The sequence below is a fragment of the Pollicipes pollicipes genome, unplaced genomic scaffold (assembly GCF_011947565.3).
Source record: "Pollicipes pollicipes isolate AB1234 unplaced genomic scaffold, Ppol_2.1 Scaffold_2218;HRSCAF=2597_pilon_pilon_pilon, whole genome shotgun sequence".
Classification (NCBI taxonomy): domain Eukaryota; kingdom Metazoa; phylum Arthropoda; class Thecostraca; order Pollicipedomorpha; family Pollicipedidae; genus Pollicipes; species Pollicipes pollicipes.
The window spans coordinates 1-60,501 of record NW_023596073.1 but is presented as its reverse complement, the minus strand read 5'-3'; the positions used below and the strand labels follow the sequence as shown (position 1 = coordinate 60,501).

General features: G+C 51.1%; 1 protein-coding gene across 1 annotated transcript; it reads left to right on the top strand.

Annotated features, from left to right (window-relative positions):
- Positions 1–18,229: 18,229 nt before the first annotated feature.
- Positions 18,230–59,951, top strand: LOC119096866 (proline-rich protein 36; the record flags this gene model as incomplete). The annotated part of the gene is made up of 7 exons (XM_037219839.1): positions 18,230–20,813; positions 29,139–29,261; positions 29,951–30,185; positions 47,760–47,841; positions 52,665–52,696; positions 53,179–53,707; positions 59,777–59,951. Coding segments are annotated over exons 1-7 (3,748 nt in total), but the record flags the coding sequence as incomplete, so codon positions are not given.
- Positions 59,952–60,501: the final 550 nt, after the last annotated feature.

The following is a 60,501-nucleotide window of genomic DNA, read 5'->3' as shown; positions in this document are numbered from 1 at the left end:
TCCCATGCGCCGTCGCCAGCCGGCCTGCCCTGGTGATGGCGCCCTAATCCCATGCCCGTCGCCGCCGGCACTGCCCTGGTGATGGCGCCCTAATCCCAGCTCCGTCGCCGGCCGGCACTGCCTGGTGATGCGCCCTAATCCCATGCTCCGTCGCCGGCCGGCACTGACCTGGTGAGGCGCCCTCCCATGCTCCGTCGCCGCCGGCACGACCTGGTGAGGCGCCCTAATCCCATGCTCCGTCGCCGGCCGGCACTGACCTGGTGAGGGCCCTAATCCCATGCTCCGTCGCCGGCCGGCACTGAACCTGGTAGTTGCGCCCTAATCCCTGCTCCGTCGCCGGCCGGCACTGACCTGGTGATGGCGCCCTAATCCCATGCTCCGTCGCCGGCCCACTGACCTGGTGAGGGTCCCCTAATCCCATGCTCCGTCGCCGGCCGACAACTGACCTGGTGTGGCGCCCTAATCCCATGCTCCGTCGCCGGCCGCACTGACCTGGTGATGGCGCCCTAATCTCGGCACCGTCTCCCGCACTGCCTTGATGCGGCCCTAATCCCTGCTCCTCGCCGGCGCTGACCTGATGGCGCCCTAATCTCGGGCACCGTCGCCGGTCGTCACTGCCCTGGTGATGGCGCCCTAATCCCATGCTCCATCGCCGGCCGGCACTGACCTGGTGAGGGCGCCCTAATCCCATGCTCCATCGCCGGCCGGCACTGACCTGGTGAGGGCGCCCTAATCCACCCCATCGCCGGCCGGCACTGACCTGGTGAGGGCGCCCTAATCCCATGCTCCATCGCCGGCCGGCACTGACCTGGTGAGGGCGCCCTAATCCCAGGCTCCGTCGCCGGCCGGCCTGACCTGGTGAGGTCGTAATCCCGAGCTCCGTCGCTGGCACCACTGACTGACAGGGACTGGGCTGATAATGACAGAACTTCGCCTTGAATGGCTTCAGTTATGGGCCGTCCCTCGCAAGCCCACCCTCGTCTGGACTGCAAGCGAAAAGAATATCGTGTTTAAGTCAGGGTACCGCTCGGAAAATTTCATGCCTGTAGCTCATAATTTGGCGTTACCACCTTGTTTGGTACGGGCTTGATTGGTACGGGGTCTGATTGGTATGGCTTTGGTTGGTATCGGCTTTGTTTTATCGGTATTGTATATATATTATATATATATATATATATATATATATATATATATATAGCAATATACCAAATACACAACATAAGGTGTATGTGTTATGTTATATTATATTTTATATGTATTGGTATCGGTACTGTCATCGGTATTGACTTTGATTTTTTGGTTTTGAATGGTATCGGTTATCTTGCGATTCATTTTTGGCGATTCAGTTTTGGTTCAGGTATGGCTTGGTGCGGATCGCATGGTTTGATTGGCTTCAGGACGCTATGCGGTGAGCAGACGCATCCACTGGCGCATGCGATATGCGCTGTTGAGAGCGACATCGCTGCCAGTGTTAACTCCACCGAAAACATTGAAAAAATTGGAGCTAAGGCCTGAACCGTTGCGTCCCGACTGAATAACGTCAGTCCCGCTGAACCTAAACTACTTTTGGCAACAGGCTACCTTTGGATCTCATTTATAGCTTCCAGCGGTAACTTGTAAATATTTCACGTCTTGTTCCATTTGTCTTCCCTTCTCCTTGGTTACATGCTGATCATGTTGGGCGAGAACCCCTTCTCCGCCTGGATACGCATTTAATACAGTTCTTAAATATTTCAGCATGACTCACAGCCACACGTGAAGGAAACGCTGCAATGTTCAAGACCCCTTCCCTGGCACACTTCCAGTACTCTCCGTCCAAAAGCCTTCTTCCGCCCTCCATGCGAATCGGTTGAATGCCTTAATTTAACAAAATAGTATTGAGCCAAGTATGTACATCAGGAGAACAGCAATACAGAAATACCGATGAAGAAGCGCCACTTCAAAAGGGCCAGTGCTTTGAAGTAACGTTTCGAAGCACTTGCGTTTTGAAGTAAGAGCTTTGAATCTCCTCACATATGACGTCATAGTGGTGGCCGGAGGCCTGCGGTTTCGGCCTGTCGTGGCACAGTACGGAAGTGTCCACTTGGTGGCCTCCAGTGTGTACCTGGGCAGGTCGCGCAGCGTTGACGTAGAGGAACGTGTCTTACCAAGTGACACAGACGAACGTGGCGAGAAAATGGGCAGGACAGCAGAAAGTTAGGAGCAGGGGGCCTCGTATCTCAGCCCTGAAAAAGTATTTCTTTACGTTTATCCCATTCACTTAGTCGCCAGTACGGCTGTCAATTCGGGGCTTAAAAACAAGGTGTGACATGTTAGCTGCATTTCATGCCAGAAGCAATCCTGACCACTTTTTGGATTGTCTGCAATTGCCACTTGGTCATGCAGTCGGCTGGCGGATGCTCAGTCAGTATGAGATATGTTGGAAGACGTGGGATTGAATAATCATTTTGAACGCACCAAATGACAAATGAAAAACAGTGCATGAGGTCGTGCAGCAATATCGGAGTCCTGTTGCATTTTCCATGATTCTGGTGGCATGCTTCTCGCACGAAAGCGTTGAGTCTGCGATCGCACCGAGCAATGCGATTAGCCATGGAGATGCGACAGTCTCTCCACATGTGTCTGCTTTGAGATAAAAGCCCTCTTCCGCATCATGGCAGACCAGATCCTAGAGAATCAAAATGCTCGGATTATCAAAAAAGAGCTACTTTCCAGTGAACCAGCAACTTGTTTCTATGTACCGAGGAGCTGTTGCTATCAACAGTCATATCTTGAAAATTTTGAGCTTCCGCTAATCGAGCGAATATCGGCATAAGGTTCCTACCCCTGATTTGAAGGAGCCGCCTTCCATCTCTGCTCTCCCAGTTGTTTTTCTGCTTTCGAATGCTGGTGGGAGTGGCCGTGTCCAATCCAGGTGCTCACACGGTTCGTCTGTCACTCGCACGATGCAGTCAAAACAACGAAACGCTCTTCTCCCATGCTTGTAGTTTAAGCAAGCTGTGAAACATGGTAAAGTAAGTACAATGCAAATAAAATTCAACATTTTTGAGATATAGAATCGGGCTAGACAGCTAGGCTGACTGCGATCCATTTAAACTCATGCTTAAAAGCGATTTCTCGGGCTGGTGAGCTAAGGGACTATTTTTGGGGGTCAGCCAACTTTTGCGGAATGGAATCAATCCCATTCACAGTTCTGACATGCAGTAGGCATCCAGACTCTATCCAAAGCATACGACGTGCACTCAGATTTAACATGTAGCACACTAGGCTCAATCCTTCGTTTCCTGTTTGAAAATAGCTCCATACCAAACTGACGAAAAGTCTCATCTACTTCGTTATCAAAGCATAGGAATCAAACCTTTTTCTTCCATATAGCTCACATACGGTTTTCCCCCAACCTCCAATTTATTTCCAATCATTTTGGTTGCCACGTCCAACTTGGACGGCCTGGAGTCGTCATTGTGTTACTGGCCTCCAGGGCAGCTAAATGGTAAATATCACGGCAGGATAGGTATGAGATGAACCATTGGCAAGCGCAGACGGAGCTCGTGCTGGCTGCTGGCTCGAGTGCCAATGCTCGGATGGGCTATGGCTGGGGAGGCCGCTTTGGCCATGACATTGCGCGCTGCCAGTATCATTAGCCGTCCCTCAATATTGGCACGCGGATGAGGCGGCCATCTTTGTTGTGTTTCCGGGGGTGTGACGCTGTCCGCGCGCCTTTTTTCGGCACCGAGTGGCCCATTCTCATCCTAGATCAATACCTTAAGCCGTGACAAATATGTGCCGAGGTGTTGGGTTTGCGGGCGTCGGCGCCGCGCCGCGTCCGCCGCCTGTTTGCAGTGCTAACAGGGCGATCGATGGGCGCGGCTTGTCGGACGTCGCTCGACCACAGCTGGGCCGGACAGCCGCCGGTCAGGGGGCGCGCGCCAGCCGCCGCCCCCTATAACCCAGCTTCCGGGCGGGACGTGGAGGCGCGGGCCGCGGCGGAGGCGAGGGCGGACGGCTGGCGACGAAGTTTTGAGGCGGTTTTTCGTCTGCAGTCATTGTTGTACTCATTTGGTTTGCTTGTGTGTCATTGTTACTTGGACTGGAAGTGGGTGTTGTTTGGAATGTTTTGACATGTCATTGTCGTCTGGAGATGCATGAAAAAAGATAATGGAGCTCCGGAGACGGTCATTTCTCCCGCGTATGATTAACCAAAATCGGTGGGCGGTGAGGAGAATTTCATGCCACTTCATTGACGCAGAGTCTTGGAGTTCCAGTGAATGGTGGCGCCAGCTCTCCCCTCCCTCAGCAAACAGCCGACAAACTCCACTTGCTTATACACGTGCGAATGCTTTCCAGGTGCCTCCGAAATCGAAGACCGAGTGCGTGAGCTGCCGGCAGGTGGTCTGCCAAAGTTGTGGGCAGCACACGGCCGCCGGCCCGTACCAGGTCAGTGGGTGTACAGAGGGGATGCCCTGGGTCGGTGCCAGGTCAGTGGGTGTACAGAGTGGATGCCCTGCGTCGGTACCAGGTCAGCGGGTGTACAGAGGGGATGCCCTGGGTCGGTGCCAGGTCAGTGGGTGTACAGAGGGGATGCCCTGGGTCGGTACCGGGTCAGTGGGTGTACAGAGTGGATGCCCTGGGTCGGGTACCGGGTCAGTGGGCGTGTGGGCGGGTGAATTTACTATGCCTTATGTGCACTTGGTCGTTGGGTCTGGGCACTAGGTCAGTCGGAGGGCTAGGTCAGTGAACAAATAGGTCAGTGAGTACACTGGGTCAACAAGCATGCCAATCAGTTAGTGTATTGGGTCTCCTGGTGTGCTGGATCAGTTAGTGCACCTGGACAATGAGCAAGGGTCGTTAGGTGCTCTTCATCAGTGGATGGACCGCGTGAGTGGGTGCTGGGTGAGCTGGAGTACTGTATCAGTATGTATCAGCCAGGTTAATAAATACGCAGTGTGGTAGGAGCAGTTTTGGGTCGGTAGTGTTCCGTGTCGGTCGGTAGGTACTAGGCGAGTAGATGCAAGTCAACTGGTAACTGGAATGCACGGGAAAGGTTTAATGCACGCAAAAACAGCACATATTGCAGAAACACCCAGGATCTATTTGAAACAGTTACATGGGTGTGAAACAATGAAGACTGTAAGGTTGCCCACAAAATTCACCAGCTCCAACAAAACTCACCAGATCATTACCAAAGCTGTCATGAAACAGCCAATCAGCGACGAGGACGTTGGTATATTCTGGGTATGCATATTTTTTCCGACCTGCCAGCTCGCAGACTGCCTTGCTCCAGCCGGCAAGCCCACAAGGGGCCAATGCGCTGCCAAGCTGACCTGGCATTAGTACACGGCCCGGTGGCCCGGTGAATACTACGCGCTCGGATAGGAGCTGGGGTTGGGGCTTGAGGGGTGATATGCCCCCCGAGATCTACACGGGTGCCCTTCACTCTTAATACTAGCTGAGTACTGTAAACATTTGTCATTTTATAAGCTTCGTGCTACATTTGACACCACCAATGACATCGTGCTAAGTTTGAATGATTCAGGTAGTTATTTTTCACTTTTTTCGGTGACATGTAGTCATCAAATTGTTAATTTTGCAGAATATGGTTTACTGATGCGTCATGTCTGCCATGCTTCCTCTTGTTTTGCAGGCCTTCGCTACAAAACAACATCCCGATTTTATTCTGTATGGCAATGCATCTTGTTTTTTGAAAACCTTTGCAGGTTCTTAGGCTTAGCACTACTAAACGAGTGCATCATGTTGCAATCCTGCAGTCCTCCTCCCTCCTGGCACGGGAAGCGGCCCTGCCGCATGCGGGACCCGTCTGCCTGCCCCCCCCCCCCTCCCCTGGCGCGGGGGAGGTCGGTGTTAGCTGGCCGTCATCGGCCGTCGGTGGTGATGCTGCCATCGGCTCGCGGCCAGGTGCTGCCATCGGCTCGCGGCCAGGTGCTGCCATCGGCTCGCGGCCAGGTGCTGCCATCGGCTCGCCCCGCGCCGCTCCTGTCAGATGTGACGTTCCCAGCGAATGGCTGTCGGATGCTGCACGGCTTCTTTTCGCGATATTTGGACACGGCGACGTCTGCCTATTTAACAGCACAGCAGTTTGAGTAGCTTTTTGCATCGATGACATTGTGATTGTAAGGTAATGCTCAGCAAAATTTGACAGCTGAGGCCCTCGTTTATCTGCAGTAAAATTCGTCGCATCATATTTACATTTTGATTATTTTGGTTTAGATATGTGCCGTTAAATTTAATGCAATGTCAGGACCATTGGGAATGTTTCGCTGGTGAAAATAAGGCATGATGCTGATAAACCAATGAATTCTCTTGCATTGATTTGGTCGAAATGCGTTTTTTCTTCCGAGGTTCAGCTTCAGTGATCCAAAAAGATCAACAAAAATTTGTTTGCGTTCAACGGAGAGATTTTCATTACCTCTCTAGAAGTTAACAGATGTAAAGAATCTTGTTTTCATCGACATGAAGCATGCAACATGTTATATGCTACAGCATCCGTGCGACTCATGCAACATGTTTAATGCGACGAGGTGAGATAATGCATCCGGCTAACATGAACTTGAAAATCTCCACAAAAACATTATTCGCGGAGGCGGTTTAGTCTTATGTTGGTTTGGGGGACACATTTAATTTTCCGTGCCTAAACATGACATTATGAGGTCCTCAGTCGCGTTATTCGGCATTCCGAGGTTCTCCGCTATGACATCCGGTGTTTCGTCCCCGTATTCCTTAGTGCGCCTTCAAAAAAGTATTTTCTAAAAGTTTTTTTTTCGAATGAAACTACTACACATAGGTTATGCAAAACAACAAGAAAGCGGAGGCAATAAAACAGAAGCAAAAGTATTTCTACTAAAAAAGAAGTCGTTCTTTTCCTTTCTGTAGTCTCTTTCTGCTTCTACTGTCTCATCGAAATTGCTGCACGCTTACAGCAGCTATCAGTAGTGAAGTGGACAAAGTACTAGTGCTACTCCCAGCCTTTACCTTATTTCCAATGGTGCCACTTTCTATTATCGACTGGGGCTGAGCCGATAAATTTGACCTGATGCAGCTCCAAAACCTGCTTTCTCTTCCGGTTTTGGCTACTTGGGTGTGCATCCTCGATGTCAAGCTTTTAACTTTTTAAAAGAAGATTTCTTCGATTAATTACGTTTTGTTTTGCTGCAGAGGCATAACTTTTATTCTAAGGCGATATGAAATTGCATGCATGCGAACCGAATGGAATAGGATGTAATTTGCGGAAAAACATGCTATTAATTGGGGCTCAGAGAGCCATTGGCAGGGGTAGGGGTGGGGGGTTTCAAGTTAACATGGGTGGGTGAGGGGGTGGGGTGGGGGGAGGGGGGGTGGGGGGGGGGGCTCAGGCCCCTGATAGTATATAACGTGGAGCCCTTTCCTCTCTCCATTTCTGTCCCGCACATTAGCTGTTTCTGCCACTCATGGCACCGTAGCTATCGTCGCACAGCATTGCTTTGTTCCAACTACAATTGGACTAACTGCGCCCAAACTGCCACGGACTGTGCTATTCTTGTTCAACGATGCTGCCTGCGCCGTCCAACGGGCCGTGACCAATGGAATCGACTTCTGCAGCCCGCTAGCCGGGCCCCCGTTGCGCGTTTTTGTGTGGCACGGTGTCTCACCTCTTGAGCCCTCGTGCGGCTTCCTGGGGCGCGCTGTGTCCCAGACACCGCCCCAGCCGCAGGCAAGCAGCACCAACGACGCTGATCAACACTGACGGCTGCCTCCAGGCCGCTGCCGCCGCCGCCAGCAGAACGTGAGACACGCCACCTCAATCTCATGGTCATGCGTGGAAAGAAGATAATGCGCAAACAACAATTTGTCGTCAGTAATTTTCGGCCCGTTTCTCAGGCTGGGAATGTAATGAGGTCGTTTCTTCACTAATCGCACAATGACGTGAGACAAAAACTATGGGGTAAAACGGAGAGATAAGGAGATAACGTGTATTTGGTGACTGATGACGCCCTCGCTACGCAAGCTGAAATAGCTATTTCGGGTTTTAACTGCAGCTGTGTCCGTATCTGATCACCTATAGCATCCATCGACCGGTGCTCGGGCTCATGGTGATCGGCTTGTGCGTGCAATATTGCGCTGAAGGCAGAGAGCTCACAAAATGCTAACTGACTGATATCTGAATGATATCTGACCAATTGGCGGGATTCTCCTACGCTGTTTGCAGGGTCATGGTTTTGCTGTCCTTTAACGACGACCCGCTGATCGAGACACAAGCTGAACGAAGTCGTTTTCTTGACGGCGCTGGAACCATGAGAAACATAAATGATGATCAGGTGCCTTCGATCTTACCTGTGCATCCAACGAAATGTGCTGTGTCAGGGCCTCATGTAAGAAACATCGTCTAGAATGACAATTCAAGCCCCCGACTCTTCCATATTTTGGAGTTTTGGAGTTTTGGAGTCTGTTTTGGAGCAAGTGAACGCGGACATATGTTTGACGCACATGCCCGTGTGCTATTTCCGGCAACACGCGCACTTTAAATTTGAAATCGATGGATAAACTTACTCAAATACGATGCAGTGTAAGCTCACTCCAGCTAATGCTCTGAGCATGCTCAGTTTTTGATGCGTATGTGCTCTAAGCTGAATGCATTGATACCCAGTGTCAGCGTTGGTGTATTGTTGTTGCTAGCGACAGTAGGCCTCGATACCACTTTTGAAGAGGATCATCTCGCATCTCTGGGCCCCTGCTAGTCTAATGGTGCCGTTCTTGGTCTCCTTAGAAGACATTGGATCTAACACAATCTTGCACCCTGAGATAACAGGAAAGACACATGAATTTTCGGAAGCAAAACATCCTGGTCTCTGACGCCGTCAGGCACTTAGTTGGTCAGCTTGTCAGGCAAATCGCAGTTGCCCTGTTATTTAGAGTATTATATTGCTAGCTGCAATCGTTATGAACCCAGTGTCAGGAATGCTCTATTGCTAACTTTAAACACAAATGCCATGCTGAGCCCTCAAGGTTGCAAAAAATGTTGCGTGTGGAAATCGAACTTTGTTTAAGCAGCACAGCGCTTTACAAACCAAGGGGTTTGCGTCTTGTTCCTTGACAGCCGGCGTCCAGCAATGCGGTCGTTTAAGGGCAATGGTTGAGTATGTGACTACTGCAAATTAAAATCTCATGGTCCCGTACCAACTACGGCATTTGTTGAGATCTAAACCTCATTTTCCGGAACTAGACGAGCAATGCAAAGACTCGGGAATCACCCTCCACCTTAGGCAACACGCTGGCCAGGCCATGGCTTGTTTGGCAATCAACAATGTACACTGCCCTGAGAAGACCTGGAATTAAAGTAAAGCAAGTAAAACCTGTATGCTCCATGCAAACTGCTAAGGATTTTGTATTTCCACTCATCAACGGTCTTCACAGAGCGCTTGTAACCGCGAATTGGTGCATCACTTTGGCTGAATGCAGCGGCGATAAACCACGCATGATTTTTACAAGTAGATTGTTCCATAGACAGTCCAAACGGCAGAAAATAACCACACGGGCGCCGGACTAACGATTGGTTGGTTTCAGTTGTATGATCATGACAGATCGTATCTAATGGACTAATGGAAAAAGCTAAATATACCACTAGCATTTGTGGTATGTCCCTCGGAGCTGTCGCCACAGGACATGCCAGCGCAAGAGTTAACATCTTTTGGTTATCTGTTCGCAAAGTTGCCAGCAAAAGTTACTAGCATCCTTTGGCTCCCTTGCATCGTGTTATTAAGAAAGGTTTATTGATAAAGTTGATGAAAAGAACAAATTTTTCACCATGTAGAACTAATTCATGCTCGAGGACCAAGCGCCTTCAAATAATAATGAGATGTGCGCTTCAAGGTGTTAGGTTTACAGACTCCGTACATGCCATTTATACCCAAATCTGTCCACCGTGCTTCCCCAAAAGACGCGCAAACCGGCCACATGCCAGGGTGACCACTTTTCTAGACGACTGGCAGCTGGCTCTGGCTGCATTTGCTCAGTTGAGAGGCGCGGCCATTGACGCAGCTCATGCTGTCAGGGTTTGCGTCGGCCGTTGCATCGGGCTGCTCGGGTCTGCTTTGCCCAGCTGGCGAACGGCTGATGATTTCTTCAATATTCTACGAAGAAATGCACGGAATTTTTAGATCGTCAGAAAGTGTCCAACAGTCTCATAAGTAACGTTTTGCATCACTTCTAGGACATTTGAACAATACAAACACATTAATCAAATGAAGTTTTATGTTGCTAGAAGTTTTGAACCCAACCTGTTCCATGTGCTCTCGCTAACTCAAATCCCAGTCGGAGGTTGTGCTTGCATGTCTGAGTTGGTGCTTGTTGCCGAGGCTATATCTTCTCAAACATACAAAACTCAGCGAAAGTGCGCCCTTTGACCCACATCCTAGTGACGTTCCTTCCCGCACCGCATCGCGGCAGATTACTGCTGCTGTGAACCAAATCCACGGCAGGCGGGAGTCCCTGATCAACATCTTTGGACACATGTTACACCTCCTGACCTACGTTCCGGCGGATATGGCCCCCCGCCCCTCATCACCGACAGATGCGAGCTCCCTTGTCCACATCTTTGGGCAGATGTGCGTCCCCAGACCAACATCCCTGGCAGATGGGAGCTCCCTGGTCCGCATCTCTGGACACATGTGCGTCCCCAGACCCACATCCCGGCAGATGCGCGGCGGTGATCCGCAGGTCGGTGACGCAAACAGGCCCGCTTCATGATTGGCTATCTCGGCGCCCATATTGCCGGATTATTGGCAATAATTGGACAGAGAGGAGAACAGCGCATGCCCGCTAGAGGGCGCCGCTGGGGAACGCGAACGCGTGCCAGGGCAGATACCGCTGCGTGGAAAACCACGCTGCCCTCACTGTACCCTGCATAACGCCTGGTGAGGAGCAGTATTGCTAAAAATATTGGACGGATGATATAATGCATTTCAGGACGTCTTCGGTGCGTAGCATTCCATGCCATTGCACAAGGGCGTTCATTTGAGTTTACTCACACTGCATTTGCTGCTGTTTTGGATTGCGCACTGGAACGGGGGCGAGCATTTTACCCAGAGGCAAAACATATTTATCTTGCATTTCACGTTAAGCCACTCTAGGAGCTGACGATTGGTATGCAATGGGGCCATACGCTTCACACACTCTGCAAGATAACACAGGCCTCATTTCTGTTGCATGCATTTGCCGCCCTTAGGAACGTACACTTTGTGGAATGAAATCCTTCCAGGGTATGACTGTTCACAATGTTCATGGGCTCCTGTGTGCCTACCGACTCTGTGGCGATGTGAGCCGGCCGCGACAGCTTTCCCAAACCCACCAGCCGTGCCAAGGTTGCAGTCGTTACCCGAAATTAATTCATATTTGGTATAAGCCCTGGTGGGCACGAGCGGAGCTTAACCGGCCTGACTCGTAGCATCATACAGCCCTCTTGGAGAGCACGAATTTGTACGATGCAGTCCAACGTCTCGCATTAAGCGAGATTGAGAGCTCAACAGACAAATAGAGTAGGCTTCCGCTCGCAGTGTACGATCAGAAACTTTCTGCCAAAGGCATCGCATGGAAACTGAGCTTTCTCGAGGCACGTCCCTCACCAGCATGTGTCACAAGTGCTTTGGCATCAACAGATGTCACCATTATTTCGCCGCCTCAAACACACATACCATTGGTAAGTAATAATGCTGTTCCGTGCAGTGTCGCCATTGCAGCGGAAGGCAGCGAGCCGTCCAGTCGTGCTTCGAAACTGGCGGTATCCATTTATCACCCCTCATGGCGCCGCATCGCGTGTGGGCGTCATAGGCTACCAAACGTTGTCCGTTCTGTTTAGTTTAGCTCGGCGTTAAGACTATCGACGCACCTCTGCCTCCTTTCCAGCCTCGAATCGTGCCACTCCACCCCTCCCCACTGCAACCCCTACCCACTCCACCCTTCCAAACTCATCCCTCCTCACTCCACCCCCTCACTCCGCCCCTCCCCATTCCACCCCCTCTGTCTCCACCCCTCTTCACTCCAATCCTCCTTACTCCACTCCCCCTCACCCACCCGTCCCCACTCCAACCCTCCCCACTCCACCCCCTCCCCACCGCAACCACTACTCACTCCACCCTTCCCAACTCATCCTTTCTCACTCCACCCCCCTCACTCCGCCCCTCCCCATTCCACCCCTTCTGACTCTACCCCACTTAACTCCAGTCCCCCTCACTCCACTCCCCCTTACCCACCCCTCCCCACTCCAACCCTCCCCACTCCACCCCTCCTCACTCCACCCTACTCCATGGTCTCTTTCTTTGACGACGTTATCAATCCTTTTGCCCGTCAGCCCGCTATTCGCGTCCCTGGCACCTATCATTTGCTGTTCGATCCATCACGAACGCTGCCTGGCCGCCAGATCCCATGGCGGCACGGCCATACCATTACATAAATTAAAGTTTCAGCACTGTTCTTTGTTATGTCGCAGTCACTTGCATTAAGGAATTCTCGATTGCAGAGCGTTTTGGCTGGCTCGATATACCCGTGAATGGCGGATAAATGCGTGTCCAATCGGTTTCGATCTTGAAAAAAAACACTAAATATTCCAGGGTGTGCTGAGGCGGGTATCACTACCCATGACCGGGTAAGGCTGCTTACCTGTCCATACCTTTCTTATCTCATGATGGACTGGCCTGAAAATATGAGGTAATAACACAAATTTATGTTTTATGCATTGCCTCAAAGCATTCCCCTAGATTTCACTCAACATTCGTGAAAATAATGGATCAATAAACAGATTAACTACAGCATCGGCGGGGTCGGTTCACCTAGCCCACAAAAACTTTATCGGTGAGGAGCTTTCCTACGTTCTTCATTAAATTTTTACGCGTCATGACCATGCATCATGACCTCCAGATTATTCAGTCTTTTGCAGCCTGCTAAAAATAGTTCTGAACAAGCCGAAACGTGTGCAAAAATGGTCCGTCTTCCAGCTCTGGAAAGTGGATGAATGCTTTTGTGCTGTCAGTGGCCTGGCATTCCCTCTCGGACCATCTGACTACGTCCATATCTGAGGTGTCTCTCGTCTCATTCCAGGACTCCGAGTGGCTATGCAACAAGTGTTTCGATGTGCGGAAGGCGGCCATCGCGTCGGGCACATATCCGATGCGGACGGCAGCGGCCACGGGTCCGGGTCCGGGTCCGGGTCCGGGTCAGGGCCCGCGTCCGGGTCCAGGTCCGGGTCCGGGCCCGGGGGGACCGGTCCGGCCCGGCCCCGTCGGCCGCCCGGGCACCACGGTCGGCCCCCGCCCCGGACAGGTCAGTGGCCAGCGTGTCCCGTCAGCCGCCTGGCAACCCGCGATCAGACGCCGGGTTCAGGTGGCCGAGACGGTACACAGTTCAAGCGATGATGGAATGATGTGCTGACGTGAGCTCAAACCAGGAAAACAGGGATAAAGCTTTTCGAATTCCTGTGCATTCCTCTACTGCATTTGCATCTCGCTTGCTTGACACAAGCTCACTCTAATGTGAAACCGTTGTTGTATGATCTGACGACCCGGGTGTCCACAAGTGACAGGACGCTTGGATTATGCAGCATTCTAGTTTACACAATGCGAGACACTTTTCAAACAACAAAGTACTGCGAATTCCCAAAAATGGGGATTAAAGGGAGTGCTCCACATTTGTGTTGAGTTTTCACTGAAATAGCCTTCCTCAAGGCATTTTGATGAAGCTGACGGCTCCTGTGTTTTTAAAACCTAAAGCCGTCTGATTTTCAAGCTTAAAGGCAGCAAATGTGTAGAGTGCTCTGGGAGAGTTTTTAAAGGGCACCTTAGCACTCATGACGTCATAATAACGTCACTCAACTCCCGTCATTTCATAAGCCATACGATGATCAAGGCCAATAAAAATGTAATGATCGATTCATTTATATCTGGCGTTCGTGAGAATGCTTTCCAGACATGGCGGCCGTTGATTGGCGCTCAGCAAAATATTGCAAGGTATGGTGACGTAATCAAACAATGATGTATCTAGGAGCGTATTAAATAAACAGAGAGATTGTGTTGTCTAGAGTAGTTTTTCCTACTTTAAGGTATACCAACAGTTATAAGTGACCTTGTTGCATCACATCTGACGCTTACTTCAGTGTCTTCAACCGTAAAAGCGCAAGCGCCTCTTAACCCTTTAAACCCGTTAACACTTAAACCCCTTAAGCGCAAAAATGTCTACATGCGCCTACCCGGCATTTCCTTCTAAACACCGGCATTATATTAGACACTCAAAACTGCGATGAGCTGCCGTTGTTTTCGATTACGGCTTTCAAATCACAACTGAATGTCCAAAGCTATTTGCAGACGTTTGTGATACTGTCGCACCGGATCAGTATGGTTCCGTCAACTCTCGATGATGGATGCATCAAAACACCCTGGAGTACAGAGAAATTCCTTGCCAAGGCAAATGGAAGAATCCTGAAACGACGAACCAGCTAAAAACTAGCGTTGGGAGCGGTTACACATAACCCAGGATAGGTCAGGCTGAAAAACTAAGTAGGCCGTAATGGTGGCTCCGCACGCCAGGCTTCAGTGCATTAGGTCGTGCTCCTGACCAGGAGTGCCATTATCTCCACGAACAGGTAGATGGTCTCTCGACATTAGTGGTTGCGACGCCAGGCTTCAGTGCATTAGGTCGTGCTCCTGACCAGGAGTGCCATTATCTCCACGAACAGGTAGATGGTCTCTCGACGTAAGTGGTTGCGACGAGGTGCACTACGAGGTGTACGAGGTGTGCGAGGTCGTGAAGTACCTCCTCCGATGACACGCTGACCATTTCGCGCTCATGAAACCCATAGTCAGTAGTATCTTCGCAAGAGAGGTTCACAGCCGCTGTCCAATCGATTTGGCATCCATCTTTTCGTATCGACTCCTCGGCCAGCCAGACGTATGCTTATTGCCATGGATGCGAAGATTATGCAGACACATTCTGGGACGCTCAGATAGCATTACATAAGCCGATGGTGCCAAGCTCTTCATATCTTGAAGTCGCCTTGCACTTCTACGCAAACATTTTGGCTGCATGAGATATCATCACTATCATTGCATAACCTCATAAAAAGTGTTATTGCTCGTCACGGCAAGCAATTTTATACCTAGCATTTATAGAACCATATCTATAGACATGACAATCCTTACGAACTGTCACCGGAGATTAAGGTCATTCGTTGATACCTTACGGCAGAGTTCGAGCAGCCTAACCAGATTCTCTGAGCTTTGTTAGCAGCAACCAATATTTTTACGGCATACACAATCGTAAGAATCATGCGTCAAATGCGGTAAGTTCCGTTCAATTTTAAACTGAATTTAGACCGAGCAGCGAGGGCGCACGAGCGGCGCGGGTCTGTCTAGACCACCGACCCGCGGGGCGACCAGCATATGATTGCCGTGCGTCGACCGCAGCCGGTGCTGTTCAACAGAACGCTGATGCTCGTGAATTATGGATTCAGATCATCGGTTAGTTGGGTCAAGGCTTGTTTGCAGTCGCAAATAGGCGCCGGTCGGCCGGGCTGGCGCCCAGCCCGCGCCACCGCGGTCGCAAGCAGGGTGGTCTGCGCCGCCCGCACCCCACCTCTGCAGCCCGGCCCAGGGTCAGAGGGAGAAGCAGGGAGGGGGAGGGAGAGGTGCTAGGCTAAATAACCACTCCGGAGCTAGTGGTGGTGCAGTTACCGCAAACATAAAGTCCCCTCACGTTCCAACGCGGCTAAGCTCTCGGAATTCAATCCTGGAACCTTGGACTGTGACGCGGCGCCAAGTTTCTGTACGGAACAGCTCTGATGCAGGCACATGCCCCCGGCCGCAGACAGATTTGAGTGGTGAAGTGATTGATGGTCCTTCGACGTTCGACGTTCGACGATATCTAAAGTGGAGCATTCGACCACGTTGTGGAAGCGTTCCTTCGACGACGTGGTAATGAAGCTCGATTGCAATCGACGTGAGCTGAAGAGGCTTCTGTGCGATCGGTTCTGCTCCAATATCACGCAATCACGTGATAGGCATGCATAGCCATTTGGCCTTAATTTGGCAAAATGTACGAAATAAAAACGAAGGAATCACTTGAGGCATTTCATATTCTCTAGAGAGTTATTCCTAACCTTTTGGTTGGATAAATCCTCGGCCCAGCGCCCACGTATAGAAGGCTTGTTGCCTGTTGACACCAGCGGATCGTGAAATTCCGGCCCAACGGTGGAATTGCACGGCGAAAGCTTAACGTGCCGTAACGCTTGGCACTGCCCATCCAACCCTGAGAGTAGGACCTTTTGACGTCACATGACCTTTCTCGCTGCCGCTACTGGTCGCAGTCCATGTCAGCCGGAGCCAAATCATGAGCACAGAAACCAAATGTTTAAGCCTGCACGCAAAACTAACTGATATCTCCCTTCCCTTCCACAATCCGTTCCAATCACGTGGTTGGTGAGAACACCTGCCTTTCGATTCACTGGATGTGGGCAGGGCTCGAGTCGCCTTATGCACTCATTTTTTTGTTCCGGCTGGCATGGACTACGGCAGGTAACAGCGGGTACGATAAATGTCAGATGACGTCAGAGAGTTCTACTCTCAGGGTAGAATGGCATTGCCGAGCGGCAAGCCCGTTAAACTTTCGCCGTATAATTCTAACGTTACGCCAAGCGCCGCGGTCGAATGGCGGTGTCATGTCTTACGAGACAAGCACCGTCGAGCGTGGGCGTCGACCCCATAATTCTATTTAATCAAAAGGTTAAGACAAAATATTTGTAAAAATGAAATGCTGCAACTGGTTCCTTGGTTTTCATTTCGTACATCACCCCACATTATGGCTGACTGGTGATGAATGTCTACCGCCCACTCGCCTGATATGTGCACAAACCGACTGCACTTGCTTCGCACATGGGAGCTCGCACCTGCACCAGGGCTGTTCCGCGAAGCAGCTTTGTGTTGCGTTACAGTCTAAGGTTCCAAGATTATTTTCTGCGAAATAAGACGCCCTGGAGTGCAGAGGAACTTCGACAGAGAGGGCCCCTGCCTCGGGAGGCTGTCTGAAGCCGTCAGACTGAGCCTCTGCCACTACCTTCAGAGACCGTCTGAAGACGAGAGAATTAAGCCCTTTTCCCTCCACTGGAGACTGTCTGGAGCTAAGGAGACACCGGAAACCAATCACCAGAGCCCACCAGTGGTCGGTAGAGGAAATCCCTACCCCCTCGAGCCACAGGGGATCCCTTCGTCCTCCATCAGTGCTTGCCTGGAGCCGGCAGAATGGGTCGCTTCTGCCTCCCCCCATCCCTTCCGACCGCCGGCTCAGCCGGAGCCCGCCTGAAGGCGGCGGAGGGAGAAATGTGCCTGCCGAGTGGCCATTAGTCCGGCCCTGCTGTGGACGCTGAGGCGATCGCATGACAAGGGAGAATTTTGCCCATCGATCGGAGGCGAGCGGACGCGCACCGGGCCGGACGGGGCCCGCCGCCGCCGCGTTTTACCCGCTGCCGGCCACATTATGGCGGGTGTTTATCTGCGGCGGTCATGTGTCGGCCAACAATGGCGCGTCCGGCGTCCGGCCGGCGGCGGCTCGATAGGACCGCTCCCCATCTATCTCCGGCCCGAGTGGCGGCCTTCCCTCGGCGCGCCCGATACATGCCCCGCCCCGCCGGCGCCGCCGGGTAAGTGCCACGCACCGCTGATTGGTGTCGCGCCCGCACTGGCCGCGGCAGGCGTGATTAACATCTACTTTTTGAGGTCACCATCCGATTGGCCGCTGCGTTTGCAGGCTTTGTTAATGTCGTGCTGACAATACGTTTGCGCCTACATCTTCGTACATTTGCCGCGCCCCGCCGTCGTTCACGTCCGCTCGCGTACGATTCCAGATGCCCAACGGATCGCAGCAGCGTCAGTTCGCCACCAGCGGCGTGCACAGTGAGTACATAGAGAAGAGCCAGCCCGACCCCGCCAGCCTGACCCAGAGCCCGCTCCTGCCCGGTGGCGCCGTCCCGCCGCGAATGCGCGGGCCTCGGCCGCGCGGGCCCGGCCCGCAGGGCGCCCGCCCGCTGCGGCCGCGCATGATGGGGCCACGCGGCGCGATGCGGCCGCGCCTGCGTATGCCGCGTCAGCCGGCGCCGCCGCCGACGGTGATGGCGCACCCCGGCGGCGGGCAGGACGGCCCGCGGCTAGGCAGCGCCTCGCCCGCCGCGCAGCAGGAGCGGCAGCAGGAAGCAGGTCGAGGCGCCGCGCAGCAGATGGGAGGAGCGCCGCGCGTCGCGGAGCCCGGTGGGCGTCCGACGGTCGGCCAGCCCGCGGGATTCCCGGGAGGTTCGCAGCCTGGCGCCTATCCGCCCGGCTCGCAGCCTGGCGCGCTTCCACCCAGCTCTCAGTCAAACGCTCACCCGCCTGGCTCTCAGCCTGGCGCCTACCCACCTGGCCAACATCCAGGCTGTTATCCGCCCGGATCCCAGTCCAACTCGTACTCGCCCGTCCCACAGGTGGGCTCCTATTCGCCCAACTCCCATTCGAATTCCCATCCGCCGACGTCGCTGTCAGATTCCCACTCGCCCAGTCCGCAGTCCGTCTCTTACCATTCTAGTCCCCAGCGAGAAGATTCGCCATCCATGTCGCAGCCGGGGACAATTCCTATCCACCAGCCGTCTGTGAACCAGAACAGTTTCGAGCCTATGAATTTCCAGAGCAGCATAATTTCGCCAACCTCCCAGCAGGATAATTTACTGCCCAAACTGCACCCTGCCAGCACTCAGCCAAGCATTTTCTCGTCTAGCTCCCAGCCGATAAATTCTCTGTCTGGAATGTTCCAGCGTGGCCCACATACCCACCCATTTCCTCCCGGACCCCAGCCCAACATCCAGCCGGGCATGCTTCCACCCGGCCTCCAGCCCCCCAGCAGCCGGCCCAACGTTTCTGCTCCCAGCTTCCCGAGCCCCAGTGGCCAGCCTGTCATGCATCCCGTCGGTTCCCAGCTCTCCGGCGGGCCGGGCGGCGTGATTGCGTCCGGCCCGGCCGATGGTGGGCCAGCGCCAGTCACCACGGATGGCGCGCGAGCGTCGATAGCCGGGCGCGCGCAGCCGCCGGCGGCAGGTGGTCCGTCGACGGCCGGCGCCGGCAGCGGGCCCACGCCGTCCGTCGCCGCCAAGAAACCGCAAATCAGCGCCGTGGAACGAACGCTCGACAATTTCTTCGGCAAGACAGACAAGCTGCTAGCCAAGTTTGATAAAACTTTGACCGAAAAATTGCTCGACCCGTCACTCACGTCTCAGAACGCGGCGGCGCCAACGCCGGCGCCGGTGGCTAGTGTGCCGGCGCAGCCGAGCATCCCAGAGCGGGGTCTGTTCACTCAGCTGCAGACCAGCCTTAAGGGGAAGGTGTCGGAGGGTCTGGGCGGTCTGCTCCCGCCGCAGCAGTCGGCACCGCTCCACGGCCTGCACGCCGATGTGAACCACTCGATCCAGCAGTCGGCGCAGGCGCTGAGAGCAGCCGAGGGCCGGGCCAGCCCCGCTTTCAGCCGCGCTCAAGTACAAACGGCCGCGCCCACCACTGCCACCGCACTCACATTGTCCGATGTCGTCATGTCTTCCGCGCCGGTGGCGGCCGCTCCCTCTAGCCAGCTCAATGAGCAGCAGCAGCAACAGATATTGCAGCAGCAGCAGCAGCTCTTGGAACAGCAGCAGCAGATTGCCCACCTGCAGAGGCTGCAGCAGGAACGGGAGCGGGAACTCGTGCTCAGGGCCGAACAGCAAAAGGAGGAGTATCAAAAGCAACTACAGCTGACGCAGGAGCGGACAAGGGCCTCGCTGGCGCAGGTGTCCTCTGCCCAGCAGCTGGCGACCAGCCCGTCGTCGAGCTTGCCAAAGTCCAAGATCTACGTGCCGACGCCGCTGGTCGCCGCCGCCGCTGGCAAGGTGCAGCACACAGCGACGGAGCTGCTATCGTTCCTGAAGCCGTCGGCGGCAGCTGGCGCGGCTACCTCCAGCAGCGTGCCGGTCGCCTCTGCCGCTCCTCCTGCGAACGCCAACGGCCAGCCCCCGGCAGTCGCCGTCGTCGTCGGCAGCGACGCCAGTGGTACGACATCACCTCCAAAGGTGGAGCCGGGTCGCGACACCGATTACGAAAACAGGGTAACGCGCCGCAAACGCTTCCTACAGTCGCTGGCGTCGCTGGGCGTCGACAACGACTCGCCTCCGAGTCCGGGCGAGTCGCCGCTGCTGGCGCTCGAGTCGTGCTCGGACCGGCTCGCCACGCCCTCGCCGATGAGCAGCGTCGGGCGCATCGACGACGACGCGCTCCCGTGCGAGCGGCCCAGCTCGGCGCCAGAGATCAAAGCGCGCTCTCAGTTCTCCAACCGGTTCGGCGTGCACATCCCGGCCGGCTTCCTGGACCTGGCCGAGGACGACCTGGACCTGCGGCCGTCTCGCGCGTCGCCCAGCGCGTCGGCCGGCGTCCGAGGCTCGCGCGACGGCGCCACCATCCTCTCCTCCTCCATCAAGTCCCCACGCGTGCGCACCTCTCTGCAGGCGTCGATGATCCCGCACCCGCCGGCGACGGCGCCCGCGCCGTCGCTCGACTCCCCCGCGCCGCCGCCTGACTCCCCCTCGCCGCCGCCACGCGATCCGAGCCACGTGATTCGCTACTGCGACGTCGAGAGCGACGACGAGAGCGACGGCGAGAGCGACGGCGAGTCGTCGGGCCCCAGCTCTGTGGTGATGGAGCCCAGCGCCGGCGAGGTGTACACCATCGTCGAGGAGGAGGAGGAGGTGGGCAGTCCCACGGCCGCCGACGGTGTCTCGCGGCGCAGGACGACAGGTGAGCCGCCGCGCGGCCGCGACCCGGCCACCTCTCTTGGCCGACTCGTTACGGCAGGTCATGGCCGCTGCATCGGAATGCGCAGGCTACAGGCTGGCCGCCTCTTGAAACGCGCCGCTTACGGAAAGCTTTCCTTTCGTCCAGTGCAGCTGCTTGAATAGATATCGGCAGCCCTTTCTGACGCACTTTTGCACCATGTTGTAATGATCCAGAGTTTTTCCAAACGTACGCTGATTTCGTCGTTGTCTTAGTTGCGTGTTCACCGGGTTTACTGTTCACTGTCACTGGGATGGCTTGGATGCAAAGTTTGCTTACAACATTTCCTGTGATAAGTGATATAAGCATCACTGATCACTCACCGACACTCGCACGTCACCCGAAAGGGCTTCAGAAAGTCACAAACATTCCTAACCATGTCACGATACTTGCCATCCTGAGCATCCATTTCCCATCGCAGTGATGCTTCTACCTTTATGCAGAGGATTATGGAATACAATAAAGTCAGGCGTCCTTTACAGGAGCTATGAGCCATGAATGATCTTAAGTCGACGTAGGCTTTGTAAAGTAAGGCAAATCCATACTTGTTTCTCGCGGTAGCAAAATACAAGGAGCCCCGAAATACCTTTCCTTTTGTTACGGAGGCTTCATGGGGCTAGGATGTGTCCAGGAAAAAAGGAATCGGTCGTGAGCGACAGACGCACTCTCAGCACCACCTTCACTTCAGGATAATCACTACATGTGTTTTCTTTTTCACCACTGGCAAAAGGAAAACGTGACAAATCTTCCATGTGGCATGTGCATATATATATATATATATGCGTATGAATATATATGTATTGTGTATGTATGTATGTATGTGTGTGTGTGTGTGTGTGTGTGTGTGTGTGTGTGTGTGTGTGTGTGTGTGTGTGTGTGTGTGTGTGTGTGTGTGTGTGTGTGTGTGTGTGTGTGTGTGGTGTGTGTGTGTGTGTGTGTGTGTGTGTTGTGTGTGTGTGTGTGTGTGTGTATGTGTGTGTGTGTGTCTGGTTTTACATGCACATTAGAAAAAGTCGAAGCAAACATAAGTGCAAACCTTATATGTCCATTACAATAACATCATTTATTTGATTAATCTAAAAACATACTTTTCTAACTGCCAAAGCCATTTTTAGGCTGCAGTGATAGAACTTCAAGTAAAAAACAAACATTTGCTGCACACTTCACACTTGCCTGATGTAAACGTCCTTAGAACAAACGTGTATATTCAAGATTTGGTATTCCACCATGTGCACATGAAATTTTAATGCTGAGGAAACATATGTAATATGGTGACACGCATTTCGGTTTTCTTAAGCGCTCAAGGTTCTAAACCCTAATTTTCGTCACATCCTCCAAGTTTTGAATGGAAAGGGGACTAAGGGTAAGTAGTTCACTTATTACCACGCAGTGTTCAACACATATTACAGGGCTTGATTTCCGGCTAAACCTGCGGTGTCCAAGCACTGGTTGACCCCCATTGATGTACTCATGAAACAGTTGCGCGATTACGTAAACAGCTCAACCTTTCACCAGCGGAAGCAGTTTCCATACATTCTGAGCCATAGGTCTTGTTCGGGGTTGGGAGAGCGAGGCGACTGCTGGCCTGCTCATTTTGACCTCAGTGGGAACCGGAGGGTGTCCCAACAACGAGAGGATTAGCTGGAAATATGTTTCCTGTTTAAGTTACCATCCGGCTAGCATGCTTGAAATACTACGTTTCTGGCCTGTGCTAGTCCGTGGCTCTGCTCCAACTTGGCTATTGCCCTGACGTTGCATGTGATTTCAGCTGCATGTGACAGCATTGTCGCAAGTTGCATGAAGCTTGATACCCATTCAGAAAACTGTTTGAATGAGTATGTCAATTTCGCAATGTTAAAGCGGGTACAATCAACACAACCTGTAGGTGAAAGTGTCCGATATCGGCCAAATACGTCAAAGTAAATGCACATAAAAGCATAATCTACTTCTGTCGTAAATCATTATTTGAAAAAAGCACAATGCCTATCGCAATTTCCGCATTGAATACGAAATGAAATCCATATTTTGACGTCTCGATCCTGGACCTTTTTGAAAGTTTAATGAGGTGTCAAAAAAGCGTCATAATCGTGAAGGTGAGCTCATTCGTTGTGCTTTTACTCTTCCAAGAATGTTTTGGAACAACCAATGCAAGACAGGATAAACATTATTATCCTTGCCATTCAATGACGTTTATGTTTGCCCTTGCGCGACGTGACGATAAAACTTTTCCAGAAATGCTCTTCACAGGTCAATGCTTATCCAGCTTTGGATCTGATCATTAGATCATGATCAGCAGTCAGCTTTAGATCTGATCATTGGATCATGATCAACAGTCAACTTTAGATCTGATCATTAGATCATGATCAACAGTCAGCTTTGGATCTGATCATTAGATCATGATCAACAGTCAGCTTTGGATATGATCATTAGATCATGATCAACAGTCAGCTTTAGATCTGATCATTAGATCATGATCAACAGTCAATTTAGATCCAACCCTCAGCTAACGCACTCTTTTCAAGTCCAAAATCGAATGAAGTCCATCGGTGCTCCAACTAAATTGGTGTCATCAAAATCATGTGAACGTAAAATTGCAACTAGATAATATATGGGCAAAGTTGGTTTTTAGCCAAATTCAATCTCCAACTCGTTCCGCCATAGTGGGTGAACAATGTGAAAACCCCATCCAACCTCAGCCCGTATCTACGAGCATGACACTGTTTTTAAGCCAATTAAACCACATAAAACGAATGGATTAGAACTGGGAGTAACGCCTCCAAATAAGATGAGTGGCGGAACCGAGCGGGAAAACCTGGCTAACCCTACCCGTAAAATACTTAAGACGGGGTCCTCCACTGTTTTGGCCCAGCTTTTTCTAATTTTTGGAGTGGGGTGGTCCACCAATTGAATAGGCAACCGCACCACTTGACCACCTACGTTTTTATTCAAACTTTGATTATTGGATCAATGCGAAAAAACAAGCTTCTGAAGAAATGGTTCAAGGTAGGTAACTACATTGAGACAATATGTGCGCGAGGCTGAGAGCTAAATGGTCCGAGGAACAAGCCCGGCACGGCTTGGCTTTCGGAATTCGGTATTTGTATAATCGAAATTCAGTGTGCTCATGATAAATCGGCAGATGCGAAGGTAAACCAGCTGATAAAATATATAACAGAGTGCTTCGATAGCATGCAGTGATTCTCAAGCACGAATGGTAACTGCGATCCCATGGTTCATTGGCCTTCGCGACGTATGCAAAAACACATGCCGCACACAAGTTCATCCCGGTAATGATTGTCTTCCGCAGCATTACTTGTGACCATATAGAACAAACACATGTGTTTAGCACTAGTGCTTTGATACGTGCTCACCGATTTCATGTCTAAGTCATTGATAACGGGGAAAACCATCCCCCAGCCTACAACCGCGAGAAAAACATCGCATGCAATGATATGAAATGCATATGCAATATGCATTGCATAGAGACCAGAGGCCATAGAGACCAGAGACCATGACCTGGGCACCTAGGGCTTGGGACGCGTTGCTCTAAAGCTTGCTGTGTGGGGTAATTTCTAGCACTAATTTCAAATTTATAGATAACAGGAACCGTATTGTGCTTTTACCAAGGACTCTTTTAAGGTCAGGATAGGTCACTGACCGAAAATAACCCAGATCAATATTTTGTTTTTAGGAACATACTGCGTAGCGCAATCTTTGTCGGTCATTCAAATGCAATACTCAAGGCAGTCTTGTATGATTTTTGTCACCGTGAACTGCGAAAGGTCAAACAAGGTCACTAACTTAGATGAGTACCAGCGACGTTTTACTTAGAACAGGTACCTAGGTCCTAGGGGACCTGAGACATAAATCGGGAGCTTGACCTTGTTTGGCCATATTTGACCCAAAGGCGGTGACCTAGGAACCCCTCATCTTGACACAAGTGAGTTTATATGCAGGCCAATACACCATGTATATTTGGTGATTCTAGCTCTCTTAGCTTTTGAAATCTTAGGGGATGAAATTGACCCTCACGCGAGCAAAGGGTATTCAACCAGTCACCCGGGCGAATACTAAACCTTAAGAGTACAGAAGCTTATGGGCCTCTCAGCCGGGCCCCACACAGGCCTGGACCTCGCTCTAGAACCCAACAGCTGGGAGCTATTTTGCTGATAAGGCGCTGCCGTCACAAGAAGTCGAGAGATGGGCGCTTAGAGTCCAAGTAGAATGGGCGCCTTTGAGCCTAAGTGACGACCTAAGTAGCCAAAGGGTACTCTAAGACCGGAGGGTGGGTGTTCTAAATCCAAATAGAGTGCGTCGTGAGCTCGGGTAGAGAGAGTAGAGTAGCGGGTAGAGGTAGAGAGACTTTTTCCACCGCTAGGTAAGGATGCGCATCGGGCTTGGGCGAAGAGCGCCCCACCCCGACGTAGAGGCTCAAATCATTAGTGATGGGATGCCTTAAGTCCAAGCAGACAGACATCCTAAACAGGCGTGTAATTCACTATTCAGCTGGGGGAGACTCCAGCTCGCCCTCAACTCTAAGTGCTATATGGGTCAAATCCGGGTAGAAATATGCTTTTAAGCACATTTTGTGGTGGGCTTAGCCGTTTCAGCGTATACGGTCCTCCCAGCCTTCTCTACGAAATAACACCCCTAGTCTTAAACTCAAATAACAGTGCGACCCTTGGCCCCGGTTGAGTGATAGCCCTACTCTTGGCAGAGAAGCGCCCAAGTGTCACCCCTGGTCATGGCAGAGGAGTTTTCTAACACAAAGAAGAGAGGACCCCTAAATCCAGGCAGTGGAGCGCCTAGAGACGTAGGTGTGGTGGTGCGCGAGCATGCAGGTAGAGGCGTGCCCAGCTAACTAACTGGATGAGCGCAGACAAACGTAGATAGAGAAGTATTCTGAGCGCATGCAGAGACGTCTCAAGCCCAGGTGAAGAGGCAATGGAAAATGTAGCTAAAAAGCACCCAGGAACCAGCCCCTCAGCAGTAAGAGATGCGGGGGGGGGGGGGGGGAAACGCAGGCTGTATCCTACATTTCTGCAAATATCGCCAGCTTTTGACGACAAGCATTGTTGTTGACGTGACGTGCTGTTGACCCCGTTACCTCACAGGTCAAAGGGTCGAGGATTTTGAATGGTGCTCTTAAAACCTGATCAGCACTAATTTTTGGCAAAGTCAGCACGCGCGCTAACGGGTGTGGGCGGGTCTAGAATGGTGCAGTGCGTTCGGAGAACGCATAGTTTCAACTTATCCACATCATTTCCAGAGGCCTCTAATTAGCAGCATCGTCCTAACAACAATTCAGCCCGCGTCGCGCGTCTTTTGTCAGGTTGAATATCTGAAAGATACGTGTTGGCGCGCACTTTATGACTCGGGAACCAAGATGGTCAATCGGCATTTGGCTCATAGTGCCACTAAATCAGTCGACTGATCCAAGTCCAGTAGAAAAGCCTCAAGATTATGGACATCTTCATTTTGGTCGCGAGGTGGTTCCTTCGAAAGCCGCCACGCTGCGGTTTGGAATATATATATATATATATATATATATATATATATATATATATATATATAATACTATGCAAGTATAGTCGAAGCTGCTTGCAATGATTTCGCGGGTGTTTGGCGTATATCGACACATTATGCCCTGTTCATAACCGCGCTAAATTCGAGCCAGGATAGTGCTAGTTGACATGGCTCGATGCGTTCCTGAGAATCGCCTGCGTTTTTGACAAGCTGGCGCACGCGTATTCCCCATGTAAGCCCGGGAAGTCTTCATGTTGGCCTATCTGCAAAAGGCCCTCAAGGGCACTACTTGATAAACTGATATCAACGCTGGTTATATAAATAGTTCAATAGATTAAGCTGACGACACCTAACATTGCATACTTCTTCTAAAGAGCAAACCATCGGGACTCCGCTCTGAAACCAAGAAGGTGTGAATCTAATTGTTTTATCCATTGTTGACGAAGAATTTATCCACATTTTGACGAAGAATTTCAGCAGCATTATAGCCTTTTCAATTGCCGACACGTGAGTGTGACACCGTATGCTGGCGAGGGTGGCAAAACTGCAGTCTCTGCGTGATTGGGGTGGTGTTGGATTGTGGGCCAACTGGGTAATAGTGCTGCGAAGGAAACGATGGTTATCGGGCAGCTCTACTGACAACCACCAATCATATTCAACGCAATTTTAGATATGAGGTCGCTGATACTGCATATCCCACAATGGTTTTCATTCTACACTTGGCAGTGACCGTTCCTTGCAAATGTCCTATATAGGTGGCAGCACAATGTCTTCGCCCGCTCTTTTTTCTATAAAAGAGGAACACGGGCACATCGCCACGCCCCTTTCATGGATTGCAACGAATGCAATGGCCATGTTAACGTCCAGGGGTCATGGCGCCACCGGGAATCGAACCCGGGCCCCACGTGGGAGTCCGATGCCCGAACTACCGGGCCATTGCGCCCAGTTTTCAGCGTTTGCACACTGTGTCGCTCTGCATTTCGGCATAATGGGGCGTTATATTTTCTGTAGTAATTTGAGCTGCATATGGGCCTTTCACTGAACTGCGAAACCTTCTCTAAACTCCTTCAAGTGCTATACCGATTACTACATATTCGGAGGATTTATAAAATGACCAGCTCCTCTTTATAATTTCATAAACGGAGAACCAAAACCTCAGAAGCATTCAACATATGCATGCTTTCGTTACCATGTGGAGTGGTGCTGCCGTGTTTGTACATCGCGTTTTTGCTTTTAGTTCGCACAAAGTAAACTGCATCGGCTTTGCGGCAATACGCCTCCGTGCACTATTGTAGCATGATCGTATGGAAAAACTCTGGACGTAATTACAGTCATACATTCCCCTGCATCAGAGCGAATTACCCCAGTGGCCGCAGAAAGCTCATATTTAAACGGTTCACTATTATTCAATTATAAGCAGGCAGGGCACCATGCTTTAACAGTTCTGCAGTCCCACAAAGCCACCACAGCTGTGCTTCCGCGAAAGCCTTCTTACGTAGCGGCAGCGGAACTCTTCCGCCGTCTCCCGCCGCACTTGATCAGAAAGCGGCCGGTCTTAGCGGCCCTCCCCGATCCGGCCGTGCCCGGCTGTGTCGTGCGCAGCTCTTGAGGGGCGCCGGGCCCGGCTGCGACCGGCGGCGGCACGGCCGGCTCTGCCCGCGGACACGGAGAGCGCGAGCGGACGGGAGGAGCGCAGCCGCCTCGCGGATCGCGTGGACGTGTTGTGTGATCGATACCGGCCTATCTCTGGCGCCGGCAGGGCCAATCTCCCGCCACTATCGCGTGCATGCATGTCACTGTGTGTGAGAGTCGGGGTGGCTAGGCATGACCGTGTTATTATCGGGGCGGTGTTGGACGCCCGCAGAGAACGCCGCGAAGGTTCCGCCCGGGGAATTTGATGCCCGGGAACTTGATTGTCTGATGTAATGATAGGTGCCAGGCGGCATGACGTACCGACAAGGGCTGCAAGCTTCTGCACCAGGATCTCGACATAGGATATTGCATACACAAATAACTGCTAATTCATAGGGCGGATGTGGAGCTTTCCCGCGCTGGGTATTGTCTTTGACCGCGTCTAAAGCGAGGTCGGCGGCGTCTCTTCCCCCCCGCACGCCTCTGATTTTAGCATTTTCGACGTTAGGAGAGCTAATCCCATAAGCTTGGTCATTAAGAAAATGATTCCGGCTGCGAATCTGACGCTGAGAATCTGGGCCGATGGCTTCCCGGGCGGCGGCGACTGCTGCCGTACTTTGCGAGCGATCTCGCCTGCTCTCGTCAGGTGCAGTCTGCTCTCACCAGCGATGCAGCCTTTCAGGCGAGATGACGATTGCGGAAGCAGGTACGCCATGACATGGCCGATGCGGCCGGTGTGATTACACACTTCAAAGCGATCTCTTCTGGTGTCTGTGTTTTGGACAGATGTATGAGCTCCATGAAAACCTTGAGGTGAGTGAATTGGCTTTTGGCTCTTATAAGCGCGGCAGAGGCGCATAAGCGCATGGGCGCAGCAGACGAATGCTCTAGAATGCTTTTCTAGAACGTCGCTCGGATCGCGCCCTTTCCCGTCCCTCCCCACCCTCAGTCCTGCCCGCAATCGATGACGTGCGTGTCTTGTAAGCAAACTTTAATTGCATGCTAGACCAGGAAACAGCGAGGCCTTATGAAACTGGAATGCCTATTGCATCTTGTACGACGTTTACGGTGCAAGCTCGATGCCGCTCTCCGGATGGCCACGGCTCACGACAAGCTGTGGTCGTTTTTAAGGGGAGCTGTCGCAGCCGGATGCGCTCGGCGACGCCCGACAGAGGTCTCAGCTGGTCAGCCAGAGGTCCCTGGAGGGCGCGCGCCCGCCGGACGCCTTGGGGCTGACGTCACAGCCCGGTCACGGTAAGCGACCGACGGTGAAAGCGCCGGCCGGGCGGCGCGCACTCTTCATATTAATGAGCCGCGGCATGCGGCGTCCGCGTTGACCTATTGTTGCATAATTCCTAATTGTATGCGGGCATGGAATGGGGCGTTACATCGTGCTATTACACCACTCCTAGTTACATGTCTTAGCCTCATAGCCGATGCATGCGATGGGGACAGCGGCTGGGTGACATTCTCTTGCAAAGTACTGCATGGCCGCCTGCCTTCAGTTTCGGTATGTAGGGAGGAACGCGCTTCTATTTGGCCGCAAAACTTTAAATAATAACAGCACGCCTTTTATAACAATTATGTACGCCTACTAAATATATAAAACAAACGTCAGCTTGTTGCATGTTCAGTAAGCATTCCGACTACAAGCGAGCGTCCATCAGCCACTACCCTCCCGTTGGCCACGGAGTCCTCTCCTGGAATGTCAGGGCGCGGTCGGGGCTCGTTCCTGGGCCTCGAAACCAGCACAAGCGTTCTGCATTTGTCAGTGAGCGAAACAGAGTTGCAGCTTTGCCTTTATCGGAGTACATTCAAGCCCAACATGGTCATCATCATGATACTCACCATAGCATTCAGGATAATCAGCTGCCGTCGCCCGAGCCAGCCCGGTCTCACAGCGTTCGTGCACTGACGCCCCATCGACGCCCCGTTGTTTCCAGGAGCAAGCGGCAACGCCCACAGCTCCGCCGGCGGGCCTCCGAGCTCGATGGGCGCCGCGTTCTCGGCGCTGCAGTCCTCGTCTACGGCCGGTCCGCTGGGGGTGGTGAGCTCGGCCATCTCGGCGCTGCAGCCCTCATCCACCGGGGGGCCGCTGAGCGCGGTGAGCTCGGCTCTGTCGGCGCTCCAGGGGCAGACCGCGCCGCGCCAAAGCGCTGCAGCACCCATCGATACACGGTGAGGAAATGGGCGACTGCATTATTCAGCTGACTGGCCGGCCGGCCGTCAGGAGTTGCCGCCGCCATCAAGGCGCAGACTGCGCCGGCGGCTGCAGCTAGAGCCGTACACGATCGCTTTAAGTGGCGCTTGGCACGTGGCAAGCTGGAAGTGATGCTGATGGAGGCGGTTCCCGCAGGTGGACCGCGCAGCTGCGCGCCACGTGAGGGCTTTGGCGAAAAGCAAATGGGCGTGCTTGGTTTGCGGTTAAGCCGCACGCGGCGTTCATGTCTGTGCATATGGAAGTTGCATGTTCAGCAGCTTAAGCAAAACTGCATGCCTTATGCATCGGCAGAGGCGAGATTTTCGAGAAATCACTGCTCTCATACCGAGGTGGTCTCATTCTCATTCTGATCCCAAATAACTGGGATAATATTTCGAAGCAGGGGCATCTCGCTGAGCGTCGAACGTAACCAACGATTTACCACTGGCGCCACCGTGTCCCGTGTGAAGAACCAGATAACGCTGGGATCGAAGGCCGAGCCATCATGGAGGTTCGCACAAAGTAGGGTTTATTTTGAACGTGCATTGAGATCAGAGGTGTAGTTTCCTATTCAATTCGAGCAAGAGGGGGTGAGGCCCCAGTCAACTTGAGCTCCAGATACCCCAACTTCGAGAGAAAGGTGTGGCAAATCCGGCAGAAACCCGTTTGTTGGCCGATTTTGCGGGTAGGTTTCATAGCTTTTCATATTTCAGCCCTCTCCTCTCCACTTCCAGCTCACTTTGCGAACCTGTGCCCCTAAATGAAAGTTCAAATAAGGTATAATTAAGCATAGTTGTTTTTTAAATCGCCGTCTCGCATTTGCTTTGGGTATAATGCATGCACATGTCAGAGTGGTTGATATTTTGTCAAAGACACTCTGCAAGACACACGATGCTACACTTTTCGATAATCTTGTTTTGCATGCGCAAGACACCGACCGTTAAAGTAAAATTTCAGGTTTGAAGTGTTTGAGATTTAGGTTATTTGGAAGTGGTGTAGTGTACTTTTAAGCTTCAAAAAGTTCCAAACACCGGTCACCACTATAAGAAAGTAATTTTACCTGGGTTCATGCAAGCTCCAAAAATCCCATGACCGATTAAGCACGAAAACTTGCTCACACAGTCTTAGAAATACAAATAAGCTTAGAAACTTAACAGAATTTGCGCAGGGGCATGGAGAATGCACGCATGTAACATGCAGACTTTCTGATTTTTTTTGGATGTTCTGTTGGGAGGGCTTCGGGTTCGCAAAATTTTCCTGCGTGCAATATGAGGCCCCATTTTAACCTCAGCGCAGAGGGGTCTTGTGAAAGGGTTTGACAAAGGCGCCTATCAGTGGCAAGGCTAGATTCTCAAGTATTCCAGGTTATCAATGGTGGCCATTAAGACAGCTCACTCCCAACCAGTGAGTACATCTACGTAAAGAGAACATCTCTCACTGGCCTGAGTTTGGTATCATGCCACGTTTCCAGGAGGAGCCTCTTTGGGTTCAGAGGAGAGCCATCGGAAAATGCGGCAACACCCAGGTGCAAGATATTCCTCATAAAACCACGCTGATAAAAATGATGCCAAAAGCTGCTCCTATCTCAAATAAGGCATCCGCACCTCCACTGCTCAATAGGCACCGCTTCAACGCACTGATAAAGCCGCGGGAATGCAGTTAACCAAATTTCACTGGGATTCGCATAAAGCCGGTCATTGGCATAACCGATCAGTTTTAACGTAGCAACATGCATGCATCGGAGGCCATTTACTCACATTTGTGTCCGGCAGATGTCCAGAATAATCGAAATAACATGATGTGGCTGAGGACATCATGAGTTCTTATGCTGACAATCACAGACCTTCAATATACCATGACTTACTAGTTAAACTAGGGTATCAAGCACTCACTGGGACATATCACGACAGTATAAAACATTTTAAACACAGTGCTCATGATAACCAGATGACCGACAGCGGCACAGCACAAAAATTATGTTACCGCTGGTAACGGTAATGACTAGTGGATTTTCCAACATATCAACTGCTTGCTTAATACTGTTGTTTAATCAGTTGTTCTAGGTATACTGATGGTTCGTACATCTCAGCAAACCAACTCATAACACTGAGAAACGAGTAGCTTGAAGCCTTTCTTACCCTTATGAAGTATATCTGTGCAGCTAATTCCTTCCTATGCGGTGGGCACGTGTGCATCCGTCCGGCAGATGTCGCCAGTTAACCGATATCCGGTCCACACCAGCAGATCTATTTGCCGAAATTGTGGTAAGACGCTGGTGACTTTTCGGCGACGTTATGCAAATCATGCGAAATGGCTACCACCGGGCCACTGAATCGGAGTCATTGTTCGATGGGAATCTCAGCTGCCATTATCGTTGACACTATCACGGACGGTTTTGCAAAAGTGGTGCTACCAAATACTGCTTAGCGGGATAGCAGAAAGACGTAAGAGGTATACGCATTTTCGGGAAGAGACGCAGGCGGGGATGGGCTTCAGAGCACAGATTAGCTAATGTTCAAGTAATACGGAAATCTAACCTGCAATGGAAAAAATGAAAAAAATATGTGCAGGGATAGTGAGGTCCTTTACAGCCATTTACATTGATATCTTTGCAGCAACTTCAATTGAGTTCCTTTGTAGCAATTAACAATGATGTCCTTTGTGGTAGCTCAAATCAAGGTTTTTTTGCAGCAGCTTGCCTTGAGATCCTTGGCAACAGTGTAAGCACTTCGCCAAAGGGATAGTGGTCATTCCATTTTTGCTGTTGCAATCCTATGAAGATTTTGATGTCATCCGTGAGTGACTGTAGCGGAGACAATTTTTCATAACGTGTGCTATTCGTAACTGTGCCCAACAACCGTGCGAACCAGCCGGCGATGAGAATACATTGCCACGATTCTTGACAAGCAAAGCAGCCATCATTCCGCATCTTCCTTGCCGGTATATCAGGGTAGCAAAGGTCATATGGTACTGCTGCACACACGTTTGTGAGTGTGGCTTCTATCATGTCACTTGCATGTAAGTAAACTTTTATAGCATTATGTTGGCTGCACGGTTTTTACTGCTTATGATAGCATATCAACGGTCTCAGGCAAGTACATGCGCCAATCGCAACGCTTTAAGTTGCAAGTAAAAAAAAAACGCACCTACATTACATGCGCCCAGCGGGCATTTGAAGATATGACGAGTTGCGAACATTTACATCATTTGTACCCGGGCCCCAAGATATATCTGGTAGCCTCGTCGTGACGTCATCGTGGGGTTCCTTGACATGCTACAACATTTCAAGCACATAGGTAAGGGTCTTTTTCAAAGGCAGTTTTTTACCGATTTAGAAGACACAGACGGTTTAAACGCTTCAAGCATCACGCAAAGCGTGTGCTCTTCCACAAGCTAGGTACGCTTTTGGTGTCCAATCTCCCGCTTTGAATTGCGTGCCATTTTGTAAGGGGATAACATCGTTAACATAGGTGGCGCCAATGGTATCAACACCTGGTTTAAAGATGGCGCTAGTGCTGTTCATGCGTTTATGATACTCATCCAGTTTCCCTAGAAACCTGCCTCTTGCCTCTCGAAGCATTCTGCGTGTTTGAATGCAAGGTTTGCTTGCTGGAATTGAAGAATTGAAATCTCTTAATGTATTGCGAGATAAATGTTTGTTGATTTGGTTAGGTCACCGAGGCCAAAGCAAGATTCGTGACCAAAACGTCTGCCATTCTGATCTCTATGTCACAGAAAGTGCTGTTACTGTTTTGTTCACCTTCATGTGTGCACCCCCCAAAGTTGACGTCGAAATTAATGTTGGGCAGCTATTGCTTGTCTTAATTGATGCTTTTAGCCCTCTTGAATTTCCCAACTATTTAATACTTTGCATTGGAAGTACTTAAACCAGACATCTTGTATTCAAAAGATATTTTAGATGCTTCTCTTTATGCACCTTAAGAAACGATCGTGATAGCGGATATGTTCTTGTTGGACGATTTCACTTTTCTCGACGACACTCAATAACGTTTTAAAATGAGCTTCCCTTACTCTGTGCAAATGTGAAAAGGTGTGGCAAGATCACACAAAAATATTCGCCTTGTTTGGACAACATAACAGGTTAGATACTAGAGTAACGCGAGGCATTATGAGTTATAAAGAAATGGTGCGGAGTTCGCCACCTTTGTTTTGTATTTGAAAAAGACCCGTCTTTTAACCTGTTGAAAAACCATGCATCGTTATGGTACTTGTACACCTTAAAATCACACGTCACATAGACGATATTACTCCACTCGCAGCCAGCGAAGCTCATAGCGCATCGACATTAGGCGGGCAGGCAGTTTGAAGAATAACTCTAGCCCCGAATAATCGTACTTGTGCCGAATGCGCCATATTTTTCGACAAATAAAACTTCAGATTGCATGTTTTAGTCCGTTACCCCATACTCGTTGCTGTCACCTTTGTAGACAACTAGCAAGGTAGGCTGGCTGCAGCTTTCTTGCACGCCTAAATATTCAAGATGGTTTAGGCCGTCACAAAGACCTTACGTATGACTAGCTTTGCGACGAATGAGATGTCTTGGATCACAATGTGAACACCCTCAGACATGTATTATACGCCATACCTTTTCTCATGACGTCACCTGGCGCTGACAAGCGTCCGACACGCGTACAAAACGTATGAACAGACTTGTCACACGAAGCTTTACCGAATTCATCGTTATCGTTAAGCACTTCGCATGTATTTCTCTTTCACATTCTTTAATCTCACGAAAAATATATTTCCTCACTAGCCGTCGCCGCGTTCCCAATGTTGGACAACTTGACAGGCTCCATTAAGATTCTGGAGTTGTGCGAGAAGACGCTATCCCATAACACCCCCGGAAAATGTATTGCTTGCAACAGCAGCGACGTGGTCTTAATCAGCAGCTTGACATGTTGATATACTGTTTTGTTATCGTGTTTCCGTATCGTGTATGAAGGTGGCCATGTTATTGTGTATTGAGATCAAGTTATGTTAATCTAAACATACCACATCAAAATGGTTTATGGCGTCAGTTTATGATAAGTAAGTTGGTACAAACATCACAGCTCCAAACCAGGCTCACCTACAGGCCAAGCGCAACTGGACAGAACATAAAATGACATCCAAGGTGACTTAAGATATAATGGCAACACGTGGCACTATAATGGCATATAATGGCAACACATACCTGGCAAGACAAGTGGCCGCCTGGACATCGGGGTTGAACAGCAATCGCCCCTTGGGGCCTTTCAAGACACTTTAAAATGTCCGAATGTCTTCATTCGATTTTCACTGGTTCTGGTACGAAAATATTTTGATCGCTCCCTACACAGTTCATAGGCTGGAACTAAACAACACAGTACAAGGCTTACACTTTGAGTTGTTCTTCTACAGTTAGCAATTCGATTGTTCTTCCGTTGTTTTTTGATTGTTTGATGTTCGCTACTTGGTCTGACTGTACCGATTGGGGGACGCATCGTCTCGACAAAGAGGAATTATTTTCTGGATCACGTCAGTAGAACCACTATTTATACGGTACTTTTGCACACATTCGGCCAGCTACGTGTGCTTCAACAACGAAGTTAGTTGACTTGCACCTGACCACTACCCCTTTGTTTGTTATTTGTCCGGTTGCTTTTACATTCAAGTCAGCGGACTGCTGTTGAAAAACGAGAAGTAAAGAAGCGAAATGAAAAGGAAGGTTTTAGGAAACCTTGATTTTCTCTTTTTCCCTTTTGGATGGTCCGAGGGGGACGTTGACACTGTGACATAGTGTTGTCTTCTTCCCGCACTATCATTAGTGTTACAGATCAAAGTATTGTATGATGATGGTGTTGGCGATGACTGCCACTGCCCTCCCACCTAGATACGCCCCTTGAGTTATTTTATTACATTTTGATGACTGGTTCATTGCCTCCTCTAGTTACTCGGTGTCATGACAGCCTGAGACGATACGATTTAATGCGCGAGAATGCAAGGAAATCTGCACACTTATGTACCTACTCATACTTTGCTGACCAGTCGTGGGACACTGTCAGTGAGTGGACCCCTCGTATGAACTGGTTTTCCATCACGACTGAAAGCTGCAGACTGCTGGATGGGTGAAAGGGGGCGATGCAGTGACATACCAACCTTCTACTGATGTTTCCATGAACCCTTTTATTCATGCCAAAGCAGATAACTATAGCGGACCGCAGTGTTCTGGAGCTGAATCCGAGGTCAGAAGCGAGAATAACGTGGTGCAGTAATAGCGCAAAGTTACTGTAGGAGCTGCCTCGAAGTACGATAGATAATGGGCAGGGCACTTCATGGCTATCCGCGCGTGACCTCCTTCAATATGAAATAAATGGAGATAATTAAAGACTTCCGAAATTTTCGGTATCATTATTTCGTCGTTGGGTGTTGTGAGCGTGAAAGCAGACGGCATGGATCTAAAGGTATGGATGCTCCAACATGTTGAAAATGTACGCTTTCTCCTACCGTCAGATATTGGAAGCAAAATGTGAATACCAGTGAAATAAAAGAGAACCTAAAAAAAAAATAGGGAGTGCAGTGGATATTTTACCTTTGCACCAGTGTTGTTTCCTTGCACCTCCAGTGCACCAATAAAACTTTTTTCACCAAATTTGAAACGAAGTGGCCGAAATCCGATGAGAAGACAAAGTGGGGAGACGGCCGCAGGTCACTTTCCATTCCCCCCTTCCAACTAAGAAATAGTTCTTCCCGCTTCCCTGTGCATCGCTGATGGAATGTCTTCGATCCTTTTGAAATCATCAGCAATGGCGAGGAGGCTAACCTGTAGTTCCCTCATCCCTGATAGATGGCAGTACGCATGCCTCGCGATCAATAGCGGGCACAGAATCCTGCAGCAGCGAGCAAGATCCTAGGAGAATTACTGCTGGACGGTGAAGAAATGGTCTTAACGCCTCAGAGCGAACAAAATTTACCGAAAATGCGAAATGGCGGATAACGTAAGTAATTGTTGTGAAATGAAAGAAACGGTGGACAGGGTACGGTGACGAAAACTTGAACCACTGTTGTGGCGACATCCGCCCTTCGCGCTTCACAGCGAATCTCGCAACTCCCCGGGTTTCAAGAGTAGCGTGCATGCATCAGCCGTGATGGGGCCAAAGTGCCCCCCCCCCCCCCTCCACTAGCGAAACCCCGCCCGAGCGCCCCTCCAAACCCCGAAAATGGGTCCCTGTGTGTGGTAAGTCTCGGTCCCCAAGGGCGCCATGATGCACGTCGTCTTGCCACGCAATGTTCCACACATCGGGCCTTTCATGCAAAGGGAACTGGTTATCTCTATGCGTCTGTAACCAGTTGGGTCACCAACTGATCTGCTGCGCTATTTACTTGCCCAACGTCTACTTCGATCGCGTGTATGATCGAACACCGAAGTTTCTTCATGTGAGATGTTGTGGATGTGTTAAAGGGAACGTGCCACCCACCTATGAGTCGTCTTTCGACAACGTACTTTGGTAAAGTTTTATGACCAATTATGTCTAATAACAGCACTGGATAATGCAGCTGCAGCACCGACAGGCCATAATAGGATCAGTCCTAATTATTTTGGAGCCCGAATAACGCAGTAAATGCTTCGTCACAGCACTAGACCACTTTTTCAGCTTAGAGTGCACCCCTAGCCCGCAACAGCTGACGACGGCAAAATATGCCGAGACCGTAGTCGGCTGTTTTGGACTAGAGGCACCACTTTTGACCGTTTCTAACCCGCACATTGCGGCCTGCGGACTTCAAAGTGGCTCCTTTACCGGTGTGAATGACGTCAGTAGAAGCGAATGTTAGGGATTGGAATAGCGGGCGGTACAAGCCAGCTACCGACAAGCGCGCTGATGGAGACTGGAGCCGGTGCGGCACTTAAGACCATGCGGGGCATTTGATTCCCAAAGTCAAAGTGCACTTCGAAAAGGGTCACTGTACTAAACGCCATAGGGAATAAACCAGTGTCACGGGGTAACATTTTGTTGAATTCACAGGATAGTGAGCTCACATACTTGTATATATTCTTGCCCTAAATAGAGTACACCAAACGCTCGTTGCAATTGTTGTAGAAGCATTTTGACTCATTAATGGTCTGCAGAAATAGCATAACACAGAATTTGGAAAAAGAAAAACTGATGAAAAATAATACTTTCGTAGTGGTGAGCAGGTTTGTGGTGACAGGAGACAGGAGAAAGGGTTTGTGGTGACAGTAGTGGCAGGAGAAAACCAAATGGTTTTCTCCTGTCGGAACGCCTACTTCAAATAGAGATTTACAGTTATTCAAAAGGATTTGGAGAAAAATGATATTGCAGAAGAAGGCGTACGCGTCTGATATGGTACACAGGTCTCTGATGTATATATATATATATATATATATATATATATATATATATATATATATATACATATATATATATATATATATATATATATATATATATGTATACAATAGGTGACACGCACAAAAGATGACATGCTTCATCTTAAGGTAAAAGTGAGACATCATTGCGCACTCAGTGTCAAGGAGAAGGTCATCCGAAGTCAGTCTATGGCGCTTCACTCGGACAAGTAGTTCGTCATGGGGGTAAGTACCTAGGTAGTCCCCGGACCCCCCCCCCCCCCCTCCATCGGGGCTATACCCGTTACACACATCGGTGACGCATCCTTTCTCTCAGTCACGGAAATGCACGAGTTTACTGCCGCGCAAAGATAAAAAACGATGTAGGTGTTTGGTAAATATGGTAGAAAATGTAAAGCCTCTTATATGGTTCTTGTTACAATAGGCACCCAACCATAAGTTCGCAAAGGAGAGATGTCAGATATAATTTGTTTTGCAAAACACTGCGAATTTGTCCCGGTGAAATGGCCCAGTAACGAGTGTAAACCTCCGGGCTCAGGGAGCGAGGGGGGAGGGACACGAGCCTCTTGGCTGTGTCCTTGGCTACGCTGTTCCTGTGCTACAGCACTCGAAATTTAAGCCAAGCATGCCTTTTGCTACATCATTAAGAGCATAGTTTCGTACTGAGTTGGAGGTACTCCAGCCTTTCCAACTCTGCCGTCAGTCTGACAACTTCGGAAGACAGATGGTGTCAATTCGCGGAGAAATTGACTTTGCCATGAGCACATGTGTCATTTTAGTCATTTTCATCTGGCTCAGCTCTTACGTACGATTTTACAAAGTTACTCCCCCAGGCATAATCGAACCATTGCATGGTTCTAAGACCTGATAATACAATTTTAAAGTAATAAGCAATTGTTTTCAATGGCTTATGTTATAAAGTTTGAGCACGTCTACCAGAAGCGGAATCTTTTTCGTTTCTCGGCGGAGGATAGTTTGTGCGTTCCATGTTTTTTCAATATTAATTTGCGTGCTTTTTTCAATGTCACTTAATCCGCACTGCAGTTATGAGCAAAACTCGCCATAAATTTTGAGAAACACCCCCCGCCCCGATCGATTGTGAGGTTTAACATGGCGCTCATGGGCGATGCGTGGAAATGATAGCGTTGCAATCTTAATGTACCCAAAATTACTTAAGCCTACCTCTGTCTAGGTCTGAATCTTACTCAGACCCAAATTTGGGTGAGCAGCATGTTGCCTGAATTACTCATTACATGAAATATTACCTGATCCCATGATTCACGACTAAGCTGAAGAAATCAAAACGCTATGCAATGCCGATTTTAAGTATTTCCGACACAAACCTCACCGATTTCTAAACCAATGCTTGCATATTCTGGCATATCTCGGTTTCATGATGCTGTCGTTTTCTTACTACCACGTTTCCTATACACGTACTCGGAGAATCACGCTCTGTTTTCTAACCATGAAAGAATGGATTTCATTTCGCCAAGTTAGTTCATAATTTAGGACAAACCTTGCGTATGTATGCGTGTTGCGTTTTGCTGAGAGCGTATGCAAAGATGAACCGGTTTCAGTTCCAAAGCGAGTTATACAAGTCTGCCACATTTCCCAGTCTAACCAAGTTCTTGGATAAGTCCATTACCACACATCCTCATCGCAGCTCACATAAATATTGGAGGCTGTTGCTATGGCAGCAGGCCTCGCCGGTCGCCGGGCAACCGTTCACCTACGTCATAGCACTGAGCATCACGTTTCCGCTATGCCTCGGCCCGAACTTGGAGCCGGACGATTATATAACCAATACGTAAACGAGCGACTCCTGTGCCGGTCGCACTCATTGTGTGTTTGCGTGTGTGTGTGTGTGTGTGTGCGTGCATGCGTGCGTGCGTGCGTGCGTGCGTGCGTGCGTGCGTGCGTGAGTGCGTGTGTGTGTGTGAGCGTGGGGGAGGGGGGGCATTGTCATGAGAGACACGCGACGTGCGATTGTTCTGTATGCAAAGAAACAACAAATATGGCGTGATTGCTAGGCGCCACTGGACGATTAGCCACAAGTCAGGCCTCAGCTACTAGCCCCTAGGTAACTCGCTCTGTAAAGTTCAATGTTGGTTTAAGTTCGCCGAGCTTACTCACTCCGTAGAAGCAGGTGGTATCCAGAGCTTCAGAGCTATAGTGACTGACTTTCTGGAGGAGGCTCCTATTCTGGCCATTTAATTAGGAAACTGACAGTTATGTAATCTACAACGACAAAGGGTACGTAGGTCTATAGCCATTAGCGTTATTGGTTGATTATTCAATGAAGTGGTAAATTTTGTTAGCGTAAGAAATCAGCTGCGGGCAGGGTAAGTCACACTAGGTTCATTCCTAAAGCTAAGGTCACATTCGCACATATGTCGCCAGTATGCAATAGGACACTTAGGACACTTCGCTTGGCCGATGCCAGAGCTCTGCACTGATTAGATCCGCCCATATCTTACTGATTACTTTAGCTAAGAACCAACACGTCCAGAATGATAAGTATTTTTGGAAGCGCGGCCTTGGACTGCATTGCATTTAAACTTAAATCATCTCTAGTGGATAGAAATCGAACGGAGACGCAAGCGGCGCTCAGTCAGGATACCAGTCTCAGGAGCGCACCCATCACCGGAAGGCCACTATATCGCTATCGGATCGCTAAACCCGCCAAGAAATCGCCCAGGGTCTGGGTGACATGAGCTGCGCACCAGAGACGTGGTGATACGCAACAATTCAGTACCGTCTCCAGCCGCGCGATGGTGTGTAGGCGGTACCAGCCGTGGAGTTCACGAGCGTCTGCGTGTTGAAGTAAACAGGAGCCGCTTACTCTTTTAGGGCATGGTGTCGAGTGGACAGGACACGTCACACGTCAGCGGTTGGAGGGCCTTTCCTCCCCGCCCCAGCTCGGAGTACCAAACGACTGTCATCCTATCGAAACGGGGGACTCCCGGCAACTCCTGATCGAGTTGACAGGAGTCCGCAACTCCTGGTCGATCTGGAGGCCCTCAGGGGGATGCACCATACATTGTGTCCCTTCCTGACGCAGGAGGTTCCTTTGACGCCCGGGCTCTTAATGACAAAAAAGGATCCCTTAGTGGCAGAGGGTCCGACAATTGGCACAGGGACCCCAGTGCAACTTATCAAGCCCCTGATCCAAACGGGGAAAGAGCCCCCTCCTCTCCTCCATTCGGTAGGCGCTGCCTGGCTTGCCAGACGCTCCACTTTCTAGTGATTGGTAGAATAATGGCTTGCCACTGCTTGGATTGGCCAGATGGCGGCCTGTTTTTGCTGGCTTAATGTCCGCCCGTGTCCCGCGCCCGGGCGAGCGGAAGGCTTTCATTTTCTCCAAAGTACACCTGAGCGGAGATAAAAAGTTAATTCGGACAAATTTAAAATGTGTGAAATCTGTCGAGCAGGGAAGGCCGCAAGATAATGGGCGCCTGTTTTTAGCTGGAACACCGCGCTGTCAGTTCACAACAGCACAATGGCATTGGACTAAATGGGTAATTGAGCATCCCTATGCTTGCTGATGAACTATTAGACTTTAGATACCACATAAACACCATTTCATCCAGGCATGATAGCTGGCTGAAATGAACACTGACAATGTGTGTAACAAATGGCACCGGTCTAATAAACGTTTAACATTAGAACCACGAGGTTTTGTGCCACTAAGCACATGGGTATTGCAAATGGTGGAAAGTAGGACGATATCCAAGCCATTTACTTGATATCTGTGCTATAGTCAGTTATGAAATAGCAAGTGTCATTCCAAATCCCACACAATTATCTCATTACAACAGCCTGCTTCGTTGATTTTATCGACACAGCGAGCTGTGACTCGCATTTTCGAGATTGAACTATGCTGGAAATTCGCTGAGGCTGTGGAAATTCCCTGACGGTGACGGGACTATGCACTGCGGATGAAAAGTTGCTCGATGCCTTTCGTTTGATCGCTGTGCTCATTCGGAGTCAAAGGCTCAAGTCTACTACGAGAGAATAATGTAGTCGCCTGGCGATGTTTAATTAACTAAATCTTTAAAATGCTATATTGATTAGAACTGTTTGGTACTAGAGACGGGAAGTTCGTCGTTGACGCTGCCTCATGCATACCAGATATCTATGACAAGAGCACAGCCCCAGCATCACTTCAGCATCAGCATTTGCAGTTTTCATCGGGTGGCGGGACCAAACGGTGAAAGCGTTTTGAATGTCTAGAATTGGGTACGAAAATGTTCCTTACAAAAATGGCAAAAGAAATATTGGGGTCATCTTCACTGACTTTTCCTAAAAAAATCTGACGATGACCAGAGCTTTCAAGTGTCGGGTTTTCCCAAGATAGCGAATGCTTTGTTGATAACGCCGTTTAACCACAAACTCCTGGTATACTGAAGGTTGCTTATCTCCTTCATGGAAACTCTGAACTCATAGCACCGAAGCAGCAGGAGTTGAAGGTCTTCCTTAAGAAAGGTCTTGAACAATGAATTGCAATCAAGCAATGCGGCCGTAATTGCAATTAAGTTGTTTAAGCAAGTACTTGTACAGTTTACGACACGCATTTGTCATGCTACTTCATAGAATGTTCACTACGGTGACCGTGCAGTCACCAACCTTTACCCCCATTTCCTTCCAATTATGACATGTCTAATGGGAAGATCGACAGCTTACTATTATTTTTTACATCGGTTCATCCTGGCAGAGTACACGATTTTTTGTGACAGCCTTTCGTTTGTGCATGTAAAGTCACGCCAGACTGCATTTAACCGTCTTTTTGCGGGTCGGGCCGCCACCGATGAAAGAAACGCGTTTATTTTCGCTGATCGTAGCGATTGAATTTACTATGTTTCTTTGAATTTCACTCCATTCTGAGATTTTTTTACATTTTTCGCCGATTCTTTTTAAATACAGCTTCCCATCGACTTCGAATTGGATTTGATTCCTCAGCATCAAAGCCATCTTGGAATCGACCAAATATTAAACGCAATTGTTAATTTTGACACAGAGAACACAAATCAATGTGGCCAAAATCCTGGTAAAAGTCAGGATTTGGGGATAGGTTATGTTAATTTCACCGGCACAGCTTCCCCCAACAGATTTTAGCAAGCGGCCCCCTCACTGGTTTCCATCAGTTGCTCGGGCCGTGGAGCCGGGCCGGGCCGAGGCAAGCTTGGCCGGGCCAGCAGGTCCGCGGGTCGTCCTGGAATGCGTCCGGGCGGGCGGTGCCGGGCGGCCGGGCGGCGTTATTGATTGCGGGCCGGCGGCCGGCGCGGCCGGCGCCCCCTGCAGCGGTGGAGCGGGCCGTGCCGGGCAGGGCCGAGGCCGCCGCCGCCACCGGCCCGGGGCGGGACCACCGAGCGCCTCGGCCGCCGGCCAAGACGAACGCCGCATGGCGGGCCAGGCCAGTGACACGACGCCGCCGGTCCAGCGACGCGACACCGGCCGAGCAGCGTTCACGTCCGGTCACCATCGATCCCGGGCCGCAGGCGCTGACGGTGACCATCCGAAGCACGCGCCTCGCCGCCTCCACCAGCTGCCTGTTAATGAGGCGTGGGGTGAAGGTCCGTCCGTCGCCGCCCCGCCGGCCGGACCAGGTCGGGCGGCCGGCGGGCGGGGCATGGTGGAGGGGGGGGGGGCGCACTGCGGGCATCGTCGGTCGGGGGCGCGCCGCGGCGGTTGGAGGCGGGCGCACCGGTGCCGACGGCCGGCAGTGCTGAGTCGGAGGTGGCCCGGAGCGGCATGACAGGCGAGACGGCAACATGAAGGCACTCTTCTCAAAGCTGCTGTGAGTGGGCGTGGCCGGCTCAAAGTCCGCTGGGGCGGTGTAGAGAATGTGTCGATTCCTTGTCCGCGGGGGGCAGTGTGACTTTCCCATCAGGGTAGAGGGCAGCTCTGTGCTGTTCATCGAGACGGATTTGGGCTCTGAACGACGTCCACCAGGGCTGAGGGCGGTTCTGTGTTGTCTGTCAGCAGAGTGATGGCGTGTCAGCAGAGACCGATACAGAGTGTGGCTCTGTGCTGTCCACCAGGACAGAGTGTGACTTTGCTTGCGGATGAACGCAGTGTGCCTATGTGCCCGCCGCGGACGGGGTGTGGAGCTGGAGATTCTCAGCATTTTGGGATTTAAATCCCTGGGTAGGTGAACTGGCAGAGGGGTAAATTGTTTGGATTACCATTTTTCCCTTAATTATTTACACCAGACGAGGATATGAGTCCGAACCATAATTCCGTCCATGACGCTAATACCTCGTCTCAATCTTTACGTAAAACTTTGAGTGGACTTGGTTTCGGGTTGAAGCGAATACATTTGGAAATATTCGAATCCTTGTATGGAAACCTCTAACTAATATAATGGGATAAAAACGAGTACAGGTGACTAAGTCTGTTGCAGCACCAGCATTTACGTGTTCCATTTAATTCCCCGAAGAACATGTGAGCATGCATATTATTGGATATGTCTAATCATGTCTTTAAAAAGAGTTTTGACGGCTTGTTGACTTCTGAAATTTGAATCCTGATTTTCGGTGTTGGAATCCTGGTTCTTAAGATCCAACGTTTTACGGAACTCCAATCTATTCTAGTCCATTTTCATCCTGCGAATCTTAATCCTCAGTCACAGCAGGAGGTGGCTCTGTCTTGTCGTTACAGTGCTGCCCTGTATTTTCCTTCAGGACAGAGTTTAGCTTTTTGTCGTCCGAAGCAGGGTGTGGCTCTTTGTCATCCATCAGTACAGAGCGCGTGCTCGTGTCTCGTAACGGAGTGTGACTGTTGATTGTTTATGAGAACAGAGTATGGCTCCATGTACTGTACATCAGGAGAGAGTCTGCCTCCCCATCCGCCGGGGCAGGACGTAGAGCTCAGGATAGCTCAGAGCACGTAGCTCTTGAGTGATGCCCTGCGTCCGTCGGGATACTTTTCCGGTGCTGTGTGCCCGGACAAAGTATGGCTCTGTGTCTGCTGGAATACATATGTCTCTGCTGTTCACTGTGCGAGGAAGTACGGCCTCTGTCCACCGATGGTGGAATGTAGTCTTTGTGTACATCGGTGGTGGGAGTTAAGAGCTGCGGGTCACGTGACTGTCACGTCACTGGGTCGTATCTGGTCTTCGGCAATGGAATGCGGTGGCGACTGGAAGAAGCACGGAGCTGCGCTGTCTCTGCGAAATGGTTCGGATGGCCTCGGGCTCTGAAAAGTGAATGAGCAGGTCCATTACCTGGGGTACGTTTACGGAGAGGAAATTGGTTGATATCGGACATGATACGAACAAGTCAGTTGCTTATTACTTATGAGCACTGCAATACGATACCCTTTTACACAACACGTCTCCATCCGCGAGCTCTGATTGTTTTTGTCGTCTCATTTCACTTGTGCAATGGCTCGGCAGTGTCCATGAAAGTACATTCCTGGCGCAGAATCGGTGGGGAGGGGGGGGGGGGAGGGGTCGATAGCATCGAATGGCTGTGACCTATAAGGCGGTCGTAGTGATAGTATCGGACGTATCGTGCTTGTACCGGCCGTGTTGTGTGCCAGCGAACAGACGTCAGGTGCTCAAAACATCACGATTGTTCCAAAAATCGGCTGGCAGCGGTATTGGCAGAACAAAAGTACTGGAAAACGTACTAAATGCCGTGTGAAAACGAACAAATGCAGACTATTCACGTCACAGTTCATACCGGACGAATAATTACCTTATTCGCTGACTATACTGCACACCAACATCAGGAAATGAATGGCTTTATAAGGCTGTGAACTTATCACGAACTTCCATTACCCAGTCCGCTGGTTTCCAGAAAACTGGCATATAGAGTATAACACACTGCTCAGAACCACTCAAAACTCTCCTAACCATGAACCGTCGCATACCAGCTACAGCGGACGAACTGGAGAGACTTTGCCTGAAAGAGGATATCGTTTATTTTAAATTTATGAGACCTACTCTTCATCTGGGCGCACCATATTGATGGTACTGATGCTAAGGACGCACTCCTGTAAGTTTCGACACCAATGTGCACCGGAAAATAGTCGCATTAAGTATAGTTATCACGATGAAAACAGAATAGGCAACAGCTGAAACCGACATGGCATGTATCCGATGTGACATATTTGTGACAACGTGTCATATGACCATGCCGCACTATCGAGAATTGTCTGTAGCATGTTCACTGTCCGTTTCACAAGCCACTTTTAAGGAAGAGTGATTTGCGCAAAGCACTGAATAGTAGGAAGGGTGCGTCAAAACTGACGCCGTCAAAATCAAAGCATTGTGACGTCACCAAACGGCCGTCGATCCGAGCGTCAGACGAAAGCTGGCCCGCCCTACAGCAAAGCTATGCGGCACAGCATAACACCTCTCCGTCGGAGGTTTCAGCCCGGTTTAGCCAGCTCATCTGCGCGTCCACCAAGACTGCGGTGAGGTACAAAAGGCTCATGATCATGAGAACGAAGAAAACACTGAGTTCTACCTCTAGCCTACTTACCGCGTATATGTTCTTGGTAAGGACATGTCGAAGTCTACCGAAACACGAACTAGTGTTACTAAACGTACCTTCCAGTGACTGATGGCTTCACCTTGTCCATGGGCCTTCGTAAAGTACTGGAACTACCTTCGTAAATTGTGTGGACCTGTCGCACCCCAGCATTACGGCGTTCTTTTGTCCATGACCCATCACCTGGCTGGCTCGCGAAGCTGCCGAGCCGGGCAGGTCATACGCCACATGTGCTGCAGTTGATGTAGTTTCGCTGACTATACTTTTACCTGTTTTTTCATATGGGCGAATAAAGAAGTGGTGGCTTTGAGACCGGAGTTTTTAAAGTTAAGTTTGTTGTAAAGGCCCCTAGTCTTTTACCGCAGTGAGACTGATACCAGTAAAAGGGACTGGGAAGTTACCGGTCGGCTGTTGCTGGCGAATTCTCGTGGGTGGTGTCTGGAACGCTAACTCACATAGTCTGTCACGCTGGGAGCCAGGTGTCCAACACTTAACAAACTGAGCTACGGAGACAACGATTACGATTGAATTTGGCTGATTGAACAGCCGATGTGCTTGTTTCACTTTTCGTCATTTATCGACGCGTGCAACTGCTGAGGTGACTATTGCTTCAAACGCTTGTGGAAACCGGGCCAGTGGAAGTTTGGCGCGACGGAGGTAGTGTACGTAACGTCTCCGTTTTACAGGCCGAACCCCACTGGGCCAAACGACAACATGGTCCACGCACCAATGAACAACGCCACTGGAATGCAGAGGTCTATGCCCAGGGTGAGTACACCAACCCTCCTTTGGATGAAAATCGGTGCCAGCAAACGTCTGGGTTCTTTGTGATACTTAAGTATGCTGACTGCTACGTGGATCATTTGGATGTGGGCCGCAGCCGTACCAACGCGGCCACATCCTCAAGCTTTTAGGCCAGATGCTTTCGTCGTGGGGTTCCGAGGGCTTCTCTGACCTGAAGTCTGCCAGTTGTTAGGAACCAAAGCAGACACACCGCTTCGTGAGAAGATGGCGACGCTGCAGCATGATGTGTCTCGCAGTGTAGAGCATGGGTGGATTTTCCGTGTTGTAAGCTATACCATAGTGCCATTGGACCAAGCGCGATTGGTTGAAATGCATCACTACCTGTAGTATCCCAGCAATAGGCCACGTGGTGCGGCAAGAATATGACCGGTGGTGGACAAACCGTGTTAACAGAACTTCTTCATGTGTAAATTTCTTGCAGCGAACATTGCAAACGTTAATGAGCAGCCAATATTGCAAGCATTGAATTGGGAAGCATAATTGCTAAGCGTTATCATATTACTACGTAGGTTAAGATACGTACGTACGTGCGCATCGGATGTGGTACTCAGGTGTAATCAAAAGACTGTCGTCGATTGCCACAAGACGTAATCGCTGCCTTTCCATGACGTTCGTACATGTGCAAGTTATTTAGGATTACAGCACGGTAATAGGTGGGTCCGGAGTCTACAAACCAGGTCATGTTTGCAGTGAACCTTATGGTCACCAATTATGTTAGGAGTTAGGAGTAATGTGCAAGGGTTCCGACAAACTCGCGATCGGTTCTCCTCAAAAAGATAGCGTAACCAAGTTACGTATATGCTGTCACGATATTCTTACCCTGCATTTATGCATGCTCTTCATTGAGGGACCTGATTTACGGCGATTGCGGTCTTTGCTGGATGAGGCCAAACAGGTTGAGGAGTGACACATATACGAGTCGTTTGATGTTTCATCGGAATTTTGAATAAGACAGCGTACCTTTTTTATTATGGGATTACTTTTGCCAGAGATCAAAACCAACGTCAATATCAGGCACGATCACATTGGACGTCGGGAAAATATAACCAAATTGCGTATGCATTTCTCAGAATCTTGTCAGCAGTTCAAGAAAGCAATTCTTTCATGCAGTGATGATTTGTGATAAAATAAACTACTGTCACACATGATCTGACGTGGCCATAACATATCACATAGCTAGGAGCTATTTAAATGAACTTTCGAAGCGGCGTAGGTAGCTATTCTTGACTATTGGATTACACCAAATTTGTAAAGCAAATGTATATTATATATATTATATGTATGCATATCTATATATATATCTATAAGCTGACTATTATGGCTTCTGGTCCAACCCTTTACGCATATCCGACGCTGAAAATATGTCTTGAACCCGAGATATGTGGAAAGTATTCTTCGTTTACCGGATAATCACTTTCTGTATGCATATCTTAACGCCACATATGGCCTGCAATATCGCACGTGATTGATTTATGCCGACATAAATTGCTAAGCCGTAGGCGAAATGTCTATAACAGCACGGAGACCTCCAGATATGAACATTAATATCGCGTTACAATGTCAGCCCTATATTTGGTCTGTAGTTCACGGCGTAATCAATAATGATACAATACACCAGTTGATGTGTGGTTGCGCAAGTACAGCTTGAGATGAGCCTGAAAACAGTTTTTTTCTGACGTGAATGCCTAACTTTCACCGCATTTTAGCAAGCCGTGACAAGGGCAGCAAAGCAAGCTATTGATCTGCCGCAAAATAGCACGAGGTCAGGGTAACCTGAACCTGTGGCAACAGCTTCATGCGACGTACTAAACCCGTTAGCACCATGGAATGGTTGTACAACGAGATAAATGCGATAAGGCGAATAACACAACTGATTCGGCGACTAGAATGGCACTCACAGCGTCAATTGAGTTAATGATGATGTGTGGTGAGTTAGTACAGCACGAGTCAGCACAGCACGGGTTACTACAGCTTCGTCAGACTAATTCTCTTTAACGTGTTATGGTGCTCTTTTAGTGGTATTGCGAAATTCAAGCTGCTGATATCCATATTGTGGAATTTGCTGGCAAAGAACAGGTGTCCTCATTTTCCTCCCAGCTGGTTTTAGAGGGCAGTGTTCGTCATAATGCATTAATATATGCTCCGACCACGCAGTGACGACATCAGCGTTGTAAAAACACGTTGCACACTAAATTATGATGATATCATAAAAATAATTGTGGCTCAGACTTGTACGGACACAGAATACAAGCATTCCTCTCTCAACACGCGCCCGGGCAGCCGGTTGACTCCACTTTGCTCCGGCGTGGGTCAGTCTGAACCCCCGCTGAGATCTCAAAAAGCAAGAGAGCTAGAAACGCCAAATTTACATGGTGGATTGTCCTCTATGTAAACTCACTGATTCTAAATGTGAAATTCCGAGGCCATTACCTTTCGGTTGAATAAAGCCAAACAAAGTAAAACTTCAGATTAGTGTCCAAAGCGCTACCAGACGTCCTCATACACCAACCTGACACCTAGATACCTGTTCTAAGCAAAAGATGACTGGTGTTAATTTACGGTTAGACATTGTTTGGCTTTTAGAAGGTTATAGTGACCAAAATCCTAGAAGATTGTTTGGATCTTTGCATTTAAATAAACATGAAGAATTACGCAAATAGGTAAAGTCCTAAAAACCAAATGTTAACTTGGATCATTTCAGGTCAGTGACCTATTCTAACTTTAAACAAGTTCATGGAGGACGTCAGCTGTAGTCCCTGTTCTTGCTAAATTCGACATGAGCACCAGAGACTACCCCACACAGTAAGCTTTGGAGTAAAAAGCCAGGTTGGTTTTGACCTCTGTTTGACTCTCGAATCTGACCCTACGTCAGCAGAATTTGTTGCCATCGTAAATTAAATTAGTTAATTGCCTAAGAAACAACCTCCTTAGAAACTGCATTCGTTGACAGCCTTGCTCGAAATTGCCTTCACTCGCACCTCACATATTCTGATGCAGCTGTATATCATGTCTGCAATGTCAGGGCGCAGTCGCAGACTGAAACCTGATTGGTTAAATCACGGGTGCAACCAGACTGGTGAGCAACAACACTTTCGGCGGTAACGACAGTGGTGCGTGCCAACACTCGGACGTAACTCAAACCGACATTTGGGTGATATTTTGTATAGCCTTAATGACGCTTGCACTCGAGCTTGACAACACGAGTAGCTAGAAGTGTCAACAACGTTACAAAGTTTGAGTGTTCCGAGAACAACACATATTGCGCCTATTTCAAGATGCGTGCTGGCTGCCATCCAGGTATACAGTCTATGAAGATATTTGCGCGTGATTTAACGAATAGGTCATTTATCTGCCCCATACGAATGCATTCATTGCTGCTAATTACCTGAGCGACATCGCCTGAAAAGATCAATGACACCTATGCTCTTACATGCCATTACATTCTCACTCAGCATTGGTTAAGCGCTAACTGATGCAAGATCATCAATGAAGCCTGAAGTCTATCTGGTGCCTTCTAACAGCATAAAAAACTCCTTCTCGCAAGTCCTATTTCACGTGCTTTATGACGCGATCTGACAGCAATAAACAACTCCTTCTCGCAAGTCCTATTTCACGTGCTTTATGACGCGATCTGATCAGCTCGATCGTGACGAGCATGTAGGGGAGCCGCACGGCAGCCGCGCTGGCCACAGCGGCGGCTGAGTGACGCCAGCTGTGAGCCATGGCAACCGGGCGGGGGTCGGAGAGCTCCGGAGCTGGCGAGGCGCGCTGCAGCCGACCGCGGCCGCCTATCGACCCGGCCGCGGCGGCGGCCGGCGGCGCGCCGCCCCCATCTCTGGCGGCGGCGGCCCGCGGGGCGCCGGCGGCTCCGGAGGGCGCCGCAGCGTCCCGGCGGAGTCGTCAGCGCGCCGCCGGAGCCGCCGCCGCCGTCGCCACCGGCACCGGCGCCGGGCGCTGTTCAGCGCACGGCGTATTGATCAGGTGGGGGCGCGGCCGTGCTCCGGATCAGGGCTCCGGCGGGCCGCCTGTTGTCGCACATCACCGGGACAACGGCTGGCTCCGCGCCGTGACCGCCGCTCCGTCCTCAGGCGGCACGTGCATGTCCCCAGCCGCCTGGCCTCCGGACGGAGCGCGGCGCGACCGGCGGCGCGGCCGGTCCCGCTCCTGGACGCCCCGGGTTGGCGCCCCTCACATCGCTGGACCGTGACCCACGTCGATGTTAGACGTAGGCAGCCACTGCAGCTTGGTGTTCCTCTCTGTCGCCATTCCCTTTAGAAGATGCCTGTGCTCCGAGACGTCTTGTCCATCCCAGGGTAAACCTGTGGTCGTAGTCGCTGCATGGTTGTTTGCACCTCGCACACGCACTGGATGTTTCCACGGCGCTGCTGAGAAGGGTTGCTGCGTGCCATTACTTGGAAGTGAAGGATGTTCCTATGCATTCCGTTTGCAGGAGAAAGGTTCTCAGCCGAATTGCTTCGTCGAACCGGGCCCAGTGTTCAACTGCTGGAGACGTTAAGTATATAGGTGTGAGAGCGCCATTACTGGAAAGCTGGTCGATCTCCATGAGTGCGGCGGTTGGCGGAAGTCTCCTCAGGTCCCGCGAAGCCGAGTCCTCTCACACCGAGCTATTCCCTAACGACGTCGTACCACGAACGGAGAGCGGCGTGGAGCACGCCCGTCCTGCCACCTCACGGGGGCAAAGTGGCGAGTTTACTGCCCGCACACAGCGGGCCTGCCGGAGACCCCGCTGCCTTCCCCGCCACTGACGCCACGCTCCGTCCTTTCAGTTCGGCCTGGCGGGCGCGGGCGGCGCATTCGGGCCGGGCCAGGCCGGGCCGGGCGGCCAGTTCAGCCCGCGGCTGCCCAGCCCCGTGCCGCCGGCGCAGGGGCCGTTCTCGGGCGGCGCGCCGCGGCCGCCGCTACACGGGCCGCAGCCGTCGGCGTTCGCGCCGGTCACGCCCGCAACTGGGCGGCCCGGCGCGCGCCGGGCCGGCCTCGCCGCGGCCCCCGCTGGCCGCCGGCCACGGGCCGGCTGCGGCGCCGCCGGGCTTGCAAGGCTTCCCGGCCGGCACGCAGGCTCTGCCGGCGGCCGGCAGCCGCGGCTATCAGGAGGCCGGGGTCAACCCGCCGATGGCCGGCCAGGCCGGGTATCCGGGCTCGGCGGCCGGCTACCCAGCGGCGCCCGCCGCGCAGGGCTACCCACCATCTGCCAGCCAGGGTTACCCGAACGCCAGCCAGGGGTACCCATCCACCAGTCAGGGCTACCCGGCCACCAGTCAGGGCTACCCAACTGTCGGCCAGGGTTACCCGGCCGCCAGCCAGGGCTACCCTGCTGCGTCAGGCCGCCTTCAACCCGCCGACCTCCAGCCTCCCCACTGCCTCTCAGGGGAACGTGCACGCCACACAGGCGTTCCCGGCCACCTCTCAGGGGTACTCGGCCACCTCGCAGGGCTATCCCGCCGCCTCGCAGGGCTACCCCACCGCCTCGCAAGGCTACCCCACTGCCTCTCAAGACCACCAGGCCAGCTCGCAGAGCTACCCTCCAAACCAGCAGGGCCACCCGATGGCCGCCGCGGACGGGTTCGCTGCGGCATCTCAGCCCTTCTCCGGTCCGACTGCCGCGTACCCTGGCGCGGCTCAGGGGTACCCGTACCCCGAGCCGTCTCAGGGCTACCCGGGGCAGACGCCACACGCTGGCTCTGCGTTCGGACCCGGCGCGCCTCTCAACGGACCCACGCACCACCAGCTCGGCAACAGCGGACAGCAGCTCCAGAGGCAGCAGCTGTCGCACGCTCAGCAAAACGAGAATATGCTTAACCGAAATGTTCAGGTGAGGTTTGACGTCCAGCGGAGGGCGTTGGGGACAACAGAGGCGTTCGGGACAGCGGAGGGCGTTCAGGACGTTCGGGACGTTCGAGACAGCAGAGGGCGTTCAGGACATTAGAGGGCGCTCGGGACAGCCATTTGGGACAGCGGAGAGCGTTTGGGACGTTCGAGACAGCAGAGAACGTTCAGGACAGCGGAGAGCGTTCGGGACAGCCGTTTGAGACAGCGGAGAGCGTCTGGAACGGCGTAAGGCGTTCGAGACAGCGGAGAGTGTTCGGGACAGCGGGGGCGCTCGGATCAGCTGAGAGCGTTTGGGACAGCGGAGGGCTTTTGGGACAGTGTGGGCGTGCGATGGCTTGTTCATTGGCGCTACATTTGGTCTGATCCGCATCAAATCACGGTGGTAAGGCCGCCTCTCAACCGGCATTCAACGGCAGTGGCCTTCGTTGATTGCTTAACGTGCGATCGGGGGTCACGCCATCCGGATTGACAATGATAATCTGTTTACAATTGTTTCGGAATGACCCATGGGCGACTTAAACGCCACTTTCTTGCTGTCATTCTGTCTTGTACTAGTGTCCTTGTTGCGTCGTGCTATTCTGCTAACCGCTTCTTTCCTGTCAAGCGTCAGTAAAAATTAAAACGTTGCCCATGGTTATTTTGCAATTTTGCAAGTGCCCATACACACAAATAGTTGCAGGGGAAATTTCACAACCATGCGGCAAAGTCTCAAAACGTATGGCGGCAGCTGCAATAGGATTTTCATTTTCCATTCTGCTCAGCTTTAGCCAGGTGATTTGCTTAAACATCAACTGTTCCGCTGATGACCTATGCACTTACTTCGATGGATCATTGCTGCATCGCTTGTGTCAAGAAGTATCTGATGTTATCACGTAATTTGGGAACTGCAACTTTGTATCGTTCCTATGTCTGTAGAGTTCGTAGTGTCACTTATTCCGCTTTGTCATGAAGTTCACTATAAATGTGCTATTCATAGCTATATGTAACATGCTATACATACGGATACGTAAGATAAGTTTTCGTTGGTTGTTTAGGGCATTAGCGAGGAGCATTATTCACATTGATAAGACAGTAGTATTGGCCTTATTCCTCGGAGAAACCAGGAGAATAGAGATGTAGTTAGGTTGATATTTTGGCAACATGCCTTTATCGAAACAATAGCAGAAGTCAATCAACAACAACATCTTCTGCTATTGTTTTGATACAGGAATGTCGCCGAAATATCAACCTAACCATATCTCCATTCTTGTTGTTTTTCCGCCGAAAAAGGCTAATACTACTGTCTTAATTTTTTAAAAAAGTTTTCGTTGGTATCAAACTCAGGGCAATAGACGCGCTGCAATGACTTTTTCTCACGGCTTTCGAACCTGGGCCAGCAAGAAAAGACTTAAACCTTGCTAGAAATATAGCTCTACGCATGCTGCTACTTAGGATTGAACCAGAACCATCTTTTGGAAAACACCCCAGCTCAAAATTCCGTTCGCACCACATGAACCATCTCAGAATCTCCATCTACTGCGTCGTACCAAGCACCATTTCATGTTTCACCTCGAACTTTCACACTCCCTTATTTCGTCGTTAAATGACATCTATTGAGGCCCGATATTGCGCGGCGGCGGAGGTGGCCGCCGAATGGCTGGCTAGGGATCGGGTCGGCGCGCGCCGAATCAGCCCGGACTTACGTCGCGGTAATTCGTCCTCCGGTCCGGGAGCCGCGATATTAACCGCCATAAATCGGCAGCCGACGGGACGGTGCTCTCTTGAGATCGGCGGCCGACGGGACCGTGCTCTCTTGAGATCGGCGGCCGACGGGACCGTGTTCTCTTGAGATCGGCGGCCGACGGGACCGTGCTCTCTTGAGATCGGCGGCCGACGGGATCGTGCTCTCTTGAGATCGGCGGCCGACGGGACCGTGGTCTGTTGAGATCGGCGGCCGACGGGACGGTGCTCTCTTGAGATCGGCGGCCGATGGGACCGTGCTCTCTTGAGATCGGCGGCCGACGGGACCGTGGTCTCTTGAGATCGGCGGCCGACGGGACCGTGGTCTCTTGAGATCGGCGGCCGACGGGACGGTGCTCTCTTGAGATCGGCGGCCGATGGGACCGTGCTCTCTTGAGATCGGCGGCGCTCGGAGCCAGCTCGAGAGCAGATGGTTGCGGTCCGGGAGGTCTCGCACATATCTCTGCGATTGTGGAGTACAGCCCTGGTCTCTGCGACTGCACGCTGCCGCTCTCTGGTTGCGTGCCTCTGGTTGGTGACATCCTCCAGTCGCACACATGCAGTAGAAGCTACTCTCTGGTTGGCACCGGCCTCCCTGTGTACACATGCAGTAGGAGCTGCTCTCTGGTTGGCACCAGCCTCCAGGCGCACACATGCAGTAGGAGCTGCTCTCGGGTTGACGCCAGCCTCCAGGCGCACACATGCAGTAGAAGCTACTCTCTGGTTGACGCCAGCCTCCAGGCGTACACAAGCAGTAGAAGCTACTCTCTGGTTGACGCCAGCCTCCTGGCGCACACATGCAGTTGCAGCCACTCTCTGGTTGGCGCCAGCCTCCAGGCGCACGCATGCAGTAGGAGCTGCTCTCGGGTTGGCGTCAGCATCCAGGTGCATGCATGCAGTAGGAGCTACTTTCTGGTTGGCCCCAGCCTCCAGGTGCATACATGCAGTAAGAGCTGCCCTCTGGTGGGCGCCAGCCTCCAGGTGCATACACGCAGTAGGAGCTGCTCTGGGATTACGAAACTGCGGTCGGAGGTGGCAAGCATAACGCTGAGCACAAAGCCGACATAAGGGCGTGCGACAGCGACCAGAGTCGACCTACAGGCACGCGACAGCGACCAGAGCCGGCCTATTGAAACATAGCAACAGTCGGAGTGGAGTGCGACACATGCCTGTGGTCGGAGCTGGTCCCTGGACATTAAGCTGCCATCGGAGTCGGCCTATTGAAACATAGCAGCAGTCGGAGTGGAGTGCGACACATGCCTGTGGTCGGAGCTGGTCCCTGGATATTAAGCTGCCATCGGATCCGGCCTATTGAAACATAGCAACAGTCGGAATGGAGTGCGACACATGCCTGTGGTCGGAGCTGGTCCCTGGATATTAAGCTGCCATCGGATCCGGCCTATTGAAACATAGCAGCAGTCGGAGTGGAGTGCGACACGTGCCTGTGGTCGGAGCTGGTCCCTGGATATTAAGCTGCCATCGGATCCGGCCTATTGAAACATAGCAGCAGTCGGAGTGGAGTGCGACACATGCCTGTGGTCGGAGCTGGTCCCTGGACATTAAGCTGCCATCGGAGTCGGCCTCTCGGGACATGGTGGCTGTCGGAGACGGTATCTGGGCAATGACTTGTCAGCGCCTTGTGCATGGGATCATAAAACGGTCGGAAGTCCGGTGGCGTGATATTTAATCATGAGCTAGCCTCGGACCTCATGGCTGTCGTAGGAACGGGCTTCTTGACACATGATAGCCTAGTGGTCTACCGACGTCAGGCGAAGACTTGTAGTGCCTATTCAGAGGATGTGCAGATCTCTGTTCACGCCAGGGGCAGACGCATTTGCTAAGGTGGCGCAAGCATTGGAATTGATGATGGCGATCGTTATCTGCAATACTGATGCTGACAGTGTGGATTCATAACGGCAGAAATTGGGTTTTAGTATTCCAGGATATTTTGGCAAGCACCAAAAACATCCAGAAGTCATTGTGTTAAAAGGAGCACATGGCGAAAACAATATATGATAATGAATATGTAACAACAAACGGAGCAACATAGCAGTAACAAGCCGTTTCCCATCTCTGCAAACACACGATGCACTAGCGGTGGAGAATTACCCTATTTATTCGTACGTCGTCCACACGCCGCCCTAATGCCGCATGCGCAGCCCAGCACCAAGGGCTGGTCGAGTCGCCGATGGTTACACCGCAAAACATGCTTTGTGAAATATCTTATTTTGATTATATTTATTATCTTATTTATGATACCATCTAACCCACAATTTGACAGGCATAATTTTGTTCGAGGTAATCAGAGAATCGGTAGACTGGGTGAAACATTGTGGTCTAGTTCTTTCTGATTATGCTCTGTGGTGTTCACTGAGATAGGCAGGAGCTTCTGTGACATACCTGTTTTTGTCTGTCAGATTTTATCTCTGCTTCATTTCATATATCATTGGTCCCTGGTCGCAGCGCTGGGCCTTTATTTAGTGTAAAAATTCGAATCGTCACTCGTTGCAGGCAGGCAAAGGCGTAGCGATGCAGCAACGATCCGCGCTACACACAGCCTGGTCTCCTTACAGATCTGTGCGCGACGATTTGTTTTCCTTTTTGTTTAAGAAACGTCGAAAACGATTTGTTCATGTCGATTTGATTCAAAACTAACATAAAAACGGGCATGATAAGCACAAAACCTGCCCGCGAGCACCAGCGATCAGGCCGTTGGTAAACAAAACGTATGGTGGTGAGAGTTTTCTCCGCCATTTTGGAATATGACTGACGCCATTTTGGGATATGACTGACGCCAGTAGAAATTAACGTTTGTAAGTGACAAGGCGAACGGCGTACGCAGTTAAGCGATCTTACTGAGCACACATATTGGGCAAATCAAAGCGAATGAAGAATATGGCTTTCTGAGTGGTGAGATAGGAGTCCGACGGCGTTTCTCCAGTGCAGTAGGTACTTCAAGTGACAATGTTGACTAATTAAAAAGATTGAAAAAACTGGCGTATCGACCAGGGGCGTAGTTTCACAAAATGAGCTGGTGAGGGGGGAAATGAACAGTGAAACATTACCTAACCCACCCCAAAGCATGCCAACAAAGGAGTTTCTCCTTAGAAGTGACTCTCTGATCTGAAGCCTCCCATCCCAACTTGATAGGACACTACATCCTTGTTATGACCCAAATCAGTCGTATCTGATCTATGAGTGGAAAGTTCAGAAAACGTGGCATGCTCCCAGCCATGTGCAAAATTAAAGACTGTTATTCCGTAATGTTCTTCATGAATCTTCCCACCTCGTGATTCCAGTGGCAGCTGTCGACACTATGAACGTGGCAATGTACAAGATTAAAGAGTGTTGTTCCGTGATGTTCTTCATGAATCTTCCCACTTGTGATCCCAGTGACAGGTGTTGATACTCTGAACGTGGCAATGTACAAGATTAAAGACTGCTGTTCTGTGATGTTCCTCATGAATCTTCCCCCCCCCCCCCCTCGTGATCCCAGTGACAGCTGTTGATTCTCTGAACGTAGCAATGTACAATATTAAAGACTGTTGTTCCGTGATGTTCTTCATGAATTTTCCCCCCTCGTGATCCCAGTGACCGCTGTTGACACTCTGAACGTGGCAATGTGCACAAAGCAAGGTGTAACGCCATGCAGAGCATTTTCATAAAGCTTTGATTCAATAGGTAACGACTGCCAAAATTGTGATCATGTAAAGAACCAACAAGGTCATGCGTAGCCCAGATCAAAACGCACGCAGCTCTGTACTGGAATTCCTTGCTGAGCATGGGATGACGACGGACAATATGCTGACCAGATACCTTGTGTGTGTGCGTTTACGCGTGCGTGTGTTGTGTTTAGCGGGACAAGGTTTTCATATTCCACTCAGCCGAACTGCAACCACAATTATCCAGTTAAGATAAATGCAAACACTGCAGTGATAATTCACGGAGTAGTAAAGAAAATGATGGACGCCCAGTGTAGCCAGCCAGCCAGACCGGAAATAAAGGACTGAAACGTGTTTTGGACAAACTGTGGAAACTAGTTTCTCCAGAGCGATCCAAGTAATCTTCCGTGATTAATTCGCCTCTGCATCAAAGCACTGCCTGAGCCAGCCAGCCACCACGGTGAGACAACCACCCGCCGCCTCACCTTTCCGCTGGCTTTCAAGCGTGACGACGGGGGTCCGGTCGGGTCCGGCAGCAGCCGCGTGGGACCGCAGTTTTGCCGCCCAGCTAGCCGCAGCAGCTGCAGCTGGGCCCCTACCCCAGCGGTGGCCCAGGGCGTGGCCGATGCGGCGCACAGCATGGGGGTGCACCGTACACGGCCGGCCCCCAGGCGGCGACCATGGCGGGCCAAGCACTGCCGACCTACCCGCCAGTCACCATGGCGCCGGGCATGCTGACGCAGGCGCCGCAGCACATGATGAACAGCGCCGGCCGGCCGCCGGCCAGCAGCGCCAGTCAGGGCCCGTCCATCAGCGGCATGCTGGCCGACTTCAGCCGCGCGCTCGGTCAGTACTGCTCACTCTGTGTACTGTGCCCAGTCAGCACAGCCCGCCACGTCCGCCGCACCCGGTCAGTGTCTGCCGTGCTCGGTGAGAACGGCCCGCCCGATTTGCCACACGCGGTCCGTGCAGCCCGTTCCGTCCGTTGCACGCGGTCAGTACAGCCCGCCCTGTCTGCCTTACGCGGTCGGTGAGGCCCGCTCCGTCTGACGCATTCGGTCAGTAAAGCCCGCTCTGTCTGTCGTACGCGGTCATTACAGCCTGTTCTGTCTGTCGTACGCGGTCAGTGAGGCCCGCTCTGTCCGTCGTACGCGGTCAGTGAGGCCCGCTCTGTCCGCCGCATCCGCCCAGTACAGGTCGCCATGTTTGCCACACTCGGTCAGTACAAGCGGCTTAATGTTCCGAACTCTAGCGTGGGTTCTGTAAGAGCTAATATGGGCTTCTGTCCCCGTAATGGACACCAAATGACCGCTGGTGTTTGCACGCTCTACGACCGAATAACCGCTATTCCGCTACTGAAAATGTTTCTAGGTGTCTATCGGTGTCGGATACACTG